The sequence below is a fragment of the Megalops cyprinoides genome, chromosome 7, assembly GCF_013368585.1.
Source record: "Megalops cyprinoides isolate fMegCyp1 chromosome 7, fMegCyp1.pri, whole genome shotgun sequence".
Classification (NCBI taxonomy): Eukaryota; Metazoa; Chordata; class Actinopteri; order Elopiformes; family Megalopidae; genus Megalops; species Megalops cyprinoides.
This window is the reverse complement of record NC_050589.1, coordinates 38,503,110-38,575,198: the sequence shown is the minus strand read 5'-3', so window position 1 is coordinate 38,575,198 and position 72,089 is coordinate 38,503,110. Positions and strand designations below refer to the sequence as shown.

The 72,089-nt window shown below is 42.9% G+C and overlaps 1 protein-coding gene, 1 long non-coding RNA gene and 1 pseudogene across 4 annotated transcripts in view; all 3 read left to right on the top strand.

Annotated features, from left to right (window-relative positions):
• The window catches only part of dtx3 (deltex E3 ubiquitin ligase 3), a 5,223-nt gene extending 2,407 nt beyond the window's left edge, over nt 1-2,816 (top strand). For both annotated transcript variants that reach the window (XM_036533432.1, XM_036533433.1), the window contains 3 exons: nt 1-506; nt 1,440-1,657; nt 2,432-2,816. The exon at nt 1-506 is cut by the window's left edge and continues 309 nt beyond it. In XM_036533432.1, coding sequence (XP_036389325.1) covers nt 1-506; nt 1,440-1,657; nt 2,432-2,507 — 800 coding nt within the window. In that variant the 3' untranslated portion in view covers nt 2,508-2,816. The remainder of the gene's footprint in view (nt 507-1,439; nt 1,658-2,431) is intronic.
• A 19,528-nt stretch (nt 2,817-22,344) lies between these two features.
• On the top strand, nt 22,345-29,560 carry LOC118780163. 2 transcript variants are annotated; one of them, XR_005005071.1, is made up of 4 exons: nt 22,345-22,428; nt 23,055-23,114; nt 27,948-28,539; nt 28,775-29,560. It is a non-coding gene; the product is annotated as an uncharacterized LOC118780163 (long non-coding RNA). The 2 variants fall into 2 exon arrangements; XR_005005070.1 differs by lacking the exon at nt 22,345-22,428 and having other exon boundaries at nt 22,449-23,114.
• Nucleotides 29,561-43,305: 13,745 nt separating this feature from the next.
• On the top strand, nt 43,306-48,999 carry LOC118780852 (annotated as a pseudogene).
• The last annotated feature ends 23,090 nt before the right edge of the window (nt 49,000-72,089 follow it).

Genomic DNA, 72,089 nt, shown 5'->3' with positions numbered 1-72,089 from the left:
GCGCACCGAAGAGGAAGCGCTCCCTGCTGCCCTGTGTGGGGGTTATGGAGGTGGATGGAGAGGGGAGTCTGCTGCCACCTCCTCCTCCTCAGCCACGCCGCTCCCAGCGGCAACAGCTGAGGTGCAGCAAGCCTGCTGACCTGGGACCCGTCCTTGCTCTGCCCATGCCCCACGAGGTACCCCCCCGGACAGAAGTGGAAATCAATATGACATCTGTAGGTGAGGCAGAGGACATCAGCACCAGCTGCTCAATCTGTATGGGAGAGATGGTGGAGAAGACCATTCTTGACAGGTGTGGCCATGCCTTCTGTCGGTCCTGTCTGGATCGGGCCTTTCAGGTGAAACGGGCGTGTCCCGTTTGTCGGCTCGTGTATGGTCAATTGATAGGGAACCAGCCAGCCAATGGCAGCATGATGGTTGAAAGAGACCCTGACCTGGAGCTGCCAGGACATGAGGGTTATGGCTGCATCTGCATCATTTACAGCTTCCCACCAGGCATCCAGTCGGTGAGTACCAAATCAAGGATCGACAGAACCAGAGAACTTCTCTGGCTCTTAGAAACTCCCCAGCAGAAGCAATTAGATCACAAGCAATTAGTCACTTTTTTAATTCTCTACAACACCTTCACAAATCATGATTTATCATTTTAAATTTATTATATTAGATTAACATACAGTAGACAACTCTGTTAAGCCAAGGTCCTGACTCATTGTGAATTTTAAAGATCCCATTGGCATTTCTTCTGAAGACTAGGGGTGTTAACACTGATGATGTGGCAAAATTCTCTCAGTCTCTCAGTCTGGTCATCTAATCTGGCCCCAGTTCAGCTGTCAAAGACAACTTGTCTCCACCTTAGTTGATATATGGTGAGTGTTTTGGCACAAAATGGCTGCCTGCCATGTGTGCCACACATTTCTTGATGGTTGAGGTGAGAGACCCTGCTCCTCAATGCAAAGTGTTCTGAGGTCCTTGAAAGGGATGAAAGGTGTTTTATAGGTGCAGTTCATTATTATCATTTTTAGTGGGTAATATTTAGTAGTCGTAATAGCAGTACCTTAAACAGAATGCCACAGCTTGCCATTGTGGGATGTGGTACATGGTCCAACATCTGGATTTGAAACAGTGATTTCCAGTAAGAGATCTGCTTTAGGAGAAAAATGGGGGGAAAAAATCCATTACTCAGTTGTAGGACACTGTGTAAACTCTATTATTATTGACACAGTGGCGATGAAATCATCCTAGCTTCCTCTCAATGACATAATAATATATATAATAACAATCAAGAAATAGCATTCAATGGAAGGGTAAAGAATCAGTTGTTTGCATGTGCATTTTTATCATCAGTATATTTATTCATAATATTGAAGGGTTCAGAATGACTTTTACTTTTTTAATGTTGCTTTGTTGCTTAAAAACTGGGTTATGCGGGGGTTTTGCAGCAGGAGCATCCAAATCCAGGGGTGCGGTACCCCGGGACAGATCGGGTGGCATATCTTCCGGACAGTCCTGAGGGGAATCGTGTGTTGGGGCTGCTGCGCCGGGCCTTTGAGCAGCGGCTCATCTTCACCATAGGAACCTCCATGACCACAGGCATGCAAAACGTCATCACCTGGAATGACATCCACCACAAGACCTCAATTTGGGGTGGACCACGCTGGTAATGCAGCTGTCCCAATCTCTTTACTAACTTTCACCAAGGCCTCCACCCTCCTCCTCTGCAGTGTAACCCACCTCTCTAAGATGCCCCATTTCCTGTGTACCCCCCTAGGGCTGTTGCGAGAACCGCAATATTGCAGTACCGCGCTATTGACAAGCCAACCGCAGGGGATGGCAAGCAACGGCACAACTGCACATTTGCAAGAGAAACTATTTCGGTTGAGCAAAAAAAAATAAAAATTTAAACAGTTTCTCGTGCGCACGAGAAACTTTGATAAAAATTTTTTTTCTCATGTCCCCTAATTTTTTTTTTGCTCATGTTCCTTTAGTGGCTCTGTAGATTTGCACTTAATAGATTTAGCCTAAACAATTTGCTTAATTTATTTTCGTTTGACAATTTATATCTAGCCTAGACTATAAAAGCCCTAACACCCCTCCCCCCACCTCTCTGTCTCCCACCTGTCCAACATTCCCAACAACTTTGTTTCATTCTTTTTCATCAATATTCATGAATTAGAGCCTCAGAACTCTGCATAGAATAGCAGATTGACGTTACTCATTTATCTGAGCAACTGAATGCAGTTCATGCAATTCACTGCAATAAGTCATTACTACCCTGAAAAAATGGAAGTGGAGTTTTATTCACTGTGCTGTGTGAGTGAGATTCAATATTTTCATCTGGAGACCAATAGGATATTGGAATATCAAATTATTTGAAATGCATGTCCCTACTTCTAATTTTTCTCAATTGCTTTCAACCCAACTCGACCCACAGCTTTGGCTACCCAGACCCTACGTACCTGGTGCGAGTCACAGAGGAGCTGCGGGAGAAGGGAATCACGGCTGACTGAGGGTGGGAGATGTGCTTCATGTGTGGGACTACAAGGGGAGCTCCAGCCTTGGCCATCTTCCCTGCTGCTGCTGCTGCCACTGCTGCTGCTGCTGCTCCTCTCCTCAGTGCAGATCCCTACCACCTCTACTGGAATCTGCGAGAACACGGGTACGAACAGGAGCACTCCTCCTCACCACATTAATCCATGCTTTTTCTCCAGTTTCTTTTTTTTCCATCCTTTAACAGGGCTAGATTTGGTTCACCCTAGTGGGAAGTAGGAACAGCTGTATTGGCATTAGCGTTTAAAAGGACCAGGTCTTCTGTACCATTTCCTGACATCAAAAAGTGAAAATTACAAAGGCTAGTGATGTAGTTATCTAAATCACATTGGTACTTGAATGTGAAGCATTTGTGTGAATACTGTTTATTTTCCCTGTTTTTTTATTTATTTGTTCTCACAAGGGTGAGGTTCTCTAGGTTTCTGTGTTTGGAGAGAATGTTATTTTAATGTTTGTTTATCTGCTTTTTGCTCCAGAAATACAAGAATAATGTTTTATGAAAGTATTTTTATAGTACTAAATGTTTTTTTCTGTGTTCCCAATAATGTTAAAAAGCCCTCCAAGAAAATGGATGGAAGGGGTAGTTGGTGGAGTGGCACAGTCTCTGTTGGTTTAAAAATCATCTTCCTTAAGCAGCGTTGGAACACAGCACTAATTGGTCAATGTGCAATGGTAGCTGGGGATGCTTATAGATGGAGCCTGGTTTTACTTTATCCAAGGAAGGAGAGTGGAACAGTGAGGTGCAACTGTAAGAAGCTCTCTGAGCTACAGGTTGTTTCATCAGTCTCAAGAAATTGTTCTCATTTCTCAAATTGTTCTTCCTTTTGGGGGGATTCATATAGAAGGTTACATTATTAGAGAATATTTTGCTCTTCCTGCTTCAACATTCGTACAAGAGTCTGCAGAGAGGGTGGAGCAACATTGTTCTCTTCCTTCTGTTTTACATTTTAAGTTTTCACTATATCATGTAAATGTGTGTGAACCTGTCCATGAATGTTTTGAGTTAAACACAATCGTTCATATTCCATGAGGAGATTTACAAGACACTGTCAACAAAAATATATAAGGGCACATAGACCACTCAAACCAAATTGAAGGCACAATATTCCATCTCTTAAGTTCAGAACCTTGCATGCCTGCCTGGCTTTTTATTTTGAATAATAAAGTATTGAATTTCAATTTATGGATGTTGAGTACAAGGTGCAATTAAACCCTATGTGGGAATTGTTGCATTACTTATACATAAATTGAATTTTTTCCTGCTTTGTGTTTTGTTGTGCCTGCATCCCTTTACATTGAGGAACATCTGAGCATGTTGGTACAAATAAGTTTTTTTTCCCACTTGAAACTATGGATGTAATGTGGTGCAGTCAGCAGCTTTAAGATTGTATGCATAATCTGGCTTTAACTAAAAGTATAGCCCACTGTCACAACTCTGAGCATAAGTATGTTACTGTTTGCATTGATGGCTCAGTATCAAATAGTTAACCAGAGAGTATCAAACAGTGAAGACACCGTTATCCTTCACAATTAAATCAAATTTGTGTGAAAAGGGTTTTATTTTTAAGAAATACAAGACTGAAGGGAAGGCTTTGGGCTCATTTCATGCTTGAATTGTATACCTATCTTTTTAATTTCAGTATTATTGAATAGTATATGGAAATGTGGTAAACTAGATAAATCCTCTTGTTTTTCTGTCAACATACATCATACTTTCCTATTTTGAGTTAAGGGACCAATTCAGATGTCTGCGAGATCCAAGATAAGAGTTTACACAGAATCATTCTACATTCAGCACCAATGTTTCTATGCAGTACAAAAAAGAAGATGAAAAAGACAACTGTTAAAAGGAATTGCACATTAATTCAAAGGTTAAATTCTGCTTTTATAGTTGTGTTGATTTATATTTTTGACTGAAACTTCTTTATTAATAATAGATAATAAAAATTGCTTTACATTTTCATACTTGAATAAAGACTTTCTGTTCTATGGCTTTGTGTTATGGATTGTTCATTTCATCCTGTGGCAGATATGTTTGTTTATCTTGCTGTAACTGGATTATTCTATATCAAGATATTATTCTGCTGTTGTCTGGGCATGTAGTCCACTCCAGACAATTACAAGGATTTTCAACTTTTGTGATGTGATGCATTTAAAATCAGGAGTAAATCAGGACTGAAACAGGACAAGTTGTATATTTTGTGAAATAAAACAGAGAGTGCAATTAACCCCACTACTTTGTCCCTAGAGAAGTCTCCTAATTTTCTTTAATGTGATGCCTTTGATGAAATAGCCACAGATGGCTAAAAAGGCTACTATATAAATTCTCTCATATATTACGCAGTATTAATAAAATGAAATGAGTTGATGGTAATACAACACCAAGGGTAAAATCCCAGAGTCAGAGTTGGCTGTGCCACTGCCTACTTAATACAAGAGCCAACTCTAACAATAGCAAAGTTATGCATATAAAAGCAAGATAAGCATAAAATATCATTACAACGCAACTCAACACATGACTCTGACCTAGAATATTAGCAAAATGGATTTAGTTTTCCTAGGTTGAAATGACATAGGAAGGAGATTGGTCAAAGTAACTAGCTTGTTCTTGAAGGTGAGTTTGGTGTCAGATTTCTGTACAGGTTGAGGCATATGGGAGGCACTGATACGCTGGTTCTTTTTCTAGTCCACACTCTAATGCATGGCATGTGATTTAAATTGGTTTGCAAGTTGGCAGTAAATTAAGCATGATGACCAGGTCCTTATGAAGGAGGGGTGACTGATTTTATTTGTGGGTACATACTCAGTTGAATTAACAGGTGAATGTCTCATTAGCACTCTTTAAAATAAAGAGTACAATTCATATTTCAAAACTTCACACCCTAAAGTAAAATCTATATATAAGAAGGAGTGATCTAGGTGGGGGTGAACATGCCTCCATCTAACACATGGCTCATCAGTGTTGCATGTCACCTTGCAGAATTTGCACTAAGCCCTACTTGGACAATGATAATGACATCAAAAATGATAAACAATAGTGTCTTGTGCTGAAATACTTGGTAGGCCTACTATTGCTCCTGATTTGCAGACACCTTGGAACCTCATTAGTAAAAAAACAAACAGCAGGATTTATTTTATAACAGACTTTAGTACCTTAATCAGTTTAAGACAAACTCTCCAATATCTTTGTATTTTGAAGAGAGGCTTTAACACTTTATGAATTATTTCATATGTACAGCTAAATTGGATTTTAATCAAAACAATTCTTTCTGGAGCTTGTGACATCCTCACTTTCAACAATATATGAATGCAATTTTGTAATCCCTAGATAATATTACATACATCACTTGTAATATCCATTCCAAAATACACAAACCTCGAAAGGGTTAGCTATCAGGGCAAAATAACCATGGGCTTCACTCTCGTGAGTCAGCGTTCTGCCCCATGTCTGGAGATTTTTTTTAGTTGTTATTGATTGCAGTCAGCTAAGCGAAAAACACGACTGAGATGAACAACGCCGGCTCCTCTGAAGAAAGTGCTGGGGCCACGCCGAGTGGTGACACTTCAGGCCCCAGCACCAAGACTAGCAAGACTTCCCAGGAAAAAGTGGGCTTTTCCGATGGCTGACAAAGTCTTCATGATGGAGAGGAGCACTGCATAATATGCTTGGATGACATCCAGGATAAACGGACTCTCAAAACATGTAAGCAATCATTTTGTGTTAGGCCCTATGCAGAGGCCCTACGCAGAACTGCACAGAGATTGTTCATTGCAAGTGTTTTGCGGAAATCAGACCCTTGTTTTACACTTACTGTGCAGAGCTTCCCCAACATCACAGATTGTGGCTAAGGACATCATGCTGCGCAGACATGTACAGTTTTGCTGCAAAAGCTGTTTGACCTTAAAAAGAAATGACAGTGGAGTGTCATGCAGAATCATATAGTTCTACAGATAGCTGTAGATTGCGCTACCCATTAAAGATAAGGATAAGGATGGATAAAGATGTTTTTATTGTCATTCCAGAACATCTTGTGCATGAAAGGGAACAAAATGAGGTACTCGGGTCCCAGTCCAGGTAATAGCAATAATAAAATCAAATAGGAAGCACACAGTAAAACACCATTAAAAATAAAAGTAAGTAAATAAATATAAGTATAAAGTGAGCAAAATGTGAGTGTAGCAAAGGGCAAGAGCACCAACCAACACCAAAGAGCCAGTGTTGTTGGTATAGCAGTCAGAGCACATACTCAACTGTAGTGACAGCACTCTGTCACGCTGCCTTCCCCTTCACGAAGCGCACCCATGCACTTCACATACAGAGGCGTACCTCACGCATTCCCCCGCAGTACTACTCCCATCCCAGGGTGCCCCACTCACCAGTGCTTCACCCACCTCTGGGGTCCACCCTATCTGGGGGTCTCTCATATGGCTCATACTCTAGGCACACCTCCGATGGCCTCACAGCAAGCCATCCCACTTCTTACACCATATGTGAGCCTGAGCCTGGAGCCACGAGAGGTGTTGGAATCCTCAAAACGAGAATAAAAGGTGTTAAGGGCATCAGGAAGAGACGGGTCCCCGGGGCATTGTGTCTCTTCTGGTGATGCTCTTGATGCCCCTCCACAAGCTCCGGGGGTTGTTGGCGGAGAAGTGACCCTGGATTTTGAGAGTACATTTACATTTATTCATTTGGCAGACGCTTTTATCCAAAGTGACTTACATAGGTTACAGTTGTTTTTACAATGTTATCCATCTGGATATTTACTGAAGCAACTATGGGTTAAGTACCTTGCCCAAGGGTACAGCAGCGTCCCAGCGGGGATTGAACAGACAACCTTTCGGCTACGAGTCCTGCTCCTTAACCACTATGCTACACTGAGAGTACAGAGAGAGAGAGAGAGAGAGAGAGAGAGAGAGAGAGAGAGAGAGAGAGAGAGAGAGAGAGAGAGAGAGAGAGAGAGAGAGAGAGAGAGAGAGAGAGAGAGAGAGAGAGAGAGAGAGCGAGCGAGCGAGCGCGCTATACCTATATATGTACCCATGTATGCCTTATTTTGATTACATCACAGTGGATCTAACTATTGTGTCTCCATTTGACTGGTGTGTGTATGTGTTTAGTACACTTTTCTTGAAATGAGTATTTTTGGTAGGTTACTCTTTCAATCCTTCCGTGTGAGGTCCTGCTTGTGTTGTTCTTGTCTTCCTGTCTGTCAGTGTGGGTGTGTCATTTGTTTGGGGTTTTTTTTTTGCACACATGTGCATTTGTTTTTGTTGTCAGCCCATCGCTCCACCTCCTGTCCCACCTATCTGCCCTGCTGCCACACCCACCACCTGAAGCCCATCCTGCACACCTGTTCCCTGTCATCTCATCATCAGTCTGTGTATTTTTACCCCTCTATCTGCTCTGTTTCCCTGCCAGTCGTCACAGTGTCCCAGTCTGTTTCGGTCCCGCCTGTTTGTCTTTAGCTCTCTCTGGTTTTTTTGACTACTGCTTGTTTTGTTGGATTTTGACCCTTGCCTAGTGTTTTGGATTTTCTGCTCGTGGATTCTCTGGTTTTGACTTGGACTGTTTTGATACTATGATTTTTTTGGATTTTCCTCAATAAACCTGGTTTGTCATCCCGGTCTGCACCTGGGTCCTTCTACCTGAAAGCCTGACATACTCTCCACAATGTAGCACATTTAAATACAACTAGCATTCTGGCATACAACAAGTCATTATGGATCAATGAATGGAAAGTGTCACAGCAAGACAGCTATGCACATCAGGAACTTATACTCACCCTTGTCCATCTCATTTATGACTCCACAAGATGGAACTTTGTGATGCACAACCATACACAGCCATAAGTCAGTGCTGGTGGGTTACATGATTAGCCTCTCCAAGATGCTAAAATTCTCTTTGCAGCAGTCATCATCAGTTTTGTATTCTGATGTGTAGTACAGACACATATAGAATGGGTGCCACTTCCATCAGAAAGCACACTCTCTTTGGGTCTTAACTCTGCAAACATGCAACTAAAAGCTGGTTTCCTTTGCATCTTTAAATTTCACTACAACAGTTGCCTCAAGTTGCAGAGCATATGGTGTGGGGACAGCATATTAACTCCTTATCAGTGTTGTCAGTGTCAAGTTATGCATACAATGTGGCATAACCTAAAAAGGTCCTTGAGATGCCACTCTGAAACTTTCTGCAGTTGTACAATATAGTCCATACAACATATTAAAATAAACAAAATTCAAGTTCTTATGTTGTAATATTGATTTTTGTAATTTTCACAATCATATGATTAATGCACATTTATGTCTTGCAAAGTCAAAATGTTATCCATTTATTAGAGGACACAATTTTTCAAATGATATTAAGATCGTGTCTGTGGCATGTACGCAAAAGTTGCAGACCCAAAATGTCACAAAATGTCAGTTTGCATTGATTAGTTCTTGATAGAGCTCTTAGATATGAAAGTAAAATAGATTTCAAAGATCCCGCCTTCAAGGGAGGAATGTGTTGAATTTCAGAAAAATCTAAAATGTCATTGAAATTTTTGTCTGAATTTCACATGGAATGACCCAGAGTTAGTTATATCGCTATGTAATGATAATGCACTTTTTGGTCATGAAAGACACATCTTGCATTCAAAAAACAATGATATCATACATGGTGGGCAGCAGGAAATTTGAAAACTATTGCAGCTGGGACTGAAAGAAAAAAGTAGCTGTAAATTAACAAAGGTTTTCAAGAGGGGTTCACATGACCAAAACAAGTGAAATAAGTTGTAACAGTTGGTATCCGCCTCAAATATAAATCTAGACTAAGACTTGGATGATCCTGTACTGAGCCACAGCCAATGGCAAAATGGTTGGTGCTATTTCCCCCTGGGGTTTTTGTTTAGGTTTCTTCCTTGTGATGTTTGCATCTTAAAATCTGTTTTGAACCCGTTTGCCAGGAAAACATCTTCAAAATTGTGCATAGAAAAAGCAAGTCCATGAAACCATGGTGATAGGTTTGAACCAGTTACATCCTATTTAAATTGCATTTTGTTTGCATTACATTATGTATTTGCGTTCCCACACACACAAATGCAATAGCCCTCTGACTGTTAGAGACAGCCAACCACATGTAGGGTTCAAATGGATGTCCCCGGTAGCTGACCCAGTGGGTGTCCCCAGGACATCCAGGTGTGATATGCACTTCTCGATGGGAATGTTCACACCTGCCATTTGGTATACCGTGGACAAGGTACTTAAACCCTCACTTGTGGCCATTATGTTGAAGATTTCGGTCGGAACGCATGTCACTGCTCCCACGCGAGTCTCCCTTAGCATATCGAAATAAATCTTTTCAATTGCAAAGTGATCATCGGTGTGTTACTTCGCCGGTCCCCACTTGGTTCCACGAAGGAAGAAAATTCCTAACAGACTTCATGGCGACGAGGATGGGATAGCAAACATCTCCTGATTGGATCAATGACAATCAACTCGAGGGTGAGTATTATTTTATTTACCACCCTCATTTAGGTTTTTGATTGTTCTTGAGCCAGATAGTGGAGTGATTTTTTGTAAAGAAAGTGTGGAAAGGGACGGCGTTGTGCTTGAACCACTGGATGATCAAGGGGGGTCAGATCAGACCCATAGTTGGACACATTTAGGTGTCATTGCTGTTTGGGGCATTTAGAGGGGTCAGATCAGACCCATAGTTGGACACATTTGGGTGTCATTGCTGTTTGGGGCATTTAGAGGGGTCAGATTGAACCCATAGTTGGACACATTTGGGTGTCATTACCGTTCTGGCATTTTGGTTGCGGCTAGCGGTTGCTTCCGCAGTCGTTGGGTGCTTTCGAGTGGCATCAGACACGTTTAGGTGTCAGTGCCATTTTGGCACATTGGTTTCTGTTAGCGGGTGCTTCTGAGTACCGCTGCAGTTGTTGTTGGCATTAAAGATGTAGGAAGTAGCCTACACTTGGGGTAATGCTTTTCCTTTTTCACTGTTTTGGTAAAAAAGGAAGATTGTGAGTTGTGAGAAACTGGGCTGTGTGCCAAGTGTGTGTAATGATCGCGGTGTTAAAACATACACCTCTTAGCCCCGCTGATTTACAAGCTATGGTTAAATAGTTACCAGAACTGCAGAGACATGACCCAATTCTAGGATTTTGGAGTAAGATAGGACAGTACATGGCTGTGGGTGGTTTGCATGCTTTTGATGTGTTTACTCTAACTAGAGCTAAATGTCCCGAAACAGCCTGGATGAGTCTGAGTGACAACCACAGGGACTCAGCATGGGCTACAGCGAGGTTTGAGTCTATCCAAGCAATGAGCGATGCTGTAGAACTTTTTAAAAGAGCTGTAATGCAAGCTCTTGGTATGGGATCTAACCTGTTTTCTGTGTTCTCCGCTAGGGAACAAGGAGAGTATGAGCCTTTTGAGAGGTACGTTGAAGAGAAATTTAAACTGTATGCAGCTTATGGTAACCCAGGAAATGAACCCAGTGGACATAGGGGCTTTCCTGAGTGCAGTAATAGAGGGCAGTCTTCCAGTTTTTAAAGACAAAGTTGGGGAAATTTGTTATACCCCAAGAGACTGTAGCGACCTATTGGCGTGGGCTGCGCGTATAACCAAATGGCACACTGCTAGTAACAAAAAGGGAGGCAGAGAGAGGGACTGAGATAAGTAATAACACATGGGCAACTGCCATGCCAGTCTGCTCAGGTAGCTGAATAGTAATAGAGGGCAGTCTTCCAGTTTTTAAAGACAAAGTTGGGGAAATTTGTTATACCCCAAGAGACTGTAGCGACCTATTGGCGTGGGCTGCGCGTATAACCAAATGGCACACTGCTAGTAACAAAAAGGGAGGCAGAGAGAGGGACTGAGATAAGTAATAACACATGGGCAACTGCCATGCCAGTCTGCTCAGGTAGCTGAATTATACACTCTAGCCGCAGCTTGTGAAGCATGTACTTTTTGAGCTTGTGGGTGAATAGGGGGGGTCCTAACTAGAGCAGGAGCCCCAATACAAAATGGGGGAGTAGTGAAGAAACTACATGAAGCAATACAGAAAACCAAGACAGGTGGCAGTGTTGAAAGTGAACAAATTTGGCAGTGTTGAAAGTGAACAAATTAACGAAACAGCTGTTCTCCATTTCAGGGAATGACTGGGTGACGACGGGGTGACAAATCTACCAGTGGCGCTCCTCTCTATGAGAGCAGGGCCAACTAACCCAGATTCACTTTCACCCTTTGAAATGCTTACAGGTCGACTCATGAGGACCCCTGGTGATCTGTGTATTGATGGTGGGGAATTGCATGTTATGGGTGATTGTTTGGTTGAATAATGCAGGCTCTTTTCACAGTGTATTTCACAGGACCACAGAATCGGACCTGACCAGGCGGGGGACAAAGAGGAGACCCATACAGTTGAACCAGGAGACCATCCCCTGGTAAAAACATGCCAAAAGAAGACCTTCGATCCAAACTGGTCCAGAACACATACAGTTTTACTCACAACCCCGTCAGCTGTCCGAGTGAATGGAATTCCAGTGTGGATCCATATCACTAGGCTGAGGAAATACAAGGGTGAGACCCAACATGGGGCACAATAATCCCCGTCTACCCTTCTGGCTCCTGGGAGCCATTTCGTTTGTGTGTCTCCAGACAGACATACAGATCCGCAGTACGAAAATATGCACCAACCCTGCAGGCTACAGCTGGACCTGTGATGGACTCGCATCTGTCAATCGCACCAGATGGGAATCCATGCGATGCAACCACAACACCTGGAGGATAACTGACTGTCATTTTTGGGGTGTAAGGAACCCTGGTAAATTGATAGAAGACCCCTCTTTGTAATGTTTTGAATGGTAATGGATCAGGTATATTGATTTGGAAGGATCTGAGAGTGTGGGTGGATACAGGAATGGGCTGGGGAGAGGCAATTAGAATACATGAGATGTTTAATATTAATTGGAACTGCTGCAGGACTGGAGGAAGATGGTTGTCCCACTCCGAAGGCCATATTTGAGCATGCCCTTCAGCAAAGAGGTGTGACACGTGCTACATGCAGTCCTTCAGAGAAGCCTGGCGCATGCCCTAAATTGTACAATGGACCTAAAATAGGTTTGTCCTCCGAAGGAGAACCTCTGCCCGGCCTAATCAGACACTCTCGTTTAATTGTCAAAGTGAAGCATATCATCTGGCCTAAAAACTGTTCCGTTTTCACAGAATTAGAAGAATCCATCCAAATATTGACCAGCGCTATGTTACAAAGGTTACCTAAGTGTTTCAGGAATGATGCAATTAGGAAACGTAGGGATTTGCTCTCAGATATTGCAGCATGGCCGGGAGCTGCTGGGTCAACTGTAAAAGCAATTTCAATGGCACTAGAGTCTAATAACCGAGACTGGGCTGATAACCTGTTAGTGACAGGTACTACATCGGTGGCAAAAGGAGGACTACTTTCTAACCAAGCTACTCGCCATCTTGCTTCCGCTATGCATGATACTGGGGAGGTGATCACTGTTCTGCTCCAGCATTTGGTCAAAAACAGTAAATTTTATGAAGAAATTTTAGTGGGAGAAAACAAGTGCATGCGGGTGGAGGAGATGTATTACAGGAATGGCATGGCATTCAGCATGGAGGTGGCAGCCTTGATTGGTAACCTGCTCATGTCACGTGTACCAGGTTGGGTGCGGTAAGCTGTCTTTAAGGATATAGAGCTGGCTCCCTGGGTGGTGGCCGGGGAGGGGTCCCTGTCAGTAGTGGGGGCTTGCCACGATGGTGACACCATCCAGGGTGGAGTGCTGATTCCAGTAGGGCAGAGACCTCTAGTTAAGGCACAACCCATACACCCACTTCTTTTCCCCTGTTATGGTCATGTGTGCCATGTGCGTAATGTCAAGTATATCATCTCCGACAGCCAAAGATACACCGCCTTTTCACAGGACCAGTGCTCTACCGTTGGTGGCTGGGTACTGTGTACTGCTTCAATGGAGTCAGGACAAGCCCTGTCAGATAGTATGGGACCTGACCTACAAATACAAGTATTGCCCGAATCTCCTGGAGCAATAGCAGTAAGAACCAATGCTACCACTTGGTGTGGATTTGGACCTCTGTACTCTGGCAAAAAACTCGCGCAATGCCTAACACTTCCTACTGCATTAACCCAACTGGTACTTCTATCACTATCGGTTCTATTCTAGTCGCTCCAGATGTCACCGCTAACACTTCCGTTCCAGCACTTGATAGCTGGGTGTTGGACCCCAATAACTCCGTTGAGAGAACGCTTATGACAATTTCTGATAGAATTGAGAGGTTAGTTAAAGAAACTGGTGCAAGAATTAAGCACACTCTCATCTCTACTTGGGAAGCTGCTGATGCCTCCCTACGCTCTGGTGAGCACTACCATAGTGCAGCTAGAAAGGTGACAACTGTGACCCAATGGCTCAAAGGTACTGAACTTGCTGGGAGTAGCACCCCTTGGGGGTGGCTTTGGGTGGTAATATCTCAGAGTATCTGGGGACTTAATATTGTTACCTTTTAGTTCTCTGTATGTACCATAAGCTACGTGGTCTGATCAATAATGTGTCGTATGATGTCACCTACTCCAACTCCGACTAATTCTCTTGAAAACGGTAACGTCATGTCTCCTCCCCCCAATACAAAATGAGGTAATGATAGGTTTGAACCAGTTACATCCTATTTAAATTGCATTTTGTTTGCATTACATTTTGTATTTATGTTCCCACACACACACTCTGCAATAGGCCTCTGACTGTTAGAGATAACCAGCCACATATAGGGTTGAAAGGGATGTCCCCAGTAGCTGACCAATTGGGTGTCCCCAGGACATCCAGGTGTGATATGCACTTCTCGATCAGAATGTTCACACCTGCCATTTGGTATTCCACGGACAAGGTACTTAAACCCTCACTTGTGGCCATTATGTTGAAGATCTTGGTTGGAATGTCTCTGCTCCCACATGAGTCTCCCTTTGCACATCAAAATAAATCTTTTCAATTGAAAAGTGGTCATCAGTGTGTTACTTTGCTGGTCCCAACTTGGTTCCACAAAGGAAGAAAATTCCTAACAATGGCTTGACAAATTGCAAGGTTTTCTTGAAATCAAATGTATAATATTCATGCATTTAAAGTGTATTTTTAGTTTAAAATACATTTAGCTTTATGTTTTGATTTGAACAGATGTATTTTATCTATACAATGTTTTTTTATCAATTGTTATTTAATGGACAATTGTTAATTCTCACTTGCTACTCAAAGCTTACTACATAAAATGAGCCAACTGAACATTCACACTTGCCATAAGTTTCATATGATGTATTTTTTACAGTGTGTTGTAAGATTTTCATCCAGATTTTGACTCCGCAGTTACAGAAGGCATTCCGTCCACGAAAGCAAAAGCTGCTTGAACTTTCGTAGATATCAGTGTTTTGCTTAAGCACAAAATTAATTATGTTCATAGGCTATATTACTGAAGGTATGATGTGCACGAAAGGGCTTTGGTCCAATACATTCCATGAGGCAGCAGTTTATGGAATGAATTATGTGTTATGAATAATTCCGTACACTAAAGCAAATGCCGGCTGAACTTTTAGAGACAGAACTGTTTGTTGCATTCATTTGGTCACTTATGAAATGCTGAAACAACAGGCCAAAACAATGACGTCACGTCACAGACATTCGAAGCTTCGTTCGAAAAAGGTTGGCTAAAATTCAAATGGCAAAAAATGGCATTTGATACAGCCCTAGTCATAACCGTGAGTGGTAAAGGGAGGAGGGATTGTGTGGAAATGGCACGTTTGTGTGGAAGTCTTGTAAAGATGGTCCCTCTGTGGTGTTTGTGAGTGTGTTCCGGTGTGTTCACCACTGACAGCCTGGTCACCCAAACCCTGGGTGAAGATACAGGGGCACATCTCAGTGGGTGTTCCTGCCAGCAAATGAGGAGGGGGAGCGCATTGCGGCTGGTCTTCACCATTAGCACATCTGCCACCACTGGGCACTCCAGCGTCATCACTTGGAATAATATCCACAACGAGACCAACATTCATGGTGGAAAGCAGTAGTGAGCGCTGCCAGCTTATAAATTTATCCACATTTGGTTGAGTTCGCATATGGGGAAATACATACATTGTAGCTGTAATTGGAAATGGCTTATTAACTGAGTGAAGCAATTAAGCCAAGGTAATTGGTTGGAACAAAAAACAGCATACGTGTAGCAGTCCACATGTTTGATGCCCCTGTACAACATTGAACATTCTAATAATTTCCTCTTCCCTCTTACCCCTCTTCAGTTTCGGGTACCCAGATCCAGGATATTTCACAAGGGTCCAGGAGGAGCTCAGAGTGGTGGAATGAACTCCCCTAGTGGTGGGAGCCACTAGCAGTCAGTTCTCCACTCTACACATTCACAGCCAGTCTCCACCCTCATGCAACACACTACTGTCCACATTCTCACCTATCTCCGAGGCTGACGTCTCTAAGCTGCTACTCTACAACTGACCCACCACCTGCCTCCTGGACCCAAAGCCCTCCCATCTCCTACAGGCTATCTCTCCCACACTCTTACCTGCACTCACGCAGATCATTAACACATCACTCACCACTGGCACCTTCCCCACCGTGATTAAGCAGGCTCGGGTAACCCCACTACTCAAAAAACTTACACTCAGCCCCTCCCAAATAGAAAACTACAGACTCATCTCTCTCCTCATGTCTGGGTTTCAACCAGCCAAAAAGGGCTCACATTACACCTCTCTTGGTCTAGCTCCACTGGCTCCCTGTAGCTGCCCACATCATCTTCAAGGCCTACCTGAACTCACTGCTGCAACCCTATGTTCCCTCCCAACCGCTATGCTCTGCCACCGAATGGCGTCTGGTGGTCCCGTCACATCGTGGCATAAAATCACTATCCAGGACTGTCTACACGATTGTCCCCCAATGGTGGAATGAAGTTCCACACTTCATCTGATCTGCTAAGTCCCTCTCTGCCTTCAAGAAACATCTGAAGACACAGCTCTTCCGTTCTCACCTGAGCACCTGAAACACTACCCCCTAAAGGAATTTCTCATGGCTCAAACCGTCTGCTACTAAACTGTAAACTAAAACTATTTGTATAAAGTAATCTAATGGTTTAACACACTCATTAGTATTACCTGCTAGTTTGTACCCAACCATTGAAACCTGGTCATGCAATGCTTCTAATATTGTTGAATATTGTTAATATTGTTTTCATTTGTGTTGTACGTTGCTTGTAAGTCACTCTGGATAAAAGTGTCTGCCAAAATAAATGTAATGTAAATGTAGAGACAGATTAGTCAAATTCTTGAGCCTCTGCAGTTCGATACAGCCTACAAACAGATGATTAGTGCTACAGCAAGTACTTCCCCCTAATCCCCACCAGAGGGCGAGCTATGATGAAAATTCTGGATTCTGCAGGATTATGTGTCTGACTGTTGTTATGAAATGATGATACAATTCCCTGTAATGGGTTGGGTCACGTGTTCCCATGTAAGCTTGGCAAGACATCTAACCCGTGTGCTGTTACTCACAGTGTGTCTCCATGTTTGTCTTTTCAATTTCAAAACTAGATTCATACATTTAATCTTTTGCCTCCAGGTCTTGAAAGGGGTAAATGATGAAGGCTATTCAGTTTGTTATTGAGGACTGGGCTTAAAGGAGACTGGGTGTAAGTACTACACAGTGGGAGTGTAGTTTTTTATTCATGCATTCAGGCTGTTAGGGTGATGCTGGCCAGGAAGGCCCTTGTGCCCACCTGTGCAGACAGAGTGTGCTCATGTCACTGGTCCCAGGGTGTGTGACAGAGTGGAGTTTGTTTTGTTTTATCAATACTGTACAGATTTATGGATCTGCAAATCATCTGGACTGTTCATCCTTTTCACAGGGCACCTTTTTATCAAACAATCTACATTCTGTAAAAATCAGCATCTGTGTAGCAGATCAACATCTGCGTAGGACCTTCTCTGTAGATAATTGTGTTGAGGGATGCCATCAACTCAGGCATGCAAGTTTCTATGATGAGTGTGTGTATATTAGTTGTGACAATATAAAATCTTTACTTAGGTATGGTATTGGAGAGGTGGTCTCCCTGTTGATCACATTTATCTGATGGAGTGGAAAGGCAGATTTTTTTGAGGGGCAAGGTGTATTCTTTAATCTTTAATTCTTTAATCAAGAATTCATAATCACATTATATATCGCACCAAGCAGCATTACAGAACAAAAAAAACAATTGATTAGCTCAGTGATATACAAATTAAGTTATCTGAGTTATTACTATGGATCACCTCTGAGCATTGCGTTGTGGGAAGTGGAGTGTTCTGGTATATTCTGCTATTGTCCTACTTTACCTAATATTTTACATGTTACTAATAACTTACTAATTTTTCTGGAAAAGGTAGCATGTTCCTTAAATTGACCTAGAGTAAAAGTGTTTTGCTGTATGTACCGTCACAAAGCAAATTTATAAACTCTTGATAACACTTGCCCTGATCTCAGAAAAAAGTCAGTTTTCTTACTTGATTTAGGCTGACCATGTCAGGGCCAGCACACTTGCAGCATGTTTTCTGCAGTAACAGGTTGTGTTGTGTAAATCATGACTGACTCCTCCAGATTAAGAACTGTTATGTAGGGATAGAGAACCTGTACACTGAATCCGAACCGTATTTGATGGCTGCTCAGCTGGAACAAACAGGGCAGGCTGAGGATGTGTGTGTAGGGGAAGCGGGGGTGTGGTGGTGCTAATGAACAGTGATGAAGTGATGATTTTTTCTCATCTGAATCACTCATTTGTTTTAAAATGGGGCATTTTTTAATTAAGCTTGTCTGTACTGTCTTCTGTGCTGATTGTGAAGTCACTCTTCCAAAACTGGAGCAGGCTTAGGGCATATCCATTACACCTCCCACCCACCGCAAGCCTCTGTGTTAACCACCACTCAGACCGCACTTAAACCTACAAGTTCCCACCATTATGATCATCTGTTTTTATGTACACTGTCTTTGATATTGCTTCTTAATCTTCTTGCACCACACCAATGAGATCTGAGCATGTTAGTAATTTGTGCTTGCGCCACATTATCCCTTATCCATAGATGGTGCTAGCAATATTACATAAACTGGACCAAAGGGCTCTGCCACTGAGTGATCTGGGAACACCTGGGTAGTAGCCATCTGCAAAACACTGCAGAAGGAGAAATGCAAAGTCAAATGTAAGTGTTTGTGGGAAGCAAACTTGGCTCCACTGTATTGTCTTTTTTCATATTTTACTACTGCAGAAAATATAACCTGCGTGCAAAACATAAATGGAAACTCACCAAGAACTGGATGAAATAGTATAAGACTACTTTCAGACTGCAGGCTTATTGCTCAATTCTGAATTGTTTTTCAGATCCAATTTTTTTCCTAACCGTTCATATTCATTTTTGAAAGTGGCCCATATCTGATATCAGTGTGAACTGACCTCCATCCTGAAATGTCCCACATGCATATATAAACAACAACAAAAGATGTCGCGTCTGTCTAGTCATGCAGAATTATAACAATGAGGGTAAGATGACACAGAGTAACAGAATGACACAGAAATTGCTTGAGCCACGTTAAACATGCTTAATTAGGATCTTATCATCCACACACAGGAGGCATGCAGGTCACCTGGCTAGATATCCTATTTCCACATATTCATGTGTTCCAAATTGGAACTGAAAAGATGCAAATTCATGTGGTTTTTTTTGCTGTTCACTCTGTTGTAAAGACATCTGAACTGGGTCACGTGGGGAAAAAAAAGGAAACTGGGTCACCTATGGGTCAGTATGGGGGTGGGGGGGCTAGAATTAAAATGACAAAAAAGTAAGATATTATGGTATTATGTCAAATATTTATGATATATCACTATCATGTGAAAATGTGCATATTTAAAGATACATACACATATGAAGTACTGTGTACTGTAAGTATTCGGTATTGTGAAACACTGCTTAATGGTTTAGGACGACATGGTACAGAACAGCAATGTGCAAATCAAGACACTGCCCCTTGTCAGTTTAGAACAGGCAATGGGCAGATCCAATTATCTCTGCATTATATCAAGGAGATTTTTTTATAAATCAATAAACCTTGCTAAGTAATGTAATTATCCATCTCCGCTGTTAGCCCATCCTTATTATATATAGACCAACTGATCTGCCCCAAGGTTAACGTGTACGGGTATGCAGATAATCTTCAGACCTTTTACTGAAGGGGGAAGTGACACAGAGGATAAAATAAACCATCTTCAGCTCTTTTCTCACTGTAGTTTTCACCCCACAGCCTCTATCTCATGATAAATTGAACCTGTGTCATGTCATGATGATAGCATTTTTACATAAATTTGGACCATCATAAACTGGATCTATGTAAAGCGGTGACTGCTCCACATAAATATTGATATTGTTACCTCATCAGATTTTGTAACTGTTAACTAATTGCTGGTCTGAGAATGTAAATCAACTGGTATGATAAAGACAACCACCGCAATAGATTGCTTCTGATGCTGAAGAGTGCAACCAGATTTCTGGGCCTGTCATGCCAGTCTTGTAAAGGTGTGATTGTGGTGTGCTGAAAATGTCCTTTCCTTGAAGAGAACAGTAGTTGTAGTAGTCCAGATTGGACATGGACTGAAATTTGTAGCTGGCAGGTTGCAGGTATTAGTATTATATGCTATATACGGCATTAGTATTGCTTATGCTTGTATATGTATATGCTTGAACAAGGTTCAACTGGATTGTTTAGTTCCACAATTTAAAGATATCATCCTCACTCCAGAACATCCTCTTCTGGATGAAGAAGAGAAGCTGATAGAACAAAGTAAAAGCACTGGACATGTGTATGAGCCTTAGATTGCTCTATAGTGGTATTGCTTGAATAACACAGGGCAATGCCAGACCCAGGATCTGTGTGCAACAGCATGGATTCAAGCTGATAATGCATTCAGTCAGGCTTCAGACTGCTAATGGCCCCTCCCTCTGCACAGCATCCAGACTTTCTGTCTGGCATCTTAGCCTTAGGGCATTTACCTAAGCACTGAAGATGTGTGTGCACATGTTATTGTCTTTTGTGTTCGGGTATGCTTGCAACTGTGTGTGTGCATGTATCTGTATATGTCTATGCAGCTGTGTATTTTTGAATGTGTGGATGACTGGATGTGTGTGTGTGTGCGCACCTGTGTCTTGCATGCATGATTAGGTGTGTGTGAACCAGTGTGTGCAGACATGTGTGTCTGTACGTTTGCTTGATGTCCTGCTTGTAATTGTGTTTGTCTTCCTGTCTGTCAATGTGGGTGTGTCTTTTGTTTGTCGCGTGTGCTTTTGTTTTTGTTTACATCCCATTGTCCCACCTCCTGTCCCACCTATCTGCCCTGCTGCCACACCCACCACCTGAAGCCCATTCTGAGCACCTGTTGCCTGTTTACTCATCACCAGCCTGTGTATATATACCCCTCAATCTTCTCTGTTTCTCTGCCTGTTTGTCTCAGTGTATTTGTTTGTTTTGTTCCTGCCTGTTTGCTTTCTGCTTGCTCTGGTTTTTGACTTTCTGCCTGCTTTTTTGGGATTTTGTGCTTGCCTTGTGTTTATGGATTTTCTGCCTGTGGATTTTCTGGTTTGGACTCGGACGGTTTTCAAATATCTGGATAAACACCTGGTTTGTGACCCCGGTCTTTGCCTTGGTCCTTCCACCTGAAAGCCTAACACGGATGTCTTTGATGTCTGCGTTTTCAGTGTACATTCTGTTCTGACTCATGATTTTGGTGGCCTTTTCTCTGCCTAACTGAACACAACAGACCCCCTGCTGTCTGAGGCTGACAGATTCACTAAACCCACATTATTTTCAGAAGGCCTTATAGGCTCAACCCACAAACAAACCAATGAATGAATAAAAGATCTTGTGTATACCAGTAATAGTTAGCATAATGTCTTTATTGATTTAGAAATCCACATCCCGTGCTGTATACCTCTTGGTTTACAGTAAATTGCATTGTGACAAACGACAAATCGCCACCCAATATCGTGTCCATATCTGATCTTTTGTGATGTCAAGGACAGATTGCTGATTAAGGTGTGTCTTATCTTGCATTGCCTGCAGTGACACAAATTTTGTCCATGAAATGTGATTTTTCAAAAGCATTGCTCAGCGAACATCCTGTTCTGGATTATTTACCTCCCTCCCTGGCTGTCTTGTAACATGTCTGAAAAAAGCTGGATTTTATGTCTACCTGTCAGCTCCATTAAGCCAACTTGAGAGTCATGTCAGTGTGACATTCCTCACAGCTGCTGCCATGGAAACTGATGTGGTTTGTTATGATTTACTCCACAGGAAAACTGCAGCAGATGATTGCAGACCCAGAAATAACATAAATCACACATAGTATGCACAATATATACATATAGTCAAAACTAGCATACATACAGTGTTGGCCAGTAGCATCACCACAAGTAGCATCGCTACTAGTTTAATTATATTTCTCAGTAACGTATTGGTAACAACGCTGTATTCTGAATCAAATAGCTTTTCAGTAGCGAAGCTCTTATATTGATCAAGTAGTGCGGTAGCGTCCACACAAGCTACATTTTCCTGAGCATTTCTGAAGCTCAACCACAGTGGATCTTTCGAGAAGCCTCTTTTGATCTTTCTGCTGTGGTCTGAAATAGAAGCAAAAGGATCAGTACGTGACGCCACCGCTATACACGGACATAGCCACAGGAGCACTTCCATATGACATGACGTGACATCATGACAGGGGAGTAACGTCCTGACAAATCAGATATCACCATCTCATCCGGGCATTCTGGTTTAGAAAACCGTTGGCTCTGGAGTCTGAACCCAGGTACGTTTGCTAGTAAAAAACACAGTAGTAAAGACGCTGACAGTTGGTAGTTAGCTAGCTAACAAACATATATAAAAATATAAAAAAATAAACAGAATAACTAGAAGTAGAATACCTACTAGAAATATAATCATAACTAGACAAGCATTTCCTGCAGAAAATGCAGAGTGTAATTGCCCCCCGCGATTAAAAAATGAGTGCGGGCCAAGACGTCTTTCGATGTAGCTAATGTTAACATGCTAGGTCGCTATCGTCCTGACTGGCCTTAAAGCAGTAGTAGTAGTAAAGCAGTGGTCTCGTTAGCGTTTGGAAACAAAATCTCAAAAACTGTAGGAGGAGAAGCGGCACCAAAAAATAATAATAAACGTGAAATAATAGTGAACGTAGAGACTCCAGCGACCATATGTAGCAGGATTGCTAAAACAATGAGTAGGCACACACAAGCTAGTTAGCATGCTAGGCAGGGCTGACAACATAGCCGTATTGGTGGTAGCAGAGAAAAAAAGCCTTACCTTCTGCTGTGCATGTGATGCGTAAATTCCTTGCTGTCTTGGAGGTAGGTTTTAAACTATGAACATGCATGCTGCGTACCGTTGGTGCAGATCTGACGGCTGTTTGTTTTATAGGTGGCCATAGACTGAGCGGTGCTGCCTGGATAACAATATCCGCCTTCGTGGTGAATGAAGGTACCGGTTTTAAACTTTTATTGTTAGCGGTAAAAGTAGGGAAGCATTCGGCTCCCGAGGTGTTGTTATTATAATGCATACATGCTCTAATTGTGATCTGACCCATACAGGACATTGTTGGCTGCTGTTTTGCCGTTGTGTTTTGATTATGATTTGATTAATTATTTTACTGTGCGATATACTGTAAATCGCACGGGGTAGCCGACGTTCATGGTGCCTTTGTGCTAGCGTTACGGTATTGTACGTGTTGCCTGTCAGGGTAGATCGCGTTGTGTGGAAGTAACTAGCTTGCTAGCTAGCTATATTCAGGGCGACCTGCCCTTCGGGTTTTCATTTTGTGTAGATCTGCCCCGCGGTCTGCGGTGGTTGCTTCGTTCGCCCTTAAGTGTGCCCCGTGCGAATCTTATAGTGAATTTTTAGTTGGTAACCCAAATTGTTTTAGTCCTCTGCGACAAACCAACCACATTAGCTGTTTTACACGTGTTTTAATTGGTTTTACTGTTTTGTTTATTTGGGCTTGTTTGTGGCTTTTACTCGTGCGCGTTGGATTTGTACTCGCGGGGAGGAGGCGGTAGCGGCATATCGGAGGTGGTTGTCTTTTACAACAAACACGGTGTGTGTGTGTGCGCGCGTCTGTGGGACATTCGGTGTGTGGTTAATTTCACTTTTTTGTTGAACTCACCCTCCTGCAGTGCTCCTTTGTGTGCTTGCGTCTCTGCCTCACAAGAGTCTGCGGTGTCACTCCCACTTCCGGTGTCGTGCGTACCTTCCCAGCGGTCGGCTCCTACCCGCACGCAGACAAGTGGCGCCTATAGCAGTCCTGGAGGACTTATTGCCACTATCTTTTATTTCTATTTTATTCTATGGATTGTCTTGTCGTTTTTGTATAATAAACTGAGTTTTTTTTATCTTCGAATCCACGCCTCTGCTGACTTTATTCAATTAAGGGGACCGGAGTGGGGAATAAACAGTTTGTGTAATAACTATTTCCTTGGGTGCAACTCCCAAGGTGGCGTAGTATAAACCAGTAGGCCCGGTTACACATAGTTGATTGCATTCCCGGGGCCAGAGCATCCGACATAGAAGCAAATCTGAAAGTGCTGGCTAGAGGTAAAGGTAAAAGTACATTCTTGAAAATTATTATTCATGTCGGCACAAACAATGTCCGTATGAGACAATAAAAAATAACCAAGTTAACGATTAAATCGGTGTGTAAACTTGCAAAACATATGTCGGACTCAGTAACTTTCTCTGGTCCCGTCCCTATGCGGCACGGTGACGAGATCTACAGCAGATTATCGTCACTAAATCGCTGGCTGTCTGAGTGGTGTACCTATAATAACGTAGGCTTCATAGACAATTGGTACACCTTTTGGGGGAGGCCTGGTCTTTTAAAAAGAGATGGCATCCACCCCTCAAGGGAGGGCGCAGCTCTTATCTCTAAAAATTTTGCTTATAGTCTAAAACCTTGACTCATCAGGGCAAAGGCCAGGCAGCAGACTTTCTGTCTTAAACAGACCTCTGCTTCTTCCCTTGAACCACCACTTAAATTTAGTTCCATAGAGACAGTGTCTGTCCCCCGATCTTTGGTCCCATCCCCCGAAATCTATTCGAGGCATTTGCCCTGAGAACTTGATAAAAATTAAATCTGGTGAATCTGAAATTAATACCTGCAAACAAACGGTCCTTAGGATTGGGTTATTAAATATAAGGTCTTTAACACCCAAAGCAATGCTAATAAATGAATTGATTACTGACCATACATTCAACATCCTATGTCTGACTTAAACTTGGCTTAAACCAAATGAATTTATTGCTTTAAATGAATCAACACCTCCCAATTACAGTAACTACCAGGTCCCTCGCTCAACTGGGAGAGGTGGTGGTGTTGCTGCTGTATATACCTCTAATCTTTGTGCCACTTTTAAATCTGGCCATAACTTTAATTCATTTGAATTGTTAGTACTTAGCTTTACACATCCTGACAAGACTGCATCTCAGGTGTTTACCCTAGTAATTGTTAGCAGGCCACCTGGCCCTTACACTGTTTTTTTTATCTGAATTTGCAGACTTTCTTTCCAGCCTGGTTGTCAACACAGAAAAGGTTGTGGTAGTGGGCGATTTCAACATTCATATGGACAATGAACAGGATCCCTTCAGAGCAGCATTTTTGTCCATTATCAACTCCATTGGATTCTCTCAGTTTGTGGACAAACCCACACATTGTTGCAACCACACGCTGGATCTGGCCCTCACTTATGGCACTGAAATTAACAATGTAGTAACCTTGCCACACAATCCTGTACTGTCCGACCATTACCTGGTGACTTTCAACCTTCCTTTTGCTTGTTACATTAACTCAGAGTCCATATTTTCCCTCAGGCGCACCATCTCTTCTGCTACTACCAAAGCCTTTATTGATGAGCTCGCTGCATCATACAGTCTGAACAACAAAGAATATTTAAACTTATGCTCGAACCTTAGTTCGGCTAAAATAAATCAACTCAGTCCACACTGCGTAACACTCTAGATGCCGTTGCACCCCTTAAAAAGAGGAAAGTCCCTGATAGAAGACTAGCACCCTGGTATAATGACCAGACCCGTGCTATGAAACAAACTGCGTGAAAACTTGAAAGGAAATGGCGCTCCACCAAATTACGGGTCTTTCTCCTGGCCTGGAAAGAAAGTCTTCTACGCTACAAGCATGCGCTCACAGCTGCCAGATTGGTGTATTTTTCTACCCTAATAGAGAAAAACAAGGACAATCTCAGGTAGTTGTTCAGCTCCATCTCCAGACTAGTTAAGAGGCCTGCGTCAGCCAACCCCTGCGTCCCAGCAATTCATAGTAGTGATGACTACATGAACTTTTTTGACAGCAAAATCATAAAGATACATGACACAATTCAAAAAATCTCCTCTAATTCTGCCTCCAGCCTGGCATGTCCAGCCTCAGATAATGTAGAGATGTCCAATAGGCCAGCCACATGCCTTGACTCTTTCACACCCATTGAATTTAGCGACTTCTCCTTCCTAATTAATTTGTCTAAAAATGCTACCTGCCTACTAGACCCCATTCCAACTAGACTCTTAAAACAGCTGCTACCTGAAATTGGCGCTCCGTTGCTAAATCTTATCAATGCTTCCCTTACATTTGGACATGTACCTCAGTCCTTCAAGCTAGCAGTCATCAAGCCCATTTTGAAGAAGCCCACTCTAGACCCGAATGACCTGTCGAACTACAGGACCTCAAATCTCCCATTCCTTTCAAAAATCTTAGAAAAAGTTGTAACAAAACAACTTTGCTCCTTCTTACAGTCCAATAATATTCTGGAAGTCTTTCAGTTTTCACAGCACGGAAACTGCTCTCCTAAAAGTAATCAATGACCTACTTCTCTCCTCTGACAATGGCTGTATCTCCCTACTTGTGCTCCTAGACCTCCTAGTGCAGCCTTCGATACTATTGATCATCTTATTCTATTAGACCGACTTGAGAACCTTATTAGCATAAGTGGAAAGGCTCTATCATGGTTCAGGTCTTATCTTTCAGAGCAACATCACTTTGTCTTCATCAACAATAAGTCCTCCAAACTCTAAGACATGGAATACCATAAGGATCCGTGCTTGGACCTTTGCTCTTTTCGTTATACATGGTCCCTCTTGGAAATATCATTCGTAAACATTAATTTCCACTGTTATGCAGATGATACCCAATTATACATATCGGCTAAACCTGATGTCTCCCTGGAAATATCAAACATGGAAGCCTGCCTTAAAGACATAAAAACATAAAGATATGGATGGCCCATAATTTCCTCCTCCTAAATTCGGACAAAACAGAAATATTGGTTATTGGCCCAAAGTCTGTCAGGAGCAAACTCACCAATATTACATTAAATCTTGATGGTGTCTCACTGGCCTCAAGTGCAACCATCAAAGACCTTGGTGTCACGATTGATCCTGAGCTCTCTTTTGACACCCATATAAAAAACACCTCCAGGACTGCCAAAATCAGGAAAATTCTATCAATACACGATGCTGAAAAGCTAATCCACGCTTTTGTTACATCCAGATGGGACTACTGTAATGCCCTCTTGTCAGGATGTGCATATGCCTCCCTAAAGCCCCTTCAGCTGGTTCAAAATGCAGCTGCTTGTATTCTAACCAGAACAAAGCGCTTTGAGCACATCACCCCAGTATTAGCCTCTCTCCATTGGCTACCTATCAAATACCACATTGATTTCAAAATACTTCTCCTTACATTTAAAGCTTTAAATGGGCTTGCCCCTCCCTATCTTAAGGACCTTCTCCGCCCATATACTCCAAAACGACCTCTACATTCCCAAAGCACGGGACTTCTCATTGTTCCAAGAGTGGGTAAAAATACCTTAAGCGGTAGAACCTTTTTGTACCGAGCCCCTCTTTTCTGGAACTACCCACCGAGGTTCTCTCCGCCTTTAAGTCTAGGCTAAAAACGTATCTTTATTTCAAATCCTTTAGTTGAGGGATACGGCACCGTGCTGACATTGAGTCTCTGGTGGACTAAGTGGTCATTGCTGTCACTACATCACGGCCTGGGTACTCTGTGTTCAGCTGATCCGGCTGTGGTCTGGTGTTGACTTCCTTAGGGTCACCCTCATGATTGTGCTGGCCCCTTGCCTCTCATCTCCTAGGTATGCTGCCATAGTCCTTATCCGGCGGGACTTTTCCCTATTACGCACATGCATCCCTCTTCCCCCCTCTGTCCCCCCCTTTGCCTTTATGCTTTTTGTTTCCATTCCCACACTTAACATCCACTAATCACTGTTCTCTATTTGTTTCCTATCCCTGTTCCAGGCTCCTGCCTGGGGCTGTAGCCCAAGCGGTCCTGCTACCTCGCTGCCCTGCCCGTCAAGCCAACTGCGTGCCAAGAACCGGACATTATTAGCCTGTTGCAGGATCATAGGGTGCCACACATATGATGTTTTGGCTGAGATGTTGGAAGATGTGCACAGAGAATTCAAGGAAGAAGAGGAGGACAACCCTGTCTTCATAAATGTCACAGACATCTTAAACAAAACAGAAGAAGACTACAGTCTCCCACCTCATCAGCGATGTGCCTGCCACACTCTCAACCTGGTTGTCACAAGAGACATTGAGAGTGCTTTAACCTAGTCAGAGCCCTTTAAAAAAATATCAAGATCAAGATTGGCAAATGCCAGGCACTATGGAACAAGCAACACAGGAGCACACAAGCTTCAGATATCATCAAAAACAAGCTAGGGTGCCAGCTGATAGTTCCCAGTCCAACAAGGTGGAACTCCACTTACCATGCCATGGAGCGCTTGAATACCTGTATCCTGACAAAAGAACAAGACCTTCAGGAAACCTGTGAGAAGCTGCTCGCTTCAAAGCGGCAGAACTCACCTTCATACAGGATTATGTTTAGGTAAATATTACCTTTATTTTGGTATGTACTTAAGTTAACTGGTGTTCATTTGCTGTAATCCATGTATCTGTCTGAACATAAAGGCAACTACAGAGTGTAGTAGTATCCCAGGTTATTAACTGAATGTTAAACTACTACTACTATTATGAAGATTATTATGAATAATAATAATAATAATAACTTTTACTTTTGAATAATTATTTTTTTCGTTGTCTTTTTTCTGTGCATCTTTTAGGTTATGGCACCCCTGGCCAAGGCCCTTGACGTACTACAGTCTGATAGAATGGCCTACACAGGAGTGTTGGTGCCAACAATCATGATTCTCCTTGAGAAGATGGAGCAGATGAAGCATGAGACAAACCTGCATCCCTGTAACCCACTGGTAGATGCCATCATCAATGGGGTGAAGCAGAGGTTTGGTTACATTTTTCAAGATGAAAGGTTGCTCATAGCCTCTGCAGCTCAACCTATGTTCAGATTGGCCCCAGCGGAAAGAAGGCTGATGTTGTGTCAAACCTGAAAGGAAAAAGTAAACCTGCCACAAACTCAATCTCTAGATGACATGCAGACAGATGGCGAGGACCCAAGTGATGACAGTGATGAAGTAACTGGTTACTTCCCATCACTGAGAACAACAACAGTTCTGAATGAAGTGGACAGCTAGTTGCAATCGACTGAAACCAACCTTGTCAATGCATTCCAAAACCTGCCGATGATGAAGATCTTCCTGAATTACAACACAGGAGTCCCTGCTAGTGCAGCTTGTGAACGACTCTTTAGTATAGGAAAAGAAAGATATTTTCCGACCAAAGAGAAACCGTCTTTCCGATGCAAATTTTGAAAAGCTTCTGTTGTGTCGTGTGAACAAACACCTCTAGTGAGAAAGATCAGGGTCCAGCCTGGCCACTTCATCCTCTAGTGAGGAGGAAACTTTGATATGCAGAAGCTTGATTCAATGGAGAGAGATACTGTATGTCTCACAAACACACACTCACATGCACACCTGCATTTTGTTATTATGTGGAGGACGTTTTTTGTTTGTTTGTTTTTGTTGGTTTTAATAAACAGTTGAACTGAACAATTTTTTACCTGCGTATCTGTTTGACTGACAGTTATATTGATCACTGAGATAGCACTGACTTGGCATGAAGTTGGTTCAAATTAACAAAATAAATAAAAAAGTAGCTTCTGATGTAGTAAACTACTTTTGCTGTGTTGGTGTAGCTTAGCTTGCTACATTTCTCTGGGGGTAGCTTCAGTGTAGTGAACCTTTATTTAATGTAGAGTAACTGGTAGCTTAGCTCACTACACTTTCCAAGTAGCTTGCCCAACACTGCATACATACACACACATACATGTACACATTTAGTTTAAAATACAGGACAAAACATCTAACTGCTAACACAGACAGACCCCATGCTCAAAAATCCACCCTTCCCTCACACACTAATGTGAGTTATTTAACTACATAACTACAGATCTCTGAGACCATATGACGACTGTCACTGTAGAAACATCTTGTAGCTATCATTTTGACCTTTTACCCTAACAGCATCATGAGCCATAGCCTTATCATGGAATTTCCTACCTAAAAATACTGAATGGTCAGCCTCTGCTCAGTTTCTTTGCCTGGGAGTCTGTGGAACTCTCTCTCCAACCCTGTATAGTAGATTCGGTCTGACAAAGAGCAGTGATGGCCATCTTTCGATTTCATATTTCTGTAGCTGTGCAAATAAAACAGTTCAGAATCCATCCCCTGTCTGTAATTGTAACAATATTGTTGTGGTCCTTCCCATGTCAATAAGATTGTGAGACACTGAGGATGCATATCTGTGTCTGCACATTTGTGTAATGGAGTGCAGATCAGCTAATTGAAGGTCCCGTTTCACTGTAATTTCAAAGAGCAGTTTTCTGCAACACAACAAGCCCAAGGAACTTTGAGATGTAACATTGGGGATGTAATCTGGGAGAGTGTGGACAAGCACGTGCCCTCCTCCGAGACACGTGATGTCAGCTGCTGCTTCTTTTTGCACTGCGGTCCACAAGCTAAGCTAGCACAGAGATGAGTCGGAGGAAGACATTTCATATGCAGCTTTGGCACATGGACCACAGGCGCCTGATAGACCAGCAGGGGTCGCTGTTGCTAAAGAGACTGAAGACCCTGCTGACGTACCCATCCCTATCCCTGGTGGAGGGTTCGAACCCCGGCTGTAGCCCTCAGTCTGCACTCAGAATGAGTGCTTTTGCCGACTGAGCCACTCAGGAGCCCCTGCATGTTATATATTTTTGCATTTTATTGGTATATATCTTTTTGCATATAATAGACATTTACATTTTTATTACTTAACTACAAATTACTTACACAGTCACATGTCACTGGGTATAAATAAATCCATTTCTGCACACAAGGGGTTCATTAGTGCCATGTTCTCAGAAATGTGTGATGTCAAAGTTAAAGAAAACTGCAACAGAACAAAACAGGCCTGTTCTTTAAAATGATTTAAATTAGAGTCAAAGCTAAAGCAACAGAAAGATTGAAAGACTAAGGGACTTCAAAAAAAAAAGACAAACAGCAAAGTTTCTTTTCATCAGGCTGTTGCGTAGTAATTTAATGGCCATACCATAATTAAACTACCCTCCTTAATTTGCTCATTTTTTGTTGTTTGAAGAGACGTGTGCCATTAATAATATTATTATTCTGCAAATGCAGCACTATGAATCCAGCTCAGATATGCTCAGAATAATGGAAATATCAGGAAGCATAATACACATTGAAATTACAGTGTCCTCGAAAGTGCCACAGCCTATTCAACTTCCATTGGGGAAGAAGGAAGAAAATGTCACCAAAGCATGTTCCCAAAAGAAATACAGTAAGAATTGATTTGGGCAGCAAGAAGTTGGCCTTGGTTCATCTTTACCCTTCCTTGGGGAGGGGCTGCAGACCTTTGAGTGTCAGCAAATGACTGCTACTGCCTCTGTCCTCTAACCTCTGACCTCCCTATCAACCCTTACTTGTGCAAATAAAATAAAAGTGGAAAATTTTGTGTTTAATAATTGTATTAAGAAATAAGAATTGTATGAACTTAATCAATGTCAAATGGCCTTTCAGTTGCAGAGAGTACAAAATTGTCTATTCTACTACATTAAAGTTGAAATGATTTCTGGAAGTCACAAGCAACAGCACAGCAAGTGAATGTGACAAACATTGTGAGAAGGCTATTGCAGAATTGCAAGATTTGGAGTTGGTACATCACATGAGTTTTTAAATTGAAGAATTGTGTTATGAATCATGCAATATAAATGTGATAGGTGTCACCACCTCAGGACCCAGCAACAGATTTCGGAGCCACACAGTGCTGCCCATCAGGCTGTGATACTGCTGTATAAGGTTACAAAGTATTCCCATAACTCCAGGACACTCCAAGTGACCAACTTTTCCTATCAAGTTGCCTGGCTATTTTTCTCCACTTCTCCTGCTTCCATTGTTTGTTATTTTAACTGTTTGCAGACAGATTATATAAACCTTTACACTCTTGCCACAACTCTTAAATTAAATTAAATTACTCTGCTTATCCTCTGTTTACGTCCATGAGTGTATTTTAGACTTGGTGCTCATATTATCTACACTATTGTTCTCCATTGTCCTGGCACACTAGAATAAGTAATTGAAGCCAAGTTATGTTTTCAACTAGCATGCACTGAATTTCACCAGGAGTGATTCAAACGGATTGCATAAATATAATCATCAGTTCCACAGGGTTTACGCAGAAGAACCCGTCTTTTTGGTCTTCTTTCAGTTTGGACCATCTAGAACTAGAGATTGATTTTGATGTTTGATTTTTTGTTTTTCATGGTTTCTCAATGCATGCCATTGATTAAAGGGTTTTAGAAGCACATTTTCAGACAACAAAGGACCATTTTAGTTTGAATTGGAGAGAAAGAGGGACAAGTCTTGTAATCAGTCTTGTAATGTTTGTTGTAAACGGGCAATACAGCTTTTTCTTTGTAAAGTTATTCACAGTACCCACTCTTACATGGCACTAAGACACTTAATACCATAGGTTCTTTGTTACTGGTGGAGTCTGTGATTGCTATTGTACCACTCTTACATCTGGCTCATTTTACATTGTCCCCTTCACTTGTACACAACTGTATGTTTATTTTAGTATTGCATTATACAAGGGTGAGCTTTGGGCCTACAGGCAGTTGCCAAGGCAGCTGGCCATCACTGCAGGCAAGACGTGTCATTGTTTTTATGTATTTACCTTATTTAATTTATGCAACTGCACCCTTTACTCTGTGGGTGAAGGCAATTTGGGGGCGGGGGTAGGGAATCTTGACCCAGGAGAGGGGGCTCTGTTTCAGTATTTTGTTCAAACCTGTAATACAAACAGTGCCAAATTATTATAAATAATAAAAAATATGAATCTATTTTATTAAAAATAATACATTCTGATTGATTAAATGTAATGCCAGTACAGTCAGCCTCGGTTGGATTGAATTCAGTTGGGAAGGTGAGAGACACAGAGGTAAATAAAGGCAGAGGGTGATACAGTGCCCCTCTCTTAGTGAACACTCACACACAGAATCCCTTTATTCCCTCAGTATCTGCAGTCATAGATGTATAGGTCTGCAGGGCCTTGCTGAAGCTCACAAACACATGCACACACATGCACTCCATTACATAGAAACAGAGAGATGGGTACACATGCCTAAGACTTGCCTACTGTTGTCATGACAACCAACTTTCTGCACCATGATAATAAAGCTGGTCTTTTCATTCACAAATGTAGTTCTTCTGGTGATGAAACTCCTCTTTCTGTGTGAAGTGTTTGCTCAGTAAGTCAGTTAGCCAGTCAGTCAGTCAGTATATCAATGGAGAAGGGACACTGCCTTTTGAAGGGTAGTCTGTTCCAATCCAATGAAAATGTCCTACCCCATATTTTCTTAAATCACAGAGACAATATGCACCTCATAGAGATCCAGTATTTGTTTTTTATCTGCTTCAGCTGATACTAATTAATCATAATATGAATTGTGTGCATCTTTTGCAACTTATCTTTATTCCAGCTTGGCTCAATTCTGTTTCCTTCTAAAAAAAACTACTTACATGATTTCCTACTGTCCTTTCTCTCTCTCTGTTAGATCAGGTATGGCTTGATCACATCTATATCGCATTTTGGCATATGGCATTTTTGGTCCTGGTAGAGCACTGATTGTCAGAAAGCAAAACCTTTCATAGTCACAATGGTGCACACCCTCAGCCCTGGGCTGTTTTTTTTTAATAAAAATTGAATCCACAGTTTAGAAAGATTGAACAAAAAAAAAAAAAAAAAAAAAAAAAACATTTGGACTAGAACTAAATTTGTTGAAATCCCCTTATAATTCCATGTTCCACTTTTGTAGTCTGATGATTGTTGGAAATAATTACTCTTATATACGATGAATCTGTGGTGCTTTGTAGTAGATGTGTTCTTAATTGACAGGTCTTTTCTAGGACTCTATTGTATCTCTAACAAACCTGACTTCTAAATCATAATTACTGCTTGTATAATACTTGAAGTGATATTTTTATCACAGATTTACTCATAACAGACATATATTCCATTAGCTTCACAAAAAAGGTAAGTGAAATTGTCTGTCAGTGTTTAGTAGCCAGCCATTGGATAACAAGCCCACCTGCCTGATTGAGGCTCATTAAATACAGGTGTGTAGCTGGAGAGCAGGAGACACCTTTTTGAGAAGTATCTTTTATCTTCTGTGTCTCTACTGAGGCTGGTTCCTGTATTTTGTGTCACAGTTTGTCACTTTTGCTCTTTTTGATTCTTTTTATTTACAGTAGATTAGCCAGCACCTTTTAGCCTTGCCTTGATTGACAAACAAATTATCCCTAGTGAGAGGATAATGAGGCTTCATGAGCCCCATCATTGGCGATACATTTGCTGTCAAATTCTAACTTATATTAGCCAATCAGAAGAACTTGCTTTCTAGAGCTAAACATCATGACTGGTTCAAATTTGTCATTAGTAGTAATTGCTAGCCCCACCCATTTTGTGATTTATGTAACCTAACTTTTCCATCAATGATTCACCTGTTCCACCCCAGTCAAAATCAGTATTGCACCAAGACCTCCATTGTTGTGAGTTTTACAATGTCAATAAATCAGACAGGCTGGCTATCATGATTTCCAGAATAATGCAAGCTAATTTAGCATCAAATAGAAGCATTTTTTCTCCTCATGGTAAGGGAGGGAGTGAGGGACATATGGGGTCTACATGGACAGGTAAATGTAAGTGATGACAGAGAGTAGTGTGGGGTGGGGTGTATGGAGTGACTGTAAGGGAAATGGGCAGAACACAGTAAACCAGTGAGAACCAACACAAAAGAGCTCACATCTCCTTATTCTACATACACCCATACACATATACATGCACACAGGCACCCATAACGACAGCAAAAAAGAAAAAGAGACAAGAAAAAGAGAGGTGTGACTTCAGATTTCACTGACTTCAGACAGCTCCCCTGTTTCAATCGATCTCCCCCTACTCCTCTTGGTATCACCTCAGGGCCTTAAACCAACATTATGTTGATCACTGAGCTGCAATATTATCTCTAATGCTGTGCACAGCTTGAGAGAACTAAGTTCAATTCAGCAGATTTACTGCTGCAAAATGTTTCCATGTTTTATTTCATAGTATCACAGCACATAAGGCTTTATCAGACCAGCCATGTTATCACTACAAGGCATGTGGACACTAGGATATGTGCTTTATAATATAGTTTGATTGAAGTTGATGGAAAAATGTACTGTGCCTCCTTGCCAGAGGGAAGACTGTCTGTAGGGCCACCGCAAGGTCCCAATACACCAAAGATTACATACAAGATGCCTATCACTGGATAAGGAATACATATAAAAAACCTAAGGCATATTCAGCCCATTACAAACAGCAAACAGCCATTAAGGCAACATTTTTCATTGCAGTGTTGTGCAGCATGGCATAGACTGTGCTCTCAGTCATGCTGTCCTGGTTCTCTGTGTACCATTTCCTGTCTTTTGTGATGCAGGATATGGAGACCAGCCAGCAGGCACAGTGTGAGTGTGTGTGTGTGTGTGTGTGTGTGTGTGTGTGTGTGTGAGGGGGAGGGGGCTAGAGAGAAAGAGACATAGGGAGATTGTGTTTGTGTGTGCATGTATGTGCATGCATGTACATGTTCTCTCCTGTTCAGAAACTGTCAGATAATGGGCATTAGTTGATCTGAAATGGCTTTCCATGTATTGGAGGTGACTGAAAAAGTACATCCATGCTGTATCCATGTATCCATGTCCATGTATCAGTATCCATGCTGCACGGCAGACTGGGGAGTCTGAAGTGGTTGTCTGGAGTAAAGTGCCATGAATATGCAAAACATGTGCATGAGTGGAGGTAACACATCTACTGACCTACGTTCCCAGTGCAATGAGGCACACAGAAAAGAAATGTAAAAATCTGTTTATTCCTTCACCTCCATCTTTTTAATGCATGTGGGTGTGTACTGCAACACTGAGGTAAAATTGCATTTCTGTTTAGAACACAGAGATGCTGAAAATATGACTCAAGGCCTAATGTTTAGGAGATTGTCTACATCTGCATCTGATTGGTGTTACTCTGTGAGACATGGAGAAGGACTCAGATGCAGAGGCGGACATGTCGGCTTCAGAAAGTCCTGCCACATATTTGTTCCACCCATGCACTACACCAGCTGAATTTAATTAGCACAACTCTTCAGCCAGGTAGAGGAGCTAATTAGTGAAATCACCGTGTTTAGTGAAAGGCTAGAACAAATACATGGTAGGACTTTTACTTTCTGAAGCCAGGGTGTCCACCTCTGCTCAGATGTAGGTGGGCAGGTTAAGTCAATTCAGTGCCTGTGTGTGCCTATAGACACATCTGAGTGATAATGTCTCAGGACTCTCAGTCTATATGTATCATCCACATCACAACCACATCAACCATTGTGGGTATGAGAGAGTGTGCATTTGTTTGTTAGCCTGTGAGGGCTATGTGTGAACAAGTGTATATGAGTATATGTTTGCATGTTTGTGAGTGTGTGTGTCTGCAAGTGCGTATCTGTGTGTATCTCATTAGTGTTGGGATATGTAACAGATCTTGTGGTTGAGCATTTGGAAGATCAGCTTCATCCCAGGAAGCTGAGGAAAGGTGATGCTTGAGCCCACCATTTCATATGCAAATAACTCCTTCCTGAGATAACAGCGGGACTGTCTGCTCTCTACAGGACAATAGTTCAGATGGGTATTCAGAATCAAAGTGCTCAAATGCTCAACCACAAGATCTGTTACGTATCCCAAGAATTAGTACTCAGTGATAATTAGTATGATTGCCCAAAGGGCAAGCACATTACTGTTCTTGCGTCCCTTATTATTATTATTTATTGTTCTTCTAGCTCTAACTGTGCCAAGACCGTTTGCTCTACAGACATGAGACCGATGCCAAAGCGACCAGTTGGTTCACCATTGTTGTACTTGTACTTTTACTGTCAGCAGGGTTGGGGAGTAACAGATTTCATGTAACGGCGTTACATATTTAAAATACAAAATATGAGTAACTGTATTCCGTTACAGCTACCATTTAAATTGATGGTAATCAAATTATAGTTACATTTTAAAAATATTTAGATTACTGAAGGGATTACATTGGATTTTTAAAATTTAATTTCATTTTTTTCATTTAATGTTTATTCAGTTGGAAAATCTATCCAATGATAGGCAACTCCGGGGTGTATCTCCCATATGCCCCTCATGAAAAAAAAGAAGAAAAAAGCACGCAGCCTGCCTGACTCACAAGACAGTAGAATCGAGAGTGAGACAGAAAGCAACCAGCGCAATGCATTTATGGCATGGAAATACCGGGATAATTTTACTTTCAAATTTGGCAAAGGTCACAACATAACAGTACAATGCAAATTGTGTTTGCCAGCTATGAAGGTAGAATCGTGCCTAAGATAACTACTTACTACATACTTACCAAACTGTACCACAGGATTTGCGTTTTGTAACTTATGGTATGAGCGCTCAGGAGCGTTATGCCGCGTTCCAGACAACTCGGAAGTAGAGATTTGCGGACCTCCTACTAGAAAAAGTACAATGGAACGCCACTCGAAGTCGGAGTTCCTACTTGTAAACTCGGGGAAAATCCATCTACCCCGACTTCATGGAGAAGCAGTTGTCTGACGTCACACAACAATGGCAGCACCCATGGAGGCGCACATTGTAAATGGTAAACCATCAATTAAAAGGCAACATTAAGTATATTTGCCTGCATTTAATTAAAATACTACATAATATCATATAGTAAAACCTGTTCTGCATGTAAATTGATATCAAAGTATGTCGCCAATGCTATTAGGTAGCTGGTTACGGAAAACAATCTCTGAAAGTTATCTTCTCTGCACAAAAGTTATTCGGGAAAACGTAAAAAATACCAAAAAAAAAAAAGTGAAAACATTAGGAAATATACCAAATTTACTGACTTTTGCAGATTACCTACCGATGTAGCTAGACGGGAACACAGTCAACGAGTAACGTTTTTTTCTGTCGTTGGGTCAGTGAAGAATGTGCGATTTTGAATATCAGTAATCATAGCCATTAAGTGTTATAATCACGCAAACGTTATACATCGTATAGAGTGTTCCCAGTTTACAAATCCCGGTTTACCATCTTCTCACCAGGCCTTTACCTATTGGCATTATCATTTAAGATAACCTTTATTTGATGTTGATGTACACTAATTGGGTTCCATTCAATCTCTTTGGATGAGGGAAGATCTCGACCCCTGACTGCTCCCCTATACCAAGCAGAATGGGACCTCAGTTCCTACTTCCTTGATGAAGCCCTCACAGTCAGGGTTCAAATTCTTTCTTCCAGGTTAGTTTGGCAATGATTTGCGGATCAGTCTTTATTATTTTCAGCGTACTATTGTCAATCATAGTAGAAACATGGCAGATAATGGCTTAATAGAGTTGCATATCTATATATAATGGTCTGCTGTTATTGACATAAACAGCTCATCACATGTTCAATTCCTGATTAAGGGACAGAGAACAGCAGCAAGAAAAAGAGACAGGAAAGCAAGAGTATGGAGCAAGAGTCTTCTAGTGCCAGCAACTCAAGCAGTGTGTCATTGCAAGCAAATGATGGCTGCACAAGAGAGCAAACCCTCTTTCTAATCGACTTAATGAGGCAACACCTAGAGTCAGACGGCAGTGAACTCCCACAAAGCTCAATGCTAGGATTAAAACAAGCAAAGGATCCAAGAAACAAATGTGGAGGGATATAGCCAGTAAGCTGTCTGACCATTTTGGCCAGGTGTTTGATCCAGGCAGAGTTTGTAGAAAGTGGCAAACACTTGTGGATGCCTACAAAAAAGTCAAAGATAACAGTCGTAGTACAGGGAGGGGAAGTATGCGCTTTAAGTTCTTTAATGAAATGGAGGCTCTTTTGGGGGGACATCATGTGTGAGTATTCCGGCCCCCTAGCTGTTGTGTTTATGTTCTCCCCATCTGTCATTGTGGTCCATGTGCTTTTCTTTGTTGTTTTTCTTTGTGTTCCAGCCCTGCCCTGTTTTTCACCTTGTCTCCGCCCACCTGATTACTGTGATCATCTCCACCTGCCTGCCTGCACACCTGCTTCCCTTCACCTCATCAGTCCAGCCCTATATCTACCCTGCTTGTCTCTGTCTTGTTTGCCAGTTTGTTACAGTGTTTTTCCTGTGTCATTCCTGCCTGTGTTTTTGTTTGGATTCTCTGGTTTTTGCCTCGCCTGTTCGTTGACTTTGTCTCTGCCTGCCGTTCTGCCCTGATTGCCCAATCTGCCTGCCTTCACGGTTAGACCCTGCCTGTTCCTGTTTTGCCCTTGGACTCTCTGCCTGGTTTTGACCCTGCCTGTTTCACGATTGCCTTGTCTGACGATTCAGTTAATACACGCTCTGAATCTGAGCATGCATGGTCCGCGTCTGAGTCCATGCCTGATCCCTGACATCATGATGTAGATTTCCCAATTGTAGGAACATCAGAGGGGATTGACATTTGCAGGCCTGATGTGCTTAGTGCTGAGGGGAGACGGCTACTTGCATCCAGCCCATCTCCACAGTGTAGCACAGGGGGGCACACGTAGACAGAGGTTGAGAGCACAGGCACACTCACTTTTGGAATTCCTGAGTCAGAGGCCACAAGCCAAAGGAGATATGAAGAATTGAGTCAAATGAGAGCTTTAGAGTCTCAAAGGAGACCTGCAATGAAAATCTAAGCAAGTCTTAAGGTGAAGTCATATGTTTGAGGTGGATGGGTCAATAATATTCAAATTGTGGCTACTGTTTACATTTTTAGTCTGTATACTTTAGTGCTAAGTGTTCTGTTTTAGAAACTGAGAACCTAACAATATTTTGAGGTTACTATGACCCAGCCCTGCAATTTTGGTAAGCACATTACAATAAGTGGATCTTTAAGTGTTAAGACATCCAAACAGAAATGTTTAAATTCATTGCCAGTTCCTCAAAGTTTACAAAGTGCGCTTGTTTGGAACTGTTTGGGTTTCTTTTATTGACTTATTTTTCTGACTTTCATCTAGTCAAATGAATGTGTCCCACTTCAGACATTATGTGATGTAACTTGAAATACTTTAATAAAAAGGTTTTCATTTTCATAAACTGTTGCAGTTTTCTTTCAATGTCATTGTCATTGCTTCTTTGAAATCACCAGCTAGTATCACAAATGTGAAATGACATTTCTCCTGAAAAACCTGAATCTATAATCCAAAGGAGTCAGCTATGTGCATTACCAATGGCACAAGGTAGAGGAGGAACAGTATGGACCACTGCAGAGTTTTGATCGCATTCTATGTGTCCTCCATTTCCAGCTAAATATTAGCAGTTCTCATCTTCCTGGTGTGGACATCCACCTGGATGCTCTTCACAGATGTCTGTGGGTCCTGTGCACACATTATGCAGCATATGTGCAGACACATGAGCATGATAACCACAAGTCTAGTGTTCAGAAAATCTCACCACCCTCCATTTACATTTTAGTCTCCCGAATGCCTGCTCTACCCCCACGGCTTATTCCTGAATTATACAGTTGGTCCTGCATGGTGAGAGCACCATTGTCGCACTTTGGAGTAGTGATAAAAGGGTAGGCTTGGCCAATATAGGCACTATCCCCAAGCAGCATGAACTTTCCATTTTTTCCTTCCAGTTTTCAAAGAACTTTGATTTCCTCAGGATCCTTGCTTCATGAACCTTACCAGGTGCTCCAACAAAGATGTCGTGGAATCTCCCCATCTCGTCCACAATCCCCTGAAGGACTATGGAGTAATAATTCTTTCTTTGCTCTGATGTGTGGTCTCTGTATCTTGAAGTGGCATCCATCGATGGCACCAATAACTGCTTCTATGCCACACATTGTGCTGAGGGCAGCAGAAGTAGCTGTCTTCTCACAAATGGTAAACCAACTAATGAAGGATGGCACCATGTTGCAAAAGGTTGTAAGCACTTCCACAGTACACCTGTGCGCTGATGACTGTGACATATTGAACCTAGATATTTCTCAGAAGCTATTTTGGTTGGCCATATACCAAAGGAAGAGTGCAACCTTTTGCTTGAGAGTAATCTCTGGAGGACCTGAGGTCTGGTGGTTCTGATTTAGACCCTGCTGTTTCAGTACATCTGTGAGGTAACCAAACTGAGAATGGGTGATCTGAAGATGCCTGAAAAATGTCAGCTAATTCATATGGAAAAGTATCTCCAATTCAGAGTGCTGGTCTTGAGGATTGTTGTCTGTGGCATCACAAATTGGGTAAGTATTGCATTTCTGAAAAGTAGAATGAAACATAAGTTTCAAATGTGCCGTAAAATAAAATGTATAATTTTTCCTCCTCTGTTTTGTTTATATATGCAAGGAGGCTGCACTGCTGACGGTTCAATTGTCTATACACTTGCCAAAAAAAACACACCAGTTTATCACGGTCAGCCATGTTTTTTGTTTACGTCTGGCATTGTGCACCTGGAATGCTTGTAGGTTGGAAATTGGAAATTTCAACTGAGAAATTCTGACCTCGGACTTTAAATGGAACGCAGCATTATCATGTGATTTTTGGCTGCTTTCTCTCACCAGTCTGCGTGCCAAAAATGAAAGAAGCATGACTCACGATTTGCAACTTACAACTTGCTCTCAAGAAACCGTAAGCTGTGGGTGTTCCAACATAAGCATCCAGTAGGTGGCAGTGTACGCAATTGATTGGCCAGGAACCTTGCAAGCGTCATGCAATGCTGTTCTGCTCAATGCAAGATGAAGGGAAGAGAAGCTCCACCACGTAGATAGACTATGATCATTTGCATTAGGAATCTGTTTATAAATGTTTCATTTCATTCAGAGGGATGAAAATGAGAATGATGAGAATGATTTATTTACTCAATTCTCACAAAAAGAGTTTCCACTTAAGTTTTCTTGGAGTCCTCTTGCTGTTCAAAATGAATGATGAAGTGAAAAGAAAACCAGAACCAATGCTTATAAAGCTACCACAAGGCAGACAGCTTTAACATAAACTTGTTTTATGGAATACAAAGTCTACACAATCACCATATAAGGTACTGTTTATGTACAAAATGAGATATGAGAAATACAGATCACTGAAGGTGGTTGTTATTTTCTTGGAAAAAATGAGACAGCCAAAACAACAAAGCAAAATCTACTTTGTGTCGGATTGGCAATCCTGGACTGCCCATTATAAAATTTGGGAACAGTAGGCCATTTCAGTTGTGCAATTATAAATGCCCTTTTACCTTTTAGTCATCATTGAATAGCCTTCAAATAATATAATGTAGCAATTGCCTTTCAGATTACTCTTATGTGCATTCTGAGAAACACTGCAAATAGATTTGCATTTAAATGCTGTGGGTATATGACGCTTGCAAGGTTCCTAGCCAATTAATCACATACACTGTGTGATATCCTGTTAATAATACTTACCTGCAGTACCACTCCATGCCACACATGGAGGTATGACCTGAAGTTATAGGGACTACTTACCTGTTATATCTATGCAGAGTTAAAACCTAGAAGCAGAGACAGTTGTCATGTATGAGAGAGTTTTCAACATGTAATAGCTTACGTTACTGAATAAACTGTTAATATACATCCTGGACAGCCTCATCATTAAAACCAAAGTCAGGTTATCACATATTGGCAACGAGGACATTGGATGGATGAAAAAAGTGCCTGATTGAGGACGGATGCCGAACAGGATTTCAAGTTCAAGGCTGCGGTAGGACTGTGTCGTGCTAAGTTGCAAACGTACTAAGGCTGGATCAGTGAGAGGGAGTAACAGTACAAAAGTACATAAAGATGACTACAATGATTGAGACCCTGTCAGCCTTCGAGGCTAAAGAGCAAATGTGGGAAGAATACTGTGAGATACTCCAGCAGTTTTTCGAAGCGAATAGCATAGATGACAGGGAGAAGCAGAGAGCTATCCTCATCAGCGTAGTGGGTCCAGCCATGTACAAGCACATGAGAAATCTACAGAGAAGCATAGCTAGAAAACGTACCAACAGCTGAAGCTTTTGATGCAAAATCACTTCAGTCCAAAATTGAGTGAGATTGTTCAGAGATATGTTTGACTCTCGCTCTCGCCAGCCTATGGAGACTGTTATAGCATATGTAGCTGAGCTGAGACAATTGGCACGCGATTGTAACTACGGCACAACACTCGAACAGATGCTCAGGGACAGGCTTGTGTGCGGGATAGATGACGATGGAATTCAAAGACGCTTGCTGGATGAAACAGATCTGACTTCTGAAAAAGCATACAAAATTGCTGTAGCTGCAGAAGCCGCCAGCAAGAACTCTCAAGACCTGCAAACTAAAGTAGCCTGTAACCAAGTGAAGATGGAGGGCATATGCGGTGACTACAAACTAACAGTAAACAGTGCCTCCTCACTAGAGCAGTCCCCGTGTCGAAGACCTGTTCAATACACTAGAGGGAGGGAAACAGTTTTCCAAGCTTGACTTAAGCCATGCCTACCAACAAATTGTGATGGATGATGAATCCAAAAAGTACTTAACAGTGAACACACACAGAAGCTTGTTCACCTACAATAGGCTACCGTTTGGAGTTTTGTCCACGCCAGCCATCTTTCAAAGAATGATGGAGAGCCTGCTGCAGGGCCTGCCCCGGGCAGGTGTATATTTGGAACGACATTCTACTGACCGAAAGAGATGAAGCAGAACACCTGAGAACACTGGATGAAGTAGCCGGCCTACTACTCCACAGATGTAAGTGTGCATTCCTGCAAGACGAAGTTGAGTACCTAGGTCACAAGGTAGATGCTGAAGGCTTACATCTGGTGGAGAGTAAGGTGAGAGCCATAGTGGAAGCCCCATCCCCAACCACAGTGACCGAGCTAAAAGCACATGTAGGCTTGTTGAGTTACTATAACAAATTCCTGCCTAACCTTGCCACATGCCTAGCCCCGTTATACCATCTACTAAGGAAAGATGTGCCATAGGCCTGGAAAAGAGAACAAGAAGAAGCTTTTCAGAAGTCAAAGCAGTAGCTCAAATCAGCCAAGGTTTTAGGTCACTACACAGCTGATAAAGAATTGGTACTGGCATGCGATGCCTCTCCTTACGGAGTAGGCACCCTGCTGTCACACGCGATGGAAGATGAAAGTGAGGAGCCACTGGGGTTCATGTCGGGCACGCTGACACCGGCGGAGAAACGTTACTCGCAGCTCGACAAAGAAGGGTTAGCGATAATGTTCGGCATTACTCGGTTCATCTATGGACGTAGTCCATCTATGAACGGTCGTTCACAATCAGCACTGACCACAAGCCATTGATCTCGCTGTTTCATGAGAAGAAACCGGTGCCACATATGGGGTAGCCCAGAGTGCAAAGGTTGGCAGTCCTGCTGAGAGCATACGAATCCAAAATTATTTACAGGCCAGGTAAAGATCACGTGAACGCAGACACCTGTTGCCGCTGCCCCATCCTGAAAGGATGGCCAAGAGAGGTGGACCCGTCATACAGTCCTTACAGTGAGAGGAGACTGGAATTGAGTGTGAAGGATGGATGTGTGTTTTGGGGGGCGAGAGTGGTTATTCCCAAGAGAGGAAGAAAGGCTGTACTGAAACAGCTGCACCACACGCACCCAGGCATATCAAGAATGAAGGGCCTAGCACGCTCATATGTATGGTGGCCGGGAATGGATATGGAGATTGAACAGGAAGTGCAGTCCTGTCAGTGATGTCAAGAAAACAGGAAGTCTCCAGCCCATGCACCACTACACCTGTGGGAGTGGCCTGAGACGCCATGGAGCAGACTTCACATTGATTCTGCAGGCCCCTTCCTAGGGAGGATGTTCCTTGTCATTGTGGACTTGCACTCAAAATGGATAGAGGTGTACCCAACCAGCACAATGAGTCAAGCAACTATTAAAAAGCTCAGACAGTGCTTCAGCACACATGGCTTGCTCGTATCCGACAATGCAGATGCTCGTATCTGACAATGCAGCATGCTACAAAAGTACTGAGTTCGAGGCATTCCTGAAACAGAATGGCATACAGCATGTAACATCCCCTCCATTCCACCCTGCATCGAACAGCCTGGCAGAAAGAGCAGTGCAAACGTTCAAATAGGGAATGAAAAAGGTGAAAGGAGACATCTTGGAGACAAGAGCCAGACTCCTGTTTAACTACAGAATTACACCACAAGCAACAACTGACTTGTCACCAGGAGATTACGTTCTACACTGGATCTGCTACTGCCAGACGTTAAGACCAAAATTTGCCAGAATCAACTCAAGCAGAAAGAATGACATGACGCACACAGCAAGTGGCGGGGTTTTTCTCCCGGAGAGGATGTCTATGTCCGAAACTACAGCCATGAGCCGAAGTGGATACCAGCAGTCATTGAGGAGAGCACTGAACCCATATCGTATACAGTACAGACAGGTGATGGACAGTCAAAAAGAAGACACGTTGACCAAATCAGGAAGTGTCATGCAACAAAGATCAGTGACACAACCGTGTGTGGGGGGATTACAGAGCCTATCAGCTTTCAAGGTCCAGAACACTCACCGGAGGCCTTGGCTGAGGACTCTGTTGTCACCACTCCAGTCAGCAAGAGAGTAACTGCTCCTGAAGGAGTTCCTGAACACTCTCCTGCTGACATGCCGCTGGACATGAGAGCAGAGCCTCCACTTACAGCCTCCACGTTCCGTGAGGACTCCTGCTCAACTGAAAGACTTTGTGTGATAGTAGTAGGACCCCTCAAGAAAGGGCAAGAATATGCTTGGGCTCGCTGGAAGGCTGGCAGTCTACCCACCTTCCTAGTTTCTAGTTTTTTGAGTTCACAGACTTGATATGAAAAAAAAAGTTTAATTCATGTGAATGTTTACTATTGAATGTTTAATTTTTTAGTTAAGTGCCTTAGAGAGTTAAAAAAGGACAAGGTGGCCATTGCAGTAATCTAAGTTATTTAAATGTGAGGTAATGTCGTTGATTAAATGAAATAATAAAATACTGGGCAAAATCGGGACAGGTGGCAACCCTACGTTGTGGTCAGACTAAGACGGCGGGCTAACTGCCCTCCTCTCCTTAGAATACTACTTGCAAACGCCCAATCCCTCGAGAACAAACTCTGCAAGCTCTGAGGATGCATCTCATTCCAGCGAGAGACAAGGGACTGCTGTATAACTGCTCTACCTGGCTGTCTGAAGAGATCCCTGACTCCACCATTGAACCACTGTCCACTGTCTACCCCACAGACAGAGCCCGAGACCTCACGGGGTGGAGTGTGTTTTATGATCAACAACTCATGGTACAATCATAACAACATACACACTATCAAGACATTCTGCTCCCCTGACTTAGAGTTCATTATGATTATGTGTTGACCATTCTGGTTTCCGATTCTCAGCTGTAATCACTACAGCTGTATACACCCCCCCACAAGAGGACACAGATCTGGCACTATAGGAACTATATGAAGCCATAAACAGACAGGAAACAGCTCACCCAGAGGCTGCATTTATTGTGATTGGGGACTTCAACAAAGCAAACCTGAAGAAAGTACTACCAAAGTACTATTACCACATAAGCTGCAACACATATCTGAACAGGTAAGTGTATGGCTTTCATAATTGTTGATAGTTGTTTGTCAGCTGTAGTTGTAGTTAACTGTGCTGTGCGTGTGTGTAACTGTGCTCAGCTGTAACCAGCTGTTTGTGCTTTGTTTGATCAAACTAATTAGCATCACAGGTATTTAGTTTAACCCAGAGGCTGCCTCGTCATTTCCGCACAGCACTTTTATCAGCGTTTTCCTGATTCATCTGCTCACTCTTATCTTATCACCAGACCATGTGCCGCCTTCCTATCCATGTCCACTCTTCCTCTTGTTCCAGGAGATACAACTCCCATAAAAGCAAACTGGAATTGCCAGTCATCGGTTCAAAAGGCAGAATTCATCATGGCCTACGCTGAGACCATATCACTTCAGTTCCTGGCCCTCACTGAGACCTGGATTTTCCCGGACAACACCGCCACCCCTGCTGCCCTGTCCTCCTCATACTCCTTCTCTCACACTCCATGGGCCTCAGGCAGAGGAGAGGGCACAGGTCTGCTTATCTCTCCATCCTGGAGATACTCCCCTCTGCCCCAACACCAAAAAGTGTTTCGTTACGACAAGAAGCAGATTCGATGTTCGTAGCAAAAGACAGGAAGGTTTATTAGCACAGCCGGCCGCGGGAACATCAGCATTGAGCAGAAGTTCAACAGGTATAGAATTCAGTTCATTTTTTATACAGTTAATAGCAGTCATATTTGCATATGAGTTATGATAACCAGCAGGGGTGCTGTTTCTGATTGGTCTTGTGGAGCTGTGCATAGCTAAACAGCTCCCTCTCTAATTGGATATTTCCTGAGCCCTGTAACCTAATTGGCTCCATAGGGTTCACAAGAGGCGCCATTTGGCTCCGGTCGGATGTAGCGACATCGCTTTGTATTCAAATACACATCGCTTGTCTCCAACGTTTGTATTCGAATACACATCGCGTGTCTCCGGAACAAACGCCATGCCATTCCACAAAACTGTCTCCTAACACATTCCATATCTGTATCCAGTGTGCGAAATACCCGGTGGCAGTCAGGGGATCACCTCTACCCATACCTGCCAACATTTAGGTTTCAAAATATAGGGGGGTTGTGGATAGTAAATAAATAAGTAAATACATAATTGTACATAGTGTTTTGATTGTGTGTGTAGATTGTGTTTTATAGATGATCTGGCAACTTGGGTAATGTCAGACAAACATACAAAACGGATCTGTGTATGATGATTATATCAAAGGAAAAAAGATTGTGTCTTATGAAATTATGTTTTTACATGTATCTCAGCAGAGATGTCTTTTCATAATTGTGTAGGGGAGATTGTCTGGAATCTGGCAATATCAGAACCATGATGGTGGGATACTCTATGACTTAGCAATTTGAAAAAATATGTGCTTAGTGCCTAGTGAAATAAATGTCATTGTTTTATTCACTGAAGTCTTGTCACTGAATCATTGGATGAAGAATGTGCTTTATTTTATGAAAACCTGCGCACGTATTTTGAACACAACTTTTGAATCATTGCAATGAAAAGCAAATACATTATTTTGTGTTTATTTTTCATTTTATTTGTGTTTATACAAAGTGGGATGTAATGTCAGCCCTATGTTGGAGACAATGCAGAAATTTGCTGTAATTTCAAAACCAGATTACTCGACAATGCTTTGTCACACAGAGGAACAACTAGTATAATCGAAAAGGTTAAGTCCTGCTGTTTGTTTTGATGTGCGATAGGGACTTTATGACCTATTCAACCGAGAAGCAGGAGTGTGAAAATGGGTGAAGAAATTAGTAAAGATATGTGTAACCCCCTAAAGGGTTAATAGTGAGAATTATACCAGTCTCATGCTTGCCAATGAAACGGGAGCTTAGGCAGGAAGCCCCGCCTCAATTATCAGCTGAGTGAGAGCGCGCGGTGTGAACTGCTCAGATTGCTTATATTGCTTATATTGCTTATGATTTTGAACCTAGAGAACGCCAGTTAACAAAAAATTAGCCTCAGTTTACCTCAGAAACCCACCCCACTTCACCAATTTGACTGACTAATAGGTTGAACTGAACTGTAAAAAGATTTTATTTGGTAAGTTTTATTGTATAATTCGCGTATAAATGCTAGGATCCTACATGCTATTAGATACTGCTGCATTGGTTTCGCTAATATAAATTAAAATTAGACAATGGTTTACGTTTATTTATTTGACAGTTTATTTCATCAAACTGACCTGAAAGAAATTAAACTGTGTTTTATTGTATTTGCTGTTTTTCAGTACTGTTTAAACCGCGAGTGGAAGCTAAGTACTAGTAGCAGTGACACTGAATCAGAGACCATTGCCCTGACGCAGCTAAAAGCTAGCTGACGTAAATTGTCCAAGTATGATGGTTAAGTTATGAAACATGGTGAATGTTTATATGTTTGTCATTTAAATGTTTATCAATTGATACAATTATTTTCAATTGGATGTGTTTATTTTCATGTGATACTTGTTTAGTATTAAAACTGGTGTAACCGGCTCAATTTTATACTCTGCGATGTATTTTTTTTTAAAAGACGGAGACCCACGACGACGTAGCTGCATCCACATTTATTGCCAGTCTGCATAAGAGTGCATATAACAGAACAGAAGAGGATCCACGATGTGGAATTGAACGTTTCCACCTCGATCATTAGAGCGTACAGTAAAAGGGGGGCGCCGTACAGCGCAACGAGGGGGCAGCGCAGGTGGCTAACACATACACCCAAGTGGACCAGATGCATACTAATGATACATATAACCTAGTGATTAAACAAAATTATGTGATCGCCATATCTTTACACTTTCCAAAATAAAGTACACAGAAACACGATGTTTGTAAAAGTAAAGAAAATGCATACCTGCATAAGAGTGCATATAACAGAACAGAAGAGGATCCACGATGTGGAATTGAACGTTTCCACCTGTCAATAAACCATCGCAGCAATCACTCTCAATAGCCCCGACGACACAACCATCAAACACTCGATTCGGCAATATATTTTTTTTTTTTTATAATGAAACATCCATGTTACTAAACTTATGTTTGACTTTGACAAGCCAGGCAAATTTTAGCAAGCTAGCTTTGACAGCCTGCAGCTTACAGTTAGCTTGTCAATCGTTTAGCATGTGATGTCAGTATACGATCGAATGTATTAAAAAATAATAAGTAAAAATCGAAATTTGCACTCAGTACACAGATAATAAAACCATACAGAACCTATGTGAGACAGGGGATTATACATGTTGATTGTGGATGGATATTATCAGCTTCATTAATGAAGAAGTTATACATGGAGCACATGTCACACTGACCTCGATCATTAGAGCGTACAGTAAAAGGGGAGAAATATGGATGCGCAGGGGACTTAACCCTTTGTTAGCCACACCCCCTTTTCAAGTGACCTCCCATGAATCACTACAATCCCAAAATGCCTCAACACAGGAAGAACACCGAAACAATTCAACAAAATAAAAGCAGATAGGCGACCACAAAGAAATGAATAAACATACTTACGTGTGTTTGCAATAGACAACAATGGTAACATACAGTAAATTGGATTATTGTGAAAGAAAAAGAATAGTATTTTATTGAGTGTTAAAACTTTTTAATGTGAGAATGTTAGAACCTTTGAACCCTATCTTGCAATGGAAACAACTTGAAAGAAATTACAAAAATAGAATTTTATTAAGGATAATATACATCATAGTTATGTATGTCTTAATGTAACAAACAAATCACTGCCTGTTTTATATGCACAGGTCAGGTCCTTTTTTGATTTTGGTTCATGCAAGAGATTTGGAGGCTTAATTGTGAAGATTTTCCGACATGAGATGGCGAGCCACCCTGGAATTTAACTGCCCACAGAAGAAAACAGCCAAGGCCCGGATGACGGCTGGGAAGATTTTTCCTTTATCCTATTGCAAACCGCAGTAGGACTGAGAAGGCCTTTTTTTGGGGGGGGGGGACTTTGTTTACATTTTTTTTTAAAAATCATTCCTTTATCTCTTATTTTACGGGTGCACCCAAACCAAAGAAAAGATATTGAAAAAACAACCTTGTTGCATCGTAAATAGTAACAACATATTGATCTATGTGAATGTATCCATATTGTAGTTCAGTGTTTGTATGTGACAATTTAATAACATCATTTTACATTCATAGTAAAGCCGGCTAATCATTTTTCAGCTTGTGTCAATCTAATGATTAACATCTCCCTCCGAATCTAAAGCACTGGTCTATACAGGTAGGGGTTTAACTAAAACTTGCTACCTATTACTTTGCAGACGTTTGATCTGTCTTCATAACGTGATTACTCTGGTATGTACAAATATGTGACTAGCATCATTACAGAGCTCCGGTTCCGCTCTTTCTTGTGATATGTGTTCCATATCTATGCATTGATGACTTCATGAGTAATTCAAACAAGAGTAATGGGTGTGGAGATGGATGCAGACCTGTATGCAGATTATAATTATGATTAAATTTGATGTAAATTCAAAATAATTTTTCTCACCGACACTTCGTCGCATAGACAAGCAACTAGCATTGTTAGCGATGAATACTTTGGGAGCAATTCAACCAGGAAGAAGGGATATGAATTTGGATGCAGGCTGCGTCTGTCAGGCTTTAAGGGTTAAGACATTTTTAGTGACAATTGCAAGTGACAAATAATTTTTTGAAGATTTTTCCAGAGACACCCCCCCCCCCCGCCCCCCCAAATGTTGCTGTTGAGGCTTTCAGGGGGTCTCAAGTGTCAGTCAAGGGGTCTTGGACCCCCCGAGACCTACTGTATTTTGCACCCTGTCTGTATCTCATCCTCTAAAACTCACCATTGCTGTTCTTTACCGTCCTCCAGGTCCCCTTGGACTTCATTGACGAACTCAACACTCTTCTGAGCTCCCTCCCTGATGACACCCCACTGACTCTACTGGGAGACTTCAACATCCAATCTGAGACCTCCCTGATGGCCAGCGTAATCTCCCTCCTCCAGTCCTTCACCCTTAACCTGTCGCCATCACCTGCGACCCACAAAGCTGGCAACCAGCTAGACCTTGTATTCACCAGAAGCTGTGCCACAACCCACCTCACGGTGACTCCCCTCCATGTATCAGACCACTATTTTGTATCATTCTCCCTCACTTTCCCCTCCACCCTCAACCCCCCCACCTCCACTTTCAGGAGAAACTTCCATACTCTCCCACTCCGCATTCACCTCCACTGTTCTCTCTACCCTCCCTCCCCTTCCCTCCCTCTCCATCATGCCTGCTGAGTCTGCTACATCAGTCCTTAACACGTCTCTCTCAAACTTTAGATGCTCTCTGCCCTACTGTTTCCAGGCCATCACTACCGACACCCTCCTGTCCATGGCTGACTCCCTCCGCTCCGACAGGAAGCTGCCGAGAGGAAATGGAGGAAATCCAGATCCTCTGTGGACCTGGCTACCTATCACTCTCTGCTAACAGCATTCACAACTGCAACAACATCAGCTAAGTCCATTCTTCCAATGCAAAATTAATGCAAACATAATTAACCTACAAAAACTTTTCTCTACCTTCTCCACTCTCCTCTCCCCTCCTCCTTCACCCTCCCCCTCTCTCCTCTCTGCCAATGATTTTAGGGTTTACTTTGAGGAAAAGGTGACAAGCATCCGGGACTCCTTCACTCCCTCAACAACACACCTGACCACCACAACCAACCACATCAACCACCTATCCTCTTTAATGCCGCTCAACAATTTGGATGTGCTTGAACTCATCTCAGACCACCATGCCACAACCTGTCTTCTGGACCCCATCTCCTCTAACTTGCTCCAATCTATAGCCGGTGAGATTGTCCCATTTCTTTCTTCAATTATCAACACCTCACTAACCTCTAGTATTGTCCCCACAGATATCAAGAAAGCTCTGGTTCTGGTTCACTCTTGAAGAAACCATCCACTGACCCATCAGATGTTATGAACAACCGACTGGTATCTCACCTCTCATTTCTATCCAAAACCCTGGAACGTGCGGTACTTAATCAACTGCCCCCCTTTCTTCTCTGGAACAGCCTCCTGGACCCCCACCAGTCAGGTTTCAGAGCTGGCCACTCAACAGAAACCGCACTCCTGGCAGTGACAGAGGCTCTCCACATCGCTACAGCCTCCAACCTGTCATCCGTCCTCATCCTCCTTGATCTCTCCACTGCTTTTGACACAGTCAACCACCAAATGCTAATCTCAAAGCTGTCAGAGAACTCACTTGGCTCAGTTATCAAATCGCATGGTTTCTCCTATCATTGTTATGCTGACGACATCCAACTCTTTTTCTCTTTCCCTCCCTCTATCCCCCAAGTCAACAAAAGGATTTCCACTTGCCTGGCTGACATCTCCAAATGGATGTCATCCCACCATCTGAAGCTGAACCTCAAGAAAACAGAACTGCTCTTCATCCCAGTCGGTCCCTCTCCCCTGCAAGACCTCTCCATCACCCTTGATGGCACCACAGTACCATCTTCTCGATCAGCAAAGAGCTTGGTCGTCATCCTTGACAACAAACTAGACTTCAAGGAGTACATTACTCGCACGAGGCTTCGATTCCTTCTCCGCAACATCAGGAGGAGTCGTCCGTTCTTGACAACATACACCACGCAGCTCCTTGACCAGGCCACAGTGCTCTCTCGCCTGGACTACTGCAACACTCTCCTCGCAGGCCTCCCAGCCTGCACCATCCAGCCTCCGCGGCTCATTCAGAATGCAGCTTCCCGACTAATTTCCAACCTCCCCAAATTCTCCCATGTTACTCACCTGCTTAAATCCCTCCATTGTCTTACTGTTGCAGCCAGGATCAAATTCAAAATGCTGACCCACGCCTTCTCTGCAGTCAACAGGACCACGGGCGCCTGCAGCTGTACGGCTGTACGCACTTTGCGTACCATGAGATTTCTGATTTGTGAGCACTCCATGAGAGAGAGAGAAATGTGTATGTATAAATATAAATACAATAAAGGAATTGGCATGACAAATATATGGAATTGAAATTGAAAATTAAGAGAGAGAGAGAGAGAGAGAGAGAGAGAGAGGTGTCAGAGACATTAAAAAGGAGGAGACAGACCACTCGTTGAAATATGAATGACATTGGCCGTAATGCTCAATGTGTATGTGTGCTCAATGTGTGCCAAGCTTTTCCGCTAAATATTACATGTAAAAGACGACACAATTGTATCTGACAGAATTAAGGTATAGACCATTTTGGATTGTATGATCGTAATAGCGTGAGCATTTATTAACATTTGGAAATTATTGTGCTTTATTCAATTTCTAACGAAGTAGAAATTAGCTTGCTAACTAGGTGGATCAATTAGCTAGCTAGCTTGCAAGCTAAAGATAGCTTGCAGCACACTGGAAAAGTAGCTATAAAACAAAAAACAAACTGTGATGCACCGATTTTATTAAGTACCGGACATAAGGAAAAGGCTTAATGTAAGATAACGACCATATTCCTTGGATTTCGGTTTTGATTTTTTGATATGTGAAAGTGTCTGGTCTTCTTTGATCGATGTTTAGGTAGGCTACATCAAGCCACATTAAGCTTGTTTCTTATAGTGGCAGAAAAGCCTTAATGTTCCATATTGCAACAGTAGGTCTACACATTGCTGATCATCACCCCAATGTGTGGCTGTAGCTCAAGTGATGTAATGCCGGGCTCAGACTACACGATTTCAGCCCAAACAAAGCCGACAAATTTCCAGCGTCGGGCCCGAATGTGAACATCGAGAACGACAAGCGGGTCTTGTAATGTGACATAATCGACGAACAGCGATGTGGCGTCTGGGACGCCCCAAGACACCCTGATGAAAAGTCTAGCATGTCAGAATTTTTTTAGAATCTCCTACGACGTGTTCCGAAGTTGACCAATAGGATGACAGAGCGCTCTCTGTGTAACCGGCTCAATTTGTACTCTGCGATGTATTTTCCTCCTTAAAGACGGAGACCCACGACGACGTAGCTGCATCCACATTTATTGCCAGTCTGCATAAGAGTGCATATAACAGAACAGAAGAGGATCCACGATGTGGAATTGAACGTTTCCACCTCGATCATTAGAGCGTACAGTAAAAGGGGAGAAATATGGATGCGCAAGGGACTTAACCCTTTGTTAGCCACACCCCTTTTCAAGTGACCTCCCATGAATCACTACAATCCCAAAATGCCTCAACACGGGAAGAACACCGCAACAATTCAACAAAATAAAAGCAGATAGGCGACCACAAAGAAATGAATAACTAAAAAAAATAGCTAATCCCAGCAACATGGATATGAAATACAAGTGAAATAATAATGTCAACATTAATCCTGCTACACTCACCCCCACTGATTTCACTAGATTTCATAACATATCAATATTCATTACAAAGGAAGTTACCAGATAAGGAATGAAATGGCAGATAGGCTTTCCGGATGCAGATTTCACACAAGAGAAGAGTAACAACAGAACATTACAGCAGTTTTTGTAGTCCCAAAATAAAAAAACAGCAAAAGGGACATACCTCATTGCAAATATAAAGTAACCAGGTACATTCCATAAACTCAAGACTCAGAAAGTTGACCAGCTTGAGAGCTATCCAATAAAGGACTAAGAAGGTTGAGGGGTAGCTAATCCCTCAGCCAACTAGAGAAAAACATGCCATATACACATTATACACAAGGACTGTACTCAAAGTTACTACATTTTGTCTATTTCAACAGGCCAGGCAATATATATTCACCCTAACACATTAGTCCTCTTAGGGGACTCACATGGAAAAAGAAAAAAAACAAAAGGAAACTTCAACCCATCAAAACATTCTAGGACCTTTGAAAAGTTTCCCCACCAACTGTGAAGACATGACTTGAATAAGCCTGTCGACTGGCTTGATAAGTCTACCCCGCCTAGTGCGAACACCAACTGGACTTGTGCTAGGCAAGCTAGGTAAGGGGATCAAGGTACCCACAGAGGGCTTAACCGCTGGTGAGTGATTGCTATGCTCAACACTGCCTTGAGATAGAGGGCCACAATCCTGATTCTCTCCAACAAAGTCTGAATCCCCATGCTCCTCCTCATCCACAGTGGCAAGGGTCCGTTCACCTCCACAACCAGCATCTTCCCTCACTTCATCTTGGTCTGGCTTCTTTGCACCCACTTCACAAGGAGGCCTCCCAACAGGTAAATCTCCCACACTCATATCAGAGTGGTCCAAATATTCCTCCCCCGTGGGAAGAGTTAGACTTCCTCTACCGACTTCAGCACACGCTTCTCCTTGGGTCAGCTCCCCAGCACCATCTTCCCAGGGTACAGGCTTACCATCTGGTATGTCCTCTCCACTGACCACAGAGCAATCCAAATGCTCATCCTCACACATTGATGGCCCTGCTGGTTCCCCCGGAAGGTCAGCAACCCATCGGGCCGTCCTATCATCAGTCTCTTCTTCCAGACTGGGAGTCACCGGCGTATCCCCACTCATGCTTTCTTCTGAGAGCGTTATATGCCCCTCTGTTTCCTCTGGGTCAGGTAGCGGCAGAAAGTTGACTGGCATTAACAGATTCCTGTGCACTGTCTTAACAGCGCCTGTGGGACTCTTGATCTGGTAAGTATTCAGTGTAGGGTTCTTAGTCACTACAACATACACTGTGCTTTCCCAGCGATCTGCTAATTTCCTTTTTCCCCGCTCCCCTTTGTTAGCAAGTAAAACTCTGTCACCCACATTAACAGAATGACCCTTGACTTTTCTATTATAAACATCAGCCTGTCTGAGTTTCTGCTTGTCCGCATGAGCCTGCGCTAAAGTCATTGCCTACCTCAGATCTCTCCCCATAGACTGAACGTACTTGTCCATATCAACAGTCTCCCCATCTAAGAGAACACTTTCAAACATTAGATCAACAGGCAACTGAGGAGTGCGGCCATACATTAAGAAGAAGGGGGCAAAACCAGTCGTTTCATGGATGGTGCAGTTGTAAATGAATGTCAGAGTGTTCAACATCTGAGGCCATTTGACTTTTGATCTGTGGGGCAAAGCACGGATCATGTTACCTAGGGTCCGGTTCATTCGCTCGACTTGACCATTCCCCATAGGATGATATGGTGTGGTTCTCGACTTGTCAACCCCTGCCAACTGGAGTAATTCAGCGATCAATGCGCTTTCAAAACACCCACCCAAATCTGAATGAATGCATCCAGCAAAGCCATAAACACAAAAGAAATTGTTCCATAGAACACGGGCCACTGTTTTTGCAGACTGATTTGGGCAAGGGTATGCACATGCTAGCTTTGTAAAGTGATCTGTGACAACTAGCACATCAATAGATTTCCCGTTCGAATCTTCGGCTGACCAGAAATCTAAACAGACCAGTTCCAAAGGAGCAGTGGTGACAATGGAAACGAGAGGGGCCCTGGCTTCAGGTTCAGGTGCTTTGCTGACTATACACCTCTTGCAGTTGTGAACGTATTCCTTCACATCCCTTCCCAGGGTGTTCCAATAGAATCTCTGCCTGGCCAGCCATAATGTGCGCTGCTGTCCCTGATGCCCAGCTTCGTCATGCACTCCTTTTAGCGCAGCGCTCCTCAGTGCTTCCGGAACAACATATTGAAAAAACTTTTGTTTAGTTATTGGATGTCTAGACACCCGATACACTATGCCTAAACGTGTGGTGAGCTTCCCCCACTGCCTCAGCGTTCGCAGCGTTTCCCGGGTTTCATGGGCTCTCTCTCTCCTAGATGGGCGACGACCCCTATCCACAAAGAACTTCACTCTACTAACAGTGGGATCTTGGTTCTGCTTTTCGTATAACTCATCATGGGTAAACACAGGAAGAGGGTTCTGCCCTGTCATTGCAAAAGACTTCAGCTGCTGCACATGAGAGATGGCCCTCAACTTCACTCCATCATCCCAGCAGCGATGGGCATGCAGCACAGCAGACACTTCTTCCCTGGACACTCTCCCACACACTCGCTCCTCCATCACATGAATGGCATTGACCGGGAGTGCACCTCGCACAGAGACATCCCCCATCTCCCTCGCCTCGGACAGCTCAGTGGACAGGCGGAACATGTCTTGAACAGAATTCACCTGCAGATTCTCCGCCTCCTCCAGCAGGGCCGCATAAGGGGTTCTCGTCAGCCGGTGCAGAATCCTAGACTTCACAAAAGGCTCTCTACTGAGCGCATCCGCGACTACATTCTTGGGCCCAGGAATGTACTGAATGTCAAAATCAAAGGGCGCTAACTTTGCCACCCAGCGTTGCTCACATGCATCAAGCTTTGGCTTAGTCAGAATATACTTCAGTGGGTTATTATCTGTCCACACCGTAAATCTATGGCCCCGTAACCAGTGGCTGAATTTGTCGCAAATGGCCCACTTCATTGCAAAAAATTCAAGTCTGTGAGCAGGATACTTGGACTGAGCATGATTGAGCGATTTACTGGCAAAAGCTATGGGTCTTGCCTTGTCGTCACTTGGGTGCACTTGAGATAAAACAGCGCCAAGACCGCTAGTGGATGCATCAACAGAGAGAAGAAACGGCATGCTAAAATCAGGATGGGCTAGGAGAACTTTGCTGGCCAAAGCAGCTTTCAGGCCCTCAAACGCCAGCTTGCATTCAGGGGACCAATCATCAGGACCAAGCTTGCGAGTGGGAACCAACCTTTTTCTGTTTTTGGAACTCCTGGGCTTTTTTTGACCAGAAGTGAGTGCGAACAGTGGCTTGGCAAGTACAGAACAGTTTTCAATGAAATGCTGGTAGTACACCACCATGCCAAGGAAAGAACGGACCTTACTAGCAGAAGGAGTTACACCGTCAGGCTCCATCAAATCTCTCTCAGACACCCTCACAATAGCCTCTACTTTGTCTGAATCACTTGAGACACCATCTTGAGAAATGCTGTGGCCCAGAAACTTCACAGACCTCCTTAGAAAATGACACTTCGCAGGGGACAACTTTAAATTGTGCTCCTCCAGTCGCTGAAACACCATTTCAAGCCGCTGCAGACTCTCCTCTTCAGATTTAGCAAAGACTAAGACATCATCCAAATAACAGAGAAGACTGAGGAAGTTCTGATCGCCAAAGATGGTAAGCATCATTCTCATAAATGTGGCTGGACTATTACACAGGCCCTGAGGGAGACGGTTGTATTCATGTAACCCCAGAGGTGATGAAAATGCTGTGTATTTCCTGTCCTCTTCGTGTAATGGAATGTTGTAATATCCAGACGTTAGGTCCATGGTACTGAAGAACTGGTTTCCACCTAAAGCAGCAAGGACATCAGCTTGGTGAGGGAGAGGATGGGCATCTTTGACTGTACGGGCATTGAGCCACCGAAAATCAGTACATATCCTGAGGTCACCATTCTTTTTCCACACCAACACTAATGGAGACGCGTACTCACTGCTGGATTTTCTAATGATTTCTTTCCCCTCCATTTCGTCCAAGGTCTCTTTCAGCTTATGATAATGGACTGGAGACAGCCGGTGATAAGGTAACCTAAATGGGCGCTCATCTGTTAACCTAATGCGATGGCAGAACTCACGTGCTTCACCACAGTCCAGATGGTGTCTAGAGAAAACACACTCATATTTCTCAACAAGATTCACTAGTTGATCCTTCCAGTAAGAGGACACTTGACAGTCTTCAACAGAAATGTCCCCTAGCCCTAGACTGTGCAGCTTGTTAACTGTGTTTCCAGCACTTCCGCCAACACTGCCCTTAGCTGTCAGACTCCCATGAGAAGTAGTACCCCTTACCCTCCCCACATTCTGGTAAATATTCTGGTTCATATTGGTGTCATCATCAAAGTCCTCCAATGCTATGCATGGGTACACGTCTGCTACCTTGGCATTCCTGCGTAGAGTAATTTCGGCAGAGGTAGGGTTGATGATCTTGATTGGAAGCCATCCATCTCCCCACAGAGGAGTTACAACCCACCCCACTAGTATGTTTCTGCTCACGCAACGGGATGTGCTTGGTTCCACTAGAACTGTGCTGCCAGTAGAAATGTTACATTTAGGAGGCAAGCGGCCCCACACAAGGTGCTCAGTCATGGGTAGGAGCGTTACGGAACTCTTCAGCCTCAACGTGCCCACCTTATCCGGGATGGAATTTCCTCTCCATCTCTCAGGGTTGGACAAGAGACAAACAAATTGGCTGCTGTCTTCCTGGCATGCCACATCAGGTTGCCCCACCACTCGCCAATAGGCATCACTAGACTTGAAACGCTTGATGAGGGGTTTCAACACATTAGTTCCTATAATCAGCTGATCGTCCTGTCCCTCCACAATTAACACAGGAACCTCAAACTTCCATCCATACAGTTCAAGCTTCAGATCACACTGACCCAGGGGACTTGTTTGTTTACCTCCACAACCCACCAGAATAACATCAGCGGGGACCAGGAATTCACCTGCCACCACACCCGCTTCCCTCAGACGAGGAATGACATCCGCACTCAGGGTCGTAGCCATAGATCCTGTATCCAGCATGCCTTTTAACTCGACTTTGTCCTGCACTAGTACGGTTGAATAAAAGAGGCTATCACTTTGCGCAATTCGCATTGTATTCTGAATGACAACTTTGCTGCTCTTGGGTAGAGTTTCACATAAATACGAATACACAGACTCAATATCATCACTTTCAACGGAGGAAAAACTAAGATGCCTCTCATTGCCCTCCTCCAAATGGAGGCTTTCTAGTTTCCCTGAGGTTTAATCTGCGCATTCAACCCTGTAGAACAGGCTAGAGGTTGTGTGTCTATTTGACACTGCATGCGCGTGTGACCAGGAGCATAACATTGGAAGCATAGCTTGTGTAGTTTGCAGTGTGCGACAGTGCTATGGTCCATGCTCTGACAAACTTTGCAACCCAGAGAATGTTTCTCATTTTGCTTTCTATAGCCCCTGCGTGCAGACTGAGTATTGCACACCAGTGCTTTCTCTAGCATACCCAGTATCCTGTCTAATGTGTTCCCTTCAGATGGCACATGTTCTGGTTCACACCCCCCCACAGGGGACTTGACTGAGGAACTGGCAGAAGCATTATCCTCCACACTGGGTCCAACAGCAGCAGCCATGTTCTGAACAAACTGACCTCCCCCCATTTTCCGTTCCCTCAAAAACTCATCCAAGCGCTCCTGCACTTCACTGGCAGTCCACTCACGCTGGGGTTTGCTCATGAACAGCAGGGAGAGATCTTTGTTGGGGCAGTTCCGAATGAACATGACAGCTAGCTCCATGCTCTGATTGGACATTGTCCTACCCTCACTTTTAAGACACTGCTCAGCCACCTCAGCGGCTTTGTTTAGCCGTATCCAGTAATCCAGGGGGCTCTCATTTGCACGTGGCTTTGTAGCATAAAAGTCAGCCAATGGCATCCCAGAAGAGACAGAATCACCAAAGTGTTGTCTCAGGATGCGAAAGACAGCATCCACATCCCCTCTATCAGAAACACCACAGTTATTGCGTAGCCAGACCTTAGCTATGTCTCTGGCGCGACCCATAAGTTTATTAATCACCTCCCCGACAAGCTCAAGTCCTACGCACCCTTTCTTGGTAAGATACACCCTCATTAACTCCTCCCATTCAAAAATGGAGCATTTGTCTGAGTTATCACCACGGAAATAGGGTGGATCTCTCACTTCTGATTTCAACACCAGATTTAACTTAGATGCATCAATGGTAGTGACACCGCATTGAGTAGAATGAGGGTGCTGCATCAAAGAAGCATCACGAATTAGGTTTTCTCTGACAGAATTGCTGATATCTTCACTAATCTGCCTGATCTGATCCCTCGTCAATGTCACAGGGGAATCTGGTACATCAATATCAAGGGGCGGCATGTCATGTGTGTATGGGGTTGAAAACCTAGCCCTCACTGAAGTAACACCAGGGCTGCATGGTGAGTCACACGCCAAAAAAACTCTACCCCTCCCCATAGAGATATAGCCCACCCCACTAGGCTCCATTGTAGCTGACAATAAACTTTAAAAATACTACAATTCACAGCAATAATTAAAACACACTAAGTATATGGCAAAAAAAAACGTAATATACAACAATTGCAACGATGAATAAAACACACAAGTCATCAAAATTCAATCAAACACTGTAAAAGATACACTCCCGGCTTCGTTGTAACACACGATGCACGCGTAGCTCCGATGCAGAATGACGTCCACAGACCGGCAGCAGCTTCGGAGTTCGGCTTCAGCTGAACAGTCGACAGGTCACGGCACCAGTGTAACCGGCTCAATTTGTACTCTGCGATGTATTTTCCTCCTTAAAGACGGAGACCCACGACGACGTAGCTGCATCCACATTTATTGCCAGTCTGCATAAGAGTGCATATAACAGAACAGAAGAGGATCCACGATGTGGAATTGAACGTTTCCACCTCGATCATTAGAGCGTACAGTAAAAGGGGAGAAATATGGATGCGCAAGGGACTTAACCCTTTGTTAGCCACACCCCTTTTCAAGTGACCTCCCATGAATCACTACAATCCCAAAATGCCTCAACACAGGAAGAACACCGAAACAATTCAACAAAATAAAAGCAGATAGGCGACCACAAAGAAATTAATAACTAAAAAAAAATAGCTAATCCCAGCAACATGGATATGAAATACTAGTGAAATAATAATGTCAACATTAATCCTGCTACATCTGCAAACATGAAAATTAGGAATAGTAACAATATATTACTGTTAAATGTCTGTAATATTATTGTAATTGTGGTTACGCATAAAGTGTTACAGTAACTGTCAGTTGCATGGTGTTACAGCAATAACAGCAATGCGTATTATCATATGTGTTAAACTTACAACTATATTTACACTAGATGTAGAAATTGTGTACTAGAGACAACGAGACACATTCTGTATCTGCGATTTAGGAGCTGATAGCAACTTCTCCGGTGTAACGTTAATGCGTGAACTCGGCAGCAACAACACACAACACTCTCCAGCAGTTAATGCCGCCAGGACAACGATGTCAACGATAGGGAAGTAAGCCACATTAAAATCACATTCATCTGGGGACAGGATCGCTGTGAATGATCTCCAGCTACACTGTATATTCACTGTCACTACCAACTTATTGATCAATAGCAAATTTATTTCAAAATATAAAACGTTACACTTCATAACGGATTATTGTATTCATAACACGAGGTATGGGCTGGATCCAGACTGACTTGCTGTTCGGTCCGGATGCGGATCGAGGTCTGGACTTTGAGAAGCCCTGCCCTAGGGCTGTGTGACGTTTGTATGTAAACTGAACGCATATGCTGTCACTTCAGGCGGTGGTCAATGAAAAGAATTACAGCTGTATTTACGTTTTCTTTATTTCAGTTATAGTGATTGTGAAACCACCTGATATTAAAACATATCTTTGTATCTTCATTTACCAGAGAGTGTATACAATTGCAAAAACCCAATCATTTTTCCTCCGTGAGACCTTCTGTCTACAGCGAACGTTGGTTGGTCGGGGTCAAACATATAGTGTTGTCAGTCTCCCGCGGCAAGATTTTATGGTGCTATGACTGCCTAGTCTGACATGGTGACTGTTGTGAAAGACAAAAAAATGTGTAGTCTGAACCCGGCATAAGAGGTTAAACATGAATATTTGCGTTAAGCTATTCCCAATAGGCCAACTGTATGCCAGCCGCAAGCAGTGTCTTTATAATGGGTTCCAATTATGGAAACTTCAATGAAAACGTCTGTGTTTATATTAAACCCACTAGGTCATCGTATCGGTTCTTGAACGTGGTCATGATCAGAAATGTGTTAGAGAAGTGTAGTCCTGATCCGTCGCTGTTTTAGTCCATACTGCTATGTTAAGCTTTTTCCTTATAATGGAAAAGGCCAGATTTAATTATTCATTAATCAGTCAGTGGCGTCTCTCTCTCTCTCTCGATGTGTGTATGCGTGCGTGCATGCGTGGCCAAGTTTCTGTGCGTACCCTAAGATGAAATCCTGCAGGCGCCCTTGAACAGGACAGCATAGCCAATATCCACTGGAGGGAGAGTTATAGCTGCTATGCCAGCTAATCAGCGCGCATGTTTGCAAAGAGGAAGGTACCAATCTTTTAGATTAGCGATTCGGTACACTCAGTACACCTCAAAGATTTGTTCAAAAAGATTTGTTCGTTCACATACTGCACATCACTACAAGAGACAGAGTGCATTTGAAGGGAGGGGGAGAGGGAGACGGCAAGTCTAATGCACAAAAACTCGTATTTAAAACATGCAAATGGCTCTACACGCATTTTGTAGCAGAGCTGAAATGAGTAGCTCTTGCGAGCCCTGTGTAAAGCCAGTAGGGTAGCAGGTAGCCAAGTAGTTTCAGTGGTTACGTCGCTCCCTGAGACTTGATTAAATACCGTTGTTTCTCATAGAGCTGGTGGCAAATTACCTTTAGCTCAACTGGTAACGACGCTGGTCGTAAAAATTTGGCTAAGCAGAGAGAAAACTCGTTTTTACGTTTTTTAAACAGCGATATCTCCATCAATTCCTCTATACGCATAAATTATACACCAAAACAGAGTGTAACTTGTGCACATTCTAGCCATGTAGTTGGTTCAGTGCTGTGATGAGCAGTTTTTGAATTATGACCTGAAATAGGTACTGAAGAATAGTGGTGATTATTTAGTGATCATTATATCAATAGACTGATTAGTTTGGTAGAATTAGTATGCACAGTGTATTATGTGACTGTGTCTATGTAGTTTTTAGACTGATCACTAGGCTGAGTTGTGACCTGTGGCCTACATTCCAAGAGATGCTGCTATGTTGAAACAATCATGCACACAGGCATACTGAAGTATGTATGTGGTACCAGGCCGTTCCAACGGAGAGGCCTATAATCCCGAGCATTTACCCATCTGTATTTCTAGACACATTATGTTTAATCATGTGGAGATCATGTATACATTCTTAGAGGATATGGGGGTCTTCTATCTGGTAAGACTGTCTCCTATTCACTCCGTCTTCCATGTCAGTGTTTGTGACAGAGAGGAGTTGGGTCAGTGTGTACTTCCTTATCCATCAAGGATATGCTTTGGAACAATGTTTTTCCAATTAGGCCAATTAGATGTTCTTTGTGCAGCAGAGTTCCAGTGTGTGTCCGTCAGTCTGTGAGTTCCAGTCACCCACCTGCAGCAGAGACAGACTGGATCGTGAGAGGTTGATGAGTGTGTAAGGCGTAAGACTCTGAGACTTAGTGCATGTAACATCTGAGCCATCGCATGTGAAGCCTTGCTGTATTGAAGACCATCAATAAACCTGTTTCTACCTCTTCTTCAACCACGGTCCAGACTGAAGTTCTTTGTGTAACAATTTATTAGTTACCCTGCGAGTGCATCAATTTCACCGAAAGCCAACAGTACCCAGTTCAATCTTCACTCAAGTCATGTAAACACATTCCTTTGTCAAAGGGAGCTCACAGTGTCAGACACAGAGAGAGGGGAGAGAGACGGCAACACGAATAGCGCGTATGCTCAATAATACACACAGTCAACCACACTTTGCATTTTCTTCAGAAAATGCACACAAAGCTAGTTATTCTTCTACTTCTTCTAGTAATAACTGCACCTAAACTGCTCGCTCTACAGACAGACACACACACACCCACATACATGTATTTATCAATCTGTGAGGACCATGATAAAGTGCCTGCACTGTGAGGGCCATACTTTCCACTATCACCAGGAGAAAACCAATATCACAGTTCACCAACAGGTGGCCCAAATGAGACATTACTGAATTGAAAATCTGTGATTTCTCAAGGGAAATAAACATGTAGTATACCCACATAGTGAGGACCTTTCTGTTGCTAGGTAAGAACTACAACCTCTTCCCATCATGCTCTGCAAGTGTAGTTTTTTTTTTAAAGACTGTTCTTACAGCTCTAACAGGGTACTAACTGATTGATTCACTAGCAAATACCACAGCAGATAAACTAGTGTTTGTACAAACTAATGCTTTATTATATACAATCCCACATAAGTTATAGTTTTATTAGGTTATTATTATTAGGTTAAGCCCAAAAGGTTGATTCTCATTTTATTTTTATATCATCGCATTATCATTTCCATTATCCTCATGAACTTCAACCCAGCTATGCTATACTCTCCTCCTCTTTCAGAATCAGAATCAGAATAGACTTTATTGTCATTGCACGGTGGGGGTTCAACGAAATTGTGGGTGGTCTGCAACAGCAGCGCACTGAGGAACATTTATGTAAACACAGTACAAATAAGGCACGCGTCATAGGAAAAAAAAATATACAATAAATACAGTAAAATACAAATTTACAAATTTTAAAAAGAAGACACATTGTAAATGAAAAGAAATATAAAGAAAAACTTGTGCGTTAATATGGCCTTTTTAAAAACTACTTAAAGTGCACAGTGGAATTGCACAGTTGTATTGAGGTAGAGGGTTGGGGGGGGGGAGGGTGTCAGTGTTTGTTTGCAGTCCGTATGGCCCAGGGGAAGAAGCTATTTGTTAGTCTGGTGGTGTGGGACTTGATTGACCTGAAGCGCCGTCCGGAGGGCAACAGGTCAAACAGGTGATAGGCAGGATGTGAGTAGTCTCCTGTGATGATAATTTTACTGAGGCAGCGGGATCTGGATATGTCGTCCAGGGAGGGCAGAGGGCAGCCGATAATTTTTTGGGCGGTGTTAATAACCCTCCGCACAGCCTTCCTGTCCTCAGCTGTGGAGCCTGCATACCACACCCCCAGAGAGTATGTTAATATGCTCTCCACAGAGGAGTGATAGAAGGCCAGCAGCAGCTTCTTGTCCAGGTTGTTCTTCCTGAGGACACGCAGGAAGTGCAGCCGCTGCTGAGCCTTCTTCACTAAGGCCTTGGTGTTGGGTGTCCAGGAGAGATCTGTAGAGACGTGGGTGCCCAGAAACCTGAAGGTGGTGACAGTTTCCACACGTTCTCCATTTATGAGGAGAGGGGCGTGGTCTTGTCTGTGTTTCCTGAAGTCCATGATAAGTTCTTTTGTTTTAAGGACGTTCAGTGACAGGTTATTTTCTGAGCATCACACAGACAGTTTCTCTATCTCAGCCCTGTATGCCATCTCATCCCCATCGGAGATGAGCCCAACCACGGTGGTGTCGTCCGCAAACTTAACGATGGCGTTGGTTGGGTGGGACGGAGCGCAATCGTGAGTGTACAGGGCGTACAGTAGGGGGCTCAGCACGCAGCCCTGAGGAGAACCAGTGCTGAGTGTGAGCGTGGAGGAGAGGTGGGGGCCAAGTCTGACAGATTGTGGGCGGTTTGTGAGAAAATGTTTGATCCAGGTGCAGGTGGGGAGGGGGATCTGCAGTTTGAACAGTTTGGTAACTAATATGTTCGGGATGATTGTGTTAAACGCTGAGCTGTAATCCACAAAGAGCATCCTCACATAGCTCTTCCGGTTCTCCAGATGACTCAGCGCTCTGAAGTGTTATGGCGATGGCGTCCTCTGTAGATCGGTTCGCTCTATAAGCGAACTGGTGGGGGTCGAAGGAGGGAGGGAGGCAGTCTCTGATGTGCTGAGAGACTAGCCGCTCAAAACACTTCATGACTACAGACGTGAGGGCTATGGGTCTGTAGTCACTGAGACTGTCTATGGCAGGTCTTTTAGGAATGGGGATGATGGTGGCGGCCTTCAGACATGAAGGGAGAGGTTGAACAGCTTGGTGAGGATCCCTGCCAGCTGGTCTGCGCATGCCTTGACCATAGTCCCCGGGATGCCGTCAGGTCCAGCAGCTTTCCTGGGGTTCACTGCTCTCAGTGTCCTTCTCACCTCATGCTCCTGGAGAGAGAGAGGGGGGATGCTGGATTTGTGGGGAGGCAGTGAGTACAGGTGTGTGGTGGTCTCAAAGCGGGCAAAGAAGCTGTTCAGCTCCTCTGCCAGCGTGCTGCTGCTGCCGGTGGTTGTTGGGCTCTGGCCTTTGTAGTTGGTTATGGCCTGGATGCCCCTCCACATCTGCCGAGGGTTGTTGTCCATGAGGTAGCCCTCCATCTTCCTCCTGTAGACCTCCTTGGCATGTTGGATGCCTCTTCTCAGGTTGGCTCTGGTAATGCTGTACAGTGAGCTGTCTCCCGTCCTGAAGGCAGAGTTACAACCTCTGATCAGAGTCTGGACTTCATTTGTCATCCAGGGTTTCCTGTTTGGAAAAACCCGGATGCGTTTGTCCACTGTGACATTTTCTACGCAGCTCTTTATGTAGAAAAGCACAGTCTCTGTGTATGCCTCTAGGTCCTGCTGTTCAAAGATGCTCCATTCTGTACAAGCAAAACAGTCCTGTAGCTGAGAGAGAGCATTTTCAGGCCAGGTTCTGATGGTTTGTATGCTCGGTTTTTTTTGTTTCGGAGGGGGGTGTAGGCCGGAATGAGGAGCAGAGAGAGACGGGCGTTGCTCTGTAAGCATGCTTAATGTTGGTATAGACACGATCAAGTGTATTTTCTCCCCTAGTAGAACACTTGACATGCTTGTGGAGTTTGGGGAGCACAGTCTTTAAGCATGCCTCCACATGTCTGTCTCCCTCTTTCTCCTGCCTTTTTGTGTGTTCGTGTATCTTATGATCCTGTTTTCTCATGGTCTGAATAGTGTTGGTATAGCTTTTGATGTCTTTCCATGATCGGTTGTGTAAGATTTTTGAGTTAGCTTGTAAACATGCATCACAGTCTCTCCAGGCACTTTCCTTAGAGCAATGAATTTGTGTAGCTCACTCTTAACAGCACACTGCTCTGCATCAGTCCATAGCCTCCGTTGCACTCTTGGCTGTGGTTGTGGGTGATTCTGTTGCAGCAGACTCTGCTGCAGAGTGCTTTCACAGCCTGTACCTATGAACAAGGGAGTGCTACAGTGACTAATACATTAGTAGATTAGTTTTTAGATTCAGTTTGGGCAAACACTTTAAAAAACGTACATTTCTACTATGAAGCAAGTAGTAGTAGCAAATTGCTAAAAGTTTAAGAACTGAGCTGGCATTATAAAGGAAATTACATAATGTACTTTAAATAAATTCAAAATAATTGTCGCTGCTTTCTGTGTAGGGCAAGGCAGTTTGTGTGCATGGCCTTTGTTGTTTTTCTATTCTAGCTCAGAAAGTGAAGAGACCCTTGGACTAGACATGCTTGGACAGGCTCCATATCACAGCTTGCTCTGGGCTCTGTATCACAGCTTGGTTCAGGCTCTGGATCACTGCTTGGTCCAGGCTCTGCATCATGATTTGGTCCAGGCTCAATATCACCTTGATGGTCATTATCTGGCAGCAAAGAAAAAGAAAAAAAATGAATGAAAATCAAACTTCATTTTTACAAAGAATGTTGGAACCCTATTGTATGAAACAAGTTTGTTAATTTCTTGTTTTTTTCGCATGTTTCATTACTCAGTTTGCTATAAAATACTAGTGTTTATTTTATACTTACCCTCTGTTGGAAAATCCAGCTCCTCCAAAGACTTCCCCTTTAACACTGTTGATCCCTTTTCAATGGCCAAGAGCAGTTAACTAATTTTTGCAAGATGAAATGTGTTCTCAGATAATCTGTAATATTCCCTGTGCACTCTGATGTCATGTCTGAGGAATTTTGCCACCTGATCCAACTCATTCTCCTTCAGATTCATTATCTGACACACCGTTGCAACATGTTTCCTGAGCTTAGTTGAGGTGAGATTTTCAGGATACTTCCTCACATTCAGATGCAAATTTCCTGAGACAGTCAGATCCTCTAAGGTGACTGTTAGCTTCCATTCTGGCTGTAACACTGGCTGATGCTCTGCACATAAATTAGCAGAAGGAGTAAAAACTTATCAAAACAATAATTTAAAAACTACACACAAACACAAGAGAACCAGTCTACTACCTCCAGCACACAAAATGGCTTCCAGCAATCTGAACTCCCTCTGTGGCCACACACCTGTATTTAATCAGTAATTAAGCAGGTGTGACCAATTAACTGGGTCTCAGACAAAGACATGACAATTAACAAAACAATTTAACAATCATTAAAGACAAACATGTAACCTGTTTCAGATGTAACTGATTGAATAAAGCGCTTATTTTACAAGATGGAAAGTAGACAGTGAGGATCCTCAATTTAAACAATTAAACAATAAACATTGAACATTTAACCTGTTGGGGGTGAGGTGAAGGGCTAATCCTTCATACTGGCAAACATATAGGGATTTTCTTCTGCAACTCCAACTTCTTTACAAAAGTGAGTAAGAACTTCCATTGATGACGCCATACTTTTATTTAAGAGGACAGGAACTTTTCTCCCTCTTTTCCTTCTAATCTCAGCCCTCGTCAGTATGCTGCTCAGTTTATGTTCAAGCTTTGATAAAATGTCAAAAACACCCAAATTCATAGGTGTTGTGTCCCTCTTCATATACACTACTCACAAAAAGTTAGGGATATTTGGCTTTCGGGTGAAATTTCAGGATGAACCAAAAATGCACTATAACCTTTACAGGTGAACTTAATTTGACCTTCTCTAAACTTTTGAATGCACATGTCCAACTGTTCAATGTTTCAGTACTTTTTGCACAACTTGCTGTTCTCTAACAAGGAGCTGAATGGCAAAATTCACAACAGGTGTTTGATCCATGAATCGACCAAAAAATTTCCTGGTTCAATTAGAATTGGTATTTAAACAGTCCTCTACATCATGCTGTTCACATTTTGACATCATGAGACCAAGACGACACCTAACAATTGATCAACAGTACCGCGCCATTGCGAGGCTTCAAACAGGATGTTCTCAGAGGGAAGTGGCCACTAAGCTTAGAGTGTCACAGAGTGTCATCAGCAGGTTGCAACAGAGATACAGAGAGACTGGAAGAGTCACAGAAAGGCATAGAAGTGGACGTCCTTTGGCTACATCCCACACTGATGACCGCTTCATTGTGAACAGTGCCCTGCGGAACCGGATGATGAATGCCACTCAACTCCAGGCACATTTAAGGGAGGTGAGAGGCACCCAAGTGTCACGTCAGACCATTCGAAACCGTTTACATCAGCGTGGTCTGCATGCTAGATGACCTGCAAGGGTACCTGACCACACCACCAGGCACAGGCGTCATCGTCTTGCATGAGCCAGGGAGCATTTACGCTGGACGAGGGACCAGTGGGTCTCAGTGCTGTTCTCTGATGAAAGTTGATTCACGTTGAGCAGAAATGATGGCCGCCAACGATGTTGGAGACGTCAAGGAGAGCGCTATGCATCAGCCACTGTTGTCACTAGACGAGCCTTTGGTGGTGGTGGTGTTACAGTGTGGGCAGGTGTGTCTAGTCAATACAGAACTGCCCTACACTTTGTGAATGGTACAGTGACAAGCCCATACTACCTGAATAACATCATTAATCCAGTCATTGTGCCCCTGCATGAACAACACAGGCCTAATTTCATCTTCATGGACGACAATGCTCCAGCTCATCGAGGTCGCATCATTAGGGAACGGCTGCTGGAGACTGGGATACCTCAAATGGAGTGGCCTGCACTTTCTCCAGACCTGAATCCCATAGAAAACCTATGGGATCAGCTGAGTTTCCGTGTAAGGGCTCGTAACTCTGTACCTCAGAACCTCAATGACCTGAGGGCCGCCCTTCAAGAAGAGTGGGATGCCATGCCTCAGCAGACAATAAGTCGACTTGTGAACAGCATGAGACGTCGTTGTCAAGCTGTAATTGATGCTCAAGGGCACATGACAAGTTATTGAGACATTGACATTTTTTGTTGTGGTATACCCACCACTGTTGTGGGCTTTTGTTTCAATAAATTGTTTGAGATGAGGAAATCACCATTGCATGCTTCTACTTAAATGCCCTACTTTCATGATATAATATGACTGTAGCGTGAACTTTGTACATTTTCCATAAATTTCACCCAAAAGACAAATATCCCTAACTTTTTGTGAGTAGTGTATGTTTCTAGAAGCATCTTTGCAGCCTCACCCTCCTGTCTTCTATTAAAAAGGATGATTTCTGAGAGAAGCACCTCGTTCAGCCTCCTCCATTTATCTGGACAAGGGTTTATCTCCAACTCTTTTTTGCTTTTTCTTCAGATACTTGGAGGAACTTTTGTGGTTTCACTACATCTTCAGTCAGTGGAATTACATCAACTTTATTCCATTTGGCATGATGTAAAGTACTAAGGGCATAGCTTGATACATATGTGTTCCACTTGGACTCTATGAACTGGATGATTTTTTTAGTTTTCTGTTCTCTGTCAACATCTTCTGCAATGACAGCTTCTCCAACAGCGATGTCAGCTGCTTTCTTCAAGGAATAGCCCATTTTCAAGGTTAATGATGGTACTTTGCATTTATTAGTAACAGTGTTGTAGCCTCCCATTTTCTTGACACCCTCTACA